The following is a 72089-nucleotide window of genomic DNA, read 5'->3' as shown; positions in this document are numbered from 1 at the left end:
AAAATGTTACATTTTTGTGTGCATATTTTTGCATGCATATTTCGGTATATACTGTATATCTTATGACTAGACACATTTCTGTGCATGTTTTCCCATTTCTGGTGAGCGGTGACAGATTACCAGAGAAGATCAGCTCACTCTCAACTCTGTAAACAAGTGCCGGGGCGATCAATGGCCCTGCTAGCAGGTCATACTTAAGGGGTCAGTCCGGGACACCAAATCCTACTAAGGTTATTCAACGTCAGTAATCGCAGAGCGCAACGGGATCAAAAGTTTAACCACTTGTGCTTTAATCATACGATCTGAGGATACGGACCCCCTCATTCAACCATATGATGCCCGAACATAGTGCCAGTGTGGGGTGGGCTTAAATCCACACTGGGGTCAGACCAAGGGACTTCACCCAGAGAGAGCCCCAGAGAGGACAGCAAGGGGGGTAGCCATTTGAGTCCATGGGGACCCTATGACATAATTTTGTTTTAAGGGGACCCTTGAGCTAGCTTAGTCCCAGATCTGTTTGTGTTGCCTTGCCAACTCCTATGGTCCTATTGTTACACCAAACATATCTGGTACCATGGTAATCTTGGACCCTTTTGCTCACTGTATAATCCTACTGAGGAATTATAGGGCCAGTGCTAGACACTTGACCACAACTTTCTCTCCCTGCGAGCCATTTTACACCCCTGGGATTGGTCTATGGGGAATTAACTCAGCTACTTAGCACAAGGGTAATTTAGCATTACTGGTATAAACCCGCTCCAGAAGTAGGGGTGGGTCGCCTGTTTAATATCCCCAGGGAGGAAGCCCACTGTTCAGGTAGGGAGAGCTGAGGAGATCCTTACCTCCAGAGCTCATCCTATGGATGGAAGGTACAGTATATGATAGGGCTGCACAATTTTGACAAAATATCTAATTGCGATTTTTGTGGGCAGATATTGCAATTGCGATTATGAATTGTGATTTTCAAACACTTAGGTGAAAACTTAATTCCATCAGACATGGTTGTTCAAGAGTCAGGGTTGAAAGCATCACTTCTAAAATGAGTTCATATAAATGAATACATACTGTGCTAACTGAATACAAAACCAAATTAAACAAATATTTTCCAACACAATTATGCATATGATAATAGATAAGCTTATTGCACCTACATAAACAAACACACATTTGTAACGGGATCATTAAAATATAGTGTGCAATAAGAGCATCCCTTGTTCATTAACTAACAAACATTGAGTTCATATTTCCTATTTTACCATTATGAGTTCTTAAATATCCCAAGTTATTTATTCAGGCAGCCATAGGCTGCAGATGGAATAGGAAACTTATGATTGTGTAATTATCCTGTATGTGTAGGTTCAATCATTATTATAATTGAAATTATGAGTCTAATTGCCTTAAAAACATGTAATACGTAGCCTACCGATTGCAAGATGCAGCCTGTGTCCAAAACATTGGTGTCTGGTCCATTCAATGCGATGGCCTTTAAAACATTTGTGCTGTTATCCTTATGCACACTTGCTGCTCCTCAATCAGGACCCAGGCATTCTCTCAACCCATGAGCGATGTTTCTCCTGTGTGATCTCTGGAGATGTAGCCTATGATGTTTGCAAGCACTGACCGTTCAGTTGAAACTCCGCATCAATGAAGTCTACTGTCAAACTAATGTACAGTAGGGCTCGGTTGTTTTACTAGACCAAAGGTCTGTTGTAGTCTCGTAGGCCGTCATTGTAAATGACGTCCTATGAATAAGAATTTGTTCTTAACTGACTTGCCTGGTTAAATAAAAATAAAATAAAAATAAAGTAGCCTAATAATCAACACGTGTGAGCTCTGTTTCAACTTCTCCCTTAATTTTGTCTTACCGTATTGGGATGGTGACTTGGGAGATGGAATCTTGTATCTGTGCTGTCCAGCTTGTTTATCATCTTCTTGAAGATGTTTTCGCTGACTGTGTAAATAGGAACCATTTCTTTGGCTATGTGACATCCACTGAGTATACCAAACATTAGAAACACCTTCCTAATATTGAGTTGCACTCCCCCTTTTGACCTCAGAACAGGCTCAATTCATGGGGGCATGGACTTTACAAGCTGTCAAAAGCATTCCACAGGGAAACTGGCCCATGTTGACACCAATGCTTCCCACAGTTGTGTCAAGTTGGCTGGATGTCCTTTGGTGGTGGACCACTGTTGAGGCTGAAAAACCCAGCAGAGTTGCAGTCCCTGACACAAACCGATGTGCCTGGCACCGACCATACCCCGTTCAAAGGCACTTAAATCCTTTGTCTTGCTCATTCACCCTCTGAATGCCACATATACAAAATCCATGGCTCAATTGTCTCAAGGCGTAAAAATCCTTCTTTAACCTGTCTCCTCCCCTTCATCCACACGAATTTAAGTGGATTTAACAAGTAACATCAATAAGGAATCATAGCTTTCACCTGGTCAGTCTATTTCATGGAAAGAGCAGATTTTCTTTGTGTTTTGTATACTCAGTGTAGGTGATAGCATCTGTGATTTCTGTGTCTGCGGGACGTTTTGAAAACGAATCGATAATCAATGCCTGTTTAATGTAGGTGGCTGGCTGTGGCTGAGGCCCTTTGCTGCTGTCAACGCTTTTTTCACCATGCAATCGTCGTAAAGTAGGGGCTTGTTCTTCTTCAAATTATTGAATACATTTGTTGTCGCCACAACTCTGAAGCACTTTTTACACAGCACTTGTTTAATATCTGTTTGCCTATAGCCAAAATACTGCCATACCACTGAAGATGCGCCTTTCTTTGGCATCAAATCGATCTCGTTTAGCAGTCACAGCACTCATGTTTCCGAGGTTTACGGAGGTAAAGCTCTCGCTCTCCTCACTAGCATCTAACAGCGCTTAGGACACTTGTGATTGGTCAGCATGTGCATGCCATGCAGAAAGTGAGGTCAGCAATCAGGGTTTCCTAAACTCGGTCCTCAGGACCCCAAGGGGTGCACATTTAGTTTTTTTGCCCTAGCACTACACAGTTGATTCAAATAATCAACTAATCATCAAGCTTTGATAATTTGAAACAGCTGTGTAGTGTAAGGGCAAAAATGAAAACGTGCAGCCCTTGGGGTCCCGAGGACCGAGTTTGGGAAACGCTAGCGCATCTCATTGGAAGAGATGCCATAGTATCGTTATTGTTGTATTAATGGAGTGTCAAAAGTGAATCTCAGCCATTTGCGATATGGATATTGCAATTTCGATCTGACTTTGATTAATCATGCAGCCCTAGTATATGGATTGGCAAACATGCATGCTTACTAGTGTAGCACAAATGTTAACATATTACATCTAGACCTATTCAGCTGCTGTGCAAATGCAAAGACAGTGAGAAGCACAAACAGAACAATTTTCCACTACATAGTGCTATACCCATTTATACAAGACAAACTTCTTTAGCATGTGTGGCTGAAGAGAAACTTATTGTAGAAAGCACACAGCCTTCATGAATACAATACATGGTAAGAAAACAGAAGTCTGGGAGTCATACAGTAGGTCAATATTTAAGTCAAGATTAACCTGCTTTACTTACAGTGGATATAAACATAGGCCCAACTGTTTTCAGTGTTGACCAAAGTCGTGACAACGTCCATGATATCACAGAGTATCTAAGTCAAAGAGCTTGACCAATGACAAGAGGATTTGCATATATATACACAGTACCAGTCAAAAGTTTGGACACCTTCTCATTCAAGGGTTTTTCTTTATTTGTACTATTTTCTGCATTGTAGAATAAAAGTGAAGACATTAAAACTATGAAACAACACATATGGAATCATGTAGTAAGCAAAACAGTGTAAAACAAATCTAAATATATTTTAGAATCTTCAAAGAAGCCACCCTTTGCCTTGACAGCTTTGCACACTCTTAGGATTCTCTCAACCATCTTCATGGAGTAGTCACCTAGAAAGCATTTCAATTAACAGGTATGCCATGTTAAAAGTGAATTTGAGGAATTTATTTCCTTCTTCATGCGTTTGAGCCAAATCAGTTGGGTTGTGACAAGGTAAGGGTGGTATACAGAAGATTGCCCTATTTGGTAAAAGACCAAGTTCATATTATGGCAAGAACAGCTCAAATAATCAAAGAGAAACGAAAGTCCATCATTACTTTAAGACATGAAGGTCAGTCAATGCGGAAAATGTCAAGAACTTTCCAAGTTTCTTCAAGTGCAGTCACAAAAACCATCAAGCACTATGATGAAACAGGCTCTCATGAGGACCGCCACAGGAAAGGAAGACCCAGAGTTACCTCTTCTGCAGAGGATAAGTGCATTAGGGTTAACTGCACCTCAGATTGCAGACCAAATAAATGCTTCAGAGTTCAAGTAACAGACACATCTCAACATCAATTGTTCAGGGGAGACTGCGTGAATCAGGAATTCATGGTCGAATTGCTGCAAAGAAACCACTACTAAAGGACACCAATAAGAAGAAGAGGCTTGCTTGGGCCAAGAAACACGCACAATGGACATTAGACCAGAGGAAATCTGTCCTTTGGTCTGATGAGTCGAAATTAGAGATTTATGGTTCAAACCACTGTCTTTGTGACCGGAGGATCTCTGCATGTGTGGTTCCCACCGTGAAACATGGAGGTGTGATGGTGCTTTGCTGGTGACACTGTTGGTGATTTATTTAGAGTTCAAGGCACACTTAACCAGCATGGCTACCACAGCATTCTGCAGCGATACGCCATCCCATCTGGTTTGCTCCTACTGGGCATATAACACATTTTTCAACAGGACAATGACCCAAAACACACCTCCAGGCTGTGTAAGGACCATTTGACCAAGAAGGAGAGTGATGGTGCTGCATCAGATGACCTGGCTTCCACAATCACCCAACCTTAACCTAATTGAGATGGTTTGTGATGAGTTAGAATGCAGTGCAGAGTGAAAGAAAGGAGGGAAACATATGCTCAGCATATGTGGGAACTCCTTCAAGACTGTTGGAAAAGCATTTCTCATGAAGCTGGGTGAGAGAATGCCAAGAGTGTGCAAAGCTGTCATGAAGTGGGTGGGTACTTTCAAGAATCTCAAATAAAATATATTTTGATTTGTTTAACTTTGTTTGATTACTACATGATTTCATATGAGTTATTTCATAGTTTTGATGTCTTCACTTTTATTCTACAAAGTAGGAAATAGTAAAAGTGATGAAAAACCCTTGTAGGTGTGTCCAAACTTTTGACTGGTACTGTGTATATATATATATATACACACACTACCGTTCAAAAGTTTGGGGTCACTTAGAAATGTCCTTGTTTTCCATGAAAACATACATGAAATGAGTTTCAAAATGAATAGGAAATATAGTCAAGACCTTGACAAGGTTATAAATAATGATTTTAATTAATTTCAGCCCATGCTTCCTGAAGCACCTCACACAAGTTGGATTGGCTTGATGGGCACTTCTTACGTACCATACGGTCAAGCTGCTCCCACAACAGCTCAATAAGGTTGCAATGCGGTGACTGTGCTGGCCACTCCATTATAGACAAAATAGCAGCTGACTGCTTCTTCCCTAAATAGTTCTTGCATAGTTTGGAGCTGTGCTTTGGGTCATTGTCCTGTTGTAGGAAGAAATTGACTCCAATTAAGCGCCGTCAACAGGGAATGGCGTGGCATTGCAAAATGGAGTGATAGCCTTCCTTCTTCAAGATCCCTTTTACCCTGTACAAATCTCCCAAATCTCACCACCAAAGCACACTCAGACCATCACACTGCCTCCCAACATGCTTGACAGATGGCGTCAAGCACTCCTCCAGCATCTTTTCTGTGTCTCACGAATGTTCTTCTTTGTGATCTGAACACCTCAAACTTAGATTCGTCTGTCCATAACACTTTTTTCCAATCTTCCTCTGTCCAGTGTCTGTGTTCTTTTTCCCATCTTAATCTTTTCTTTTTATTGGCCAGTCTGAGATATGGCTTTTTCTTTGCAACTGCCTAGAAGGCCAGCATCCCGGAGTCACCTCTTCACTGTTGAAGTGGAGACTGGTGTTTTGCGGGTACTATTTAATGAAGCTACCAGTTGAGGACTTGTGAGGCATCTGTTTCTCAAACTAGACACTCTAATGTACTTGTCCTCTTGCTCAGTTGTGCACCGGGGCCTCCCACTCCTCTTTCTATTCTGGTTAAAGCCAGTTTGCGCTGTTCTGTGAAGGGAGTAGAACACAGCTTTGTACGAGATCTTCAGTTTCTTGTCAATTTCTCACATGGAATAGCCTTAATTTCTCAGAACAAGAATAGACTGACGAGTTTCAGAAGAAAGTTATTTCTTTCTGGCCATTTAAAGCCTGTAATCGAACCCACAAATGCTGATGCTCCAGATACTCAACTAGTCTAAAGAAGGCCAGTTTTATTGCTTCTTTAATCAGAGCAACAGTTTTCAGCTGTGCTAACATAATTGCAAAAGCTTTTTCTAATGATCAATTAGCCTTTTAAAATGATAAACTTGGATTAGCTAACACAACGTGCCATTGGAACACAGGAGTGATGGTTGTTGATAATGGGCCTCTGTACGCCTATGTAGATATTCCATAAAAAAATCTGCCGTTTCCAGCAACAATAGTGATTTACAACATTAACAATGTCTACACTGTATTTCTGATCAATTTGATGTTATTTTAAATGGACAAAAAATGTGCTTTTCTTTCAAAAACAAGGACATTAGTAAGTGACTCCAAACTTTTTAACGGTTGTGTGTGTGTGTGTGTATATATATATTTCTGGTCCCAGTCCGTCAGGTAGGGAGCTTAGTTTAACCGGCTCAAGACACTGAAACAAACACCATCATATCCATGGCACAGTTCTAGACAGACACGGCCACGTAAACTTCTTACTAGAACACCTCTTACTAGAACACACTGACAGGTGAGTAAAGTGGCCCCAATAACAAGTCACTCAGCCCTAGTTGTTATTCTGAACATATCAAAATGTTTCTGTTCTAATTTCCCAGAGAATCAAAATGTTCTAAGATCATTTTTGAGTAGCGTATGTGTCAAAATGTTGTTTAAATGAAGGACAGTAGTTTGAAATCTCATCAGGGACTCGGTATCACCAGTACATCAATTCTGTTCTATTTCTAGGTCAAGGTGGCAACAGAATGTCTTGGGGGTAAAGAGGATATTTTGGTTCTTTGGCCATATTCTTAGTCCTCCAATTCAATGAAAGCTCTCTAAAAACAGTCCCTACACTACCCCCTTGTGGTAGCATTCTACACCATATGTTGAATAAACACATGACGCCTTCAAAAATTAAAAACCATGTTATTCACAGAAAGCTGAAATTCAATAACCATTATTGAGGTAGAATGGGTTTAATTTAGGCAGATTGTAAACAAAGATAAAGAAAAAAAAGTGTCTGAAAACTGCAAATGCCACAAATCAAAGGAAACTGCATTTTTCTATCTAGGTCAAACAGCTCAGACAAGTGACATGTTTGTGCAACTCAGTCCAAAAATTACCCAAGATCAGAATTGACTAAAAAACAGTAAAAAACGTGATTTCCGTTGTGTGAGACTATAAAATAAATCTAGAAATCTGAACAGCAGTGCCGGACTACCGGACTTACTTACTGAATTAGCACATTCTTCCATGGTGCAGAGAGAAACATTTGAAGTTTTCTAATGCTATTCTAAGCACTGTGTCATGAGGACAAGAGCAAATTTTGACATACACAGTTTTAAAGCCAATTTCCTACAATTCTACACTTTTTGCCATTGGGCAGATTTTTGGGGGTTGATATTTTATAGCGCATCTAATTTTGTTCACATTTTGCCATGAGGTTAAGATAACTTTGCCGTTCTAAAGCTAATTTCCTACAATTCTACACATTTTGGTATCATATGCAACAAAAATATGGGTTAGGGGCCCAAGGCGCGTGCCTACAGTGCCTGTTCAGTAATCCGGCCCTGCTGAACAGTTGAGCTCACTTGATGAGGAATCCCTCTGTATTAAAGTAGAAACTACGTGGGTGTATGTACGTGTGTCTGTGAAAACCAACCCCCAACTCCAGGGGAGATTCTCAACTGCGTACTCCTCGCATCCTCTCTCCATCTCAAAACCTATTGGAGATGGTCAGAGGGAAGGGACCTCTGGCTTTCTCATCCAATGGGTTATGAGAAGAATACTAGGCGAGAGGAGGTGAGGAGAATACAATTGAGATTCTCCCCAAGATGGCTTTCCTTGTCATCTTCAGCAGGCTCTGGGGTAAACTTTCCCCAAGGTACAGATCTAGGATCAGCTTCCCCTCCCCCAATCCTAACCTTACTCATTTGTGGGGAAAATGCAAAATAGACCCAAGATCAGCATCTTGGGGCAACTTCACTCAACTCCATTCAGCAGCAGCCCCCCTTGGTTTGCTTGCTGGACACCGGCCTCTCGTCCTCCAGGTCTATGGTGAGTGCGGCCTCGCTCTCCGACCTCATCCTCAGGATGGACGGCAGCACCATGTTGGACAGCGCCTCGAACAACGCATCCACGTTGGCACCCGTCTAGGCGCTCGTCTCAAAGCACATCCTCTCTGCAGGCGGGCTCAAACGCTCATCCAGCACGCTGGTAGAGCGCCATGGCTTCCTCCTTTCGAACCTCTCGGTTGGCCACAGGGGAGCCCGTAGTAGCGGAAGCTGGAGGGGTGAGGTGGCAGGCATAGTGCGGTATGTGGACAGGGGGTCAGTAAAGTTAGCCTTGTTGCAGTCGTGATTGGCCGTGTCGGTGAGAGACAGGAAGCGCTCCTCAAGCTCGACCAGGCTCTGCCAGTTGGTCACGTCGTAGGTGAGGATGACAGCGGACGCGCCCCGGCAGTACATGGGGCCGAGCCTGTGGAACTGCTCCAGACCTAGAAGTGAAACATTGAGCATGTTTAGATGGTTACATAGTGTAATGAAACAAGAAGGGAGAGGGAGCTTGTCCAAGGTGGTCTGCGAACCCTCAGCCTTCTGGTCAAAAGACCAGCACGCTAACAACTGCTCCAAGAAACCTCTCCGCCTTGTGGGAGTCAATATATGTGTTTATGAACGCAGGGTCGCTCTACTATACAGCAAGAACAAACATAAACCAACAGAGATATACACATGGGCAGACAGATCAACTTTTACTATATGCTTTGGGTATTCCACACACAAAAGCTACTGATTTCTGTATTGAATGGAAAAACCCAGTCACTCAAGACAAGAGGTTATCTTCAGTTGAGCTCTGTATGGAAAGTAGGCCTAACTACTGTGTCAAGCACTTCCCCCGCCCATGAATTGCCCCACTGTAAACAAATCCCCCCAAAATTAGACATGAAATACAAATTTGAAAAAGATTCTTGAAACCCTACTGTGAATTTGGAAAATACATATTGATTCTTGGTTCTGTCAACCAATTACTCTTGATGAGTATAGCCTAAATAATTTAAATTAGTCTGTCTGTGCATTTAAAAATGCAAAATAAAAGTATAAATTGACATTGCACTTTCCCCATGTGCTATACAATATATTTTATCATAAAAAATACCTACCTGCGGTGTCCCAAAGCGATATGTTGTAGGGTCCCCACTGCTTAAGTAGAACGCACCGCCGACGGTACTAATGGCATCATTTAACTTTTTATCCATGTACCTGTGTAACAGAGAGGTCTTCCCAACGTTCATGTCCCCCAATATAACCAGTTTCACGTCAGGCCTCATTTCAGGCATTGTTATTTTCATTCTCCTTCTAGACATCCGAACAGGCTACACTATCTCAAAAGTGCAATTGACTTTCAATAAAAACGTATTTGATAAAATTGTCAAAGCAATTAAGCATCACTACTGTTCCAGTCTGACAGGTGGCCTTTGACATGCATAGAACATGTGTAGGTCTAAAGCGAAGGAATGCATAGGATTACCAAACCGTGAGCAACTTCTACCCATGTAGCATCCACCGCAGAATAAAAGGCATATGACTCATTCCTACATGAACAGATATATCAATGAAGCTGTGACACAGCTTGCTCAATGATCAAAGTTCACTCAGAAAATGACGACAGGGGAAACTTGTGCGAAAGACTGCTGGACGTTTTAAAGTAGTATCTGGCCAACGAGCATGCAGGAACATCAATCAAATAACTGAGCTTTGATAGTAAAATGTTAATGTAGTCCACCAAACCAAAGAGGGGTTTCCCTTTATATTTGCATGTATGTAGCTATTGTATTTGTTCAGCTGCATGTCTTGTGACCTTTGTTTGATAACAATTCATATTCTGAGAAATTAACGTTTAATCAAAGGTTGGCATCCTTTTACTTCTATATGTCCACTCCCTCTAATGTGTGTGTGTGTTGATGAAATCAGTAGCAAATAGTATAACGTAGCAACAGAAAGACAATGAACAAAAATAGCAGGCAAAATCCATCCACTGGACAATGTTGGAGGCAGTTTATGGTAGAGAAATTTACATTAAATTCTCTGGCAACAGCTCTGGTGGACATTCCTGCAGTCAGCATGCCAATTGCACACTCCCTCAACTTGAGACATCTGTGGCATTGTGTTGTGTGACAAAACTGCACATTTTAAAGTGGTCTTTTTTCCCTAGTACTAGGTACACCTGTGTAATGACCATGCTGTTTAATCAGCTTCTTGATATGCCACAACTGTCTGGTGGATGGATTATCTTGGCAAATGTGAAATATTCATTAACAGGGATGTAAATAAATGTGTGCACAACATTTGAGAAAATAAGCTTTTTGTGCATATGGAAAATTTCTATGATTTTCTATTTCAGCTCATGAAACATGGGACCAAGACTTCGATGTTGCGTTTACATTTTGTTTTAGTGTGTAATAATTTAAACTGCATTTTGCACAGGAATAATGTGCCAATTCTGATTTCAAAAGATATACATATTTGATAGTCATTCCCCTGAAATACATTTTACTTTGACTCAAATAGCTTTGTGAAAAATATTTTAAATGAACACAATAGTTTATACACAATTCAATCAATACAATTTTGCAGACCTCAGTATTATTTTATGACGATTCCATTATTTATTTTTTTAAACGATGCAATCACATAATATGCAATGCCAGTGACGTAGTCCAACCTGCCCTATGACTAGGGTTGCAAAGGGTCGGCAACTTTCCGGAAAATTTCCTGAATTTTTCCATGGGAAGTTAAGCCCGGGAATTTGGGGAATTTTGCTTAAATTCATTAAAAAAAAGTTAGCTTATAACAGTGAACCTTTTTTTGTGGGATACACAAGGCAATTCTAGGTCTTGTGGTATATTTTGGTTAAACTATCCCCAATTCAATGGAATTGCAACCCTCTGCATGCACAGAGCATTCTTCCAGGCAGTCAATGACCTTGGACCACAGAAGGTATTTGCACTGGTGACAGACAATGCTGCGAACATGAAGGCTGCTTGGTCTAAAGTGGAGGAGTCCTACTGGCTGTGCTGCTCATGCATTGAATCTGCTCCTCAAGGACATCATGGCACTGAAAACAATGAATACACTCTACAAGAGAGCCAAGGAAACTGTTAGGTATGTGAAGGGTCATCAAGTTATAGCAGCAATCTACCTCACCAAGCAAAGTGAGAATAATAAAAGCACCACATTGAAGCTGCCCAGCAACACCCGTTGGGGTGGTGTTGTCATCATGTTTGACTCCAAGAAATGGCCATATCACTGTCTGCCGATATGGTCAGCCCCATCAAGAGAATCCTCCTGGATGATGTATTTTTGGAGTGGTAAGCAGCCCGAAACTCCTGAAAGCTATAGCAGTAGCCATTGCTTGAGGGATTGAGGGAGACAATTCCACCCTGTCTGATGTTCAGACTGCTTGCAGATGTAAGAGAAGAAGTCTGTACTGCCCTGCCCACTTCACTGTTGCTCCAAGCAGAGGAAACAGCAGTTCTGAAATACATCAAAAAGCATGAAGACTTCTACCTGAAGCCCATATACACCGCAGCATACATGTTGGACCCCAAATATGCTGGCAAGAGCATCCTGTCTGGTGCAGAGATCAACAAGGCCTAAGGTGTCATCACTACCGTGTCTCTCCACCTTGGCATGGATGAGGGCAAGGTTCTTGGCAGTCTGGCAAAGTAGAATTCCAAGTAAGGGCTTTGGGATGGAGGTGCAATATGGCAGTTGTGCCAAAATATCTCATCAGCCATCTGATGGAAGGGACTTTGTGGATCTGAGTCTCTTTCCCCTGTTGCCTCCATCATCCTCCAAATCCCACCAACATCAGCCGCCAGAGCGCAACTGGTCCTTGTTTGGGAACACACACACACCACAGCACGCAACAGGCTGACCAATACAAGGGTTGAAAAATTGGTGGCCATCCGGGCAAATTTGAAGCTTTTTGAGCCTGACAACGAGCCATCCTCAACAAGGTGGGAAAGTGACAGTGAAGATGAGGCCTCAGAGTCTGATGTTCAAGAGGTGGACGTTGAAGAGGTCCAGGGAGAAGACATGGAAGCCTGAGAGGAAGACAACCAAAGCTTTAGTTTCTAGACTATCATTTTACAGATGTATTGTTGAAAACATTTTTGGGAGATGCGATGGATCATTGGGGATCATTCAATATTCCCGTTCTTTATTTGAGTTGATTCTTCACATGGGATGATTTCACTGAACAACAAATTTCAATTTGTAACTAAATTATTTTTTTTATTTCTATTGGAAGGATTTAATCATTTGCAATTATGTATACTTATGATAAGGTAAAAGGTTTATGTTTCTGTCTCCATATGATATGGTAAATATAGCCAATGCAAAAAACATCTACATTTAAACAGTATTCATATTAATTTGCATATACTTCCATTAATTCCAATGGAAAATTTCCACCTCTGAATATTCCACAAAATGTACAACCCTACCCATGACTGAAATTCCATTATACCAATCCTTCCAAAGTTTTGAGTAAACCGCCAACAACATCATTGCAGCTCCAACCCACAATTCCATGTCTCTCAGTCTTTGTGGTAGTCCTTAATCTTCATCCAAACCAGGACATACAAAACTCAAAATCTAAGCGCATTCTGTTTGCAATTCTGTTCTACTTTTCCTTGTCCTGGCCAGCTGGCCTCTTCTGAGAAATCTCCCACGTGGACTTGGGGCCTCGGTCCTGAATTCAGAAAAAAAACAAAAAACTTGAGTCATAATGAAGGAATGTCACCCAGTTAAACCTCTTCATACTACAAACACTCAAGTCTTTCAAGCAAGGTATAACAGTATGGTTAATTTTGCAATATCAGTACATAGCTAAAGATGTTAATATAATGTTATAATAAGGCCTTATTAATGTGCATCATTGGTGCAGGATGTATTTTTAGAGACACCAGATGGCATAAAGTATCCAAGTGTTCAACTTCTTGGATTAGTTTTATCCTATGGTTTGAGGAAATGTAAAACTGAAAGAAGAAAAAAAAAAAACTTTCAAATATTACCTAAAGGAAATCTGACTATTAAATGCGAAATGAAAGAGGTAATCCAGTGCTTCATATTCCATTCACCCAGCTCAATGTAACATCGATAGGTTTAGGCTACAACATCATACTCGAATTTGCCCTATACCCATCCTGAGGTTGCTACAACCTAACCTAAATATGTAAGTTTATAACGTATTAACGTAGGTGCACAGGAGGTTTAGAGACAAAGGTGGCAGTGACACATTCAATACCGCCTTGCATACTCTTGCCTGCATCTAGCGGATCTAGGGTGTAATCATTATTCCAAACAGTTGTTCAGTTTTGCAACCAAAACAAGAGTTTCTATTGCAGGTCAGTCCATCCCGTTTACTTTCGTTTAAGAAACGTTTTGCAACATAATTGGTAGAATGAATACAGCCCTGATTACCTACACACACAGTTCACTTTCATAGCAGCCACATACATACAGCATCCTCACTGGATTAATAATTCCTTCTCGCATCTATACGCTCTCCTCCTCTCACCTTCACTTGTGAACTTGAGCACAACAGCTGTCTGTGACCCTGCGAAAAAACAGCACAGCGCACATCATTGTCACCATTTTAGCTAAAGCGGCAGGTAGCCTAGTGGTTAGTGTTGGACTAGTAACCGAAATGTCGAATCCCCAAGCTGACAAGGTAAAAATCTGTTGTTCTGCACCTGAACAAGGCAGATCACTGTTCCTAGGCCGTCATTGAAAATAAGAATGTGTTCTTAACTGACCTGCCTAGTTAAATAAAAGGTAAAAAAGTAAAAATAATAGTCAACATAGCTACTAGAAGTAACGCGGTAGTAAACCTGCTACAATCACACAGTACAGTAAAGCTTGGGCGTTATCCAGATTTTCATTTTCGTGCCATTCCGGGATTTATGGTATAACCGGCTTGCATACAAGGGGGCACTAAAAATGTAAAAAGCCCATTGGGTGTCTTACTACCAAAATGCTAACAAAATCTCGTTATTTTTAGCTTGTAAATGTCCACACTCTTTTGATTGGTAGCATAACGTGTCAGTTCATATTGCAAGAGCTCTGATATGTTGGAGGACGTCCTCTGGAAGTCGTTGTAAATATTGTGTAAGTCTATGGAAGGGGGTGAGAACCATGAGCCTCCTAGGTTTTGTATTGAAGTCAATGTACCCAGATGACGAAAAATAGCTGTCCTCCGGCTACACAATGGTGCTACCCGAGAGAATGCTGTTGAGGCTACTGTAGACCTTCATTTCAAAACAGTGTGTTTTAAATCAGTTATTTGATGTGCATATACTTAGTATAGATTTTCTAAAAAGGATAACGTAAAGTTTCACTTTCGTCTTCCCCTTCCTCCTTTGAGGAACATTCCACTGACCTACACACACTAACCCTTAAGTGCACTCCCAAAGGTGCAAGGTCTTTCCCGCAGGGTGTCACAGGCTTTGAGGGGTACCCTTTCTGAGTGTGGTCTTGGACTGGGATGGGTGGGCTCTCCAAGGGGCGTGTCTTCCACGGACAAAGCGAAGGTCCGCACATCCCTACGGAACCGAGCCAACTGCTCCACCATGTTCTCTAGGGTCCCCGAAGAATCTACAGAATGAGCCTCCTGAAGGTGAAGATAGGTGAGATATGGGAACAAGTAAACCAGTTAGGGTTATGGTACCTTATGGTCCTGTGTGGCTCAGTTGGTATTGCATGGCGCTTGCAACGCCAGGGTTGTGCGTTCGATTCCCACGGGGGACCAGTATGCTCTGGATAAAAGTGTCTGCTAAATTACTAAAATGTCAAATATAACATAAAATAGTATAATCATAAAATAGTATAATTATTATAATTAACCTGACTTTAAGCCCATAATTGGTGCCATTTTAACCACAGAAAAAAAGTGTAACGTTTATGGACATTTACCATTAAAATGGTGCAGACACACCATGTACACAATCATATGTTGCACTGGAAAAAGGCAGGGATTTAATCCATTCAATGGTACACCATACAGTACAAGCCATCCCCTTATGAAACACAGGAAAATCTACACGATAAATTGTGTCATCTTTGTAACAATTCAATGCAATGTGTGAAGGTATGACTTGTGATGTTACATCTTATTCAGGTTAGTTGTGTTGACATGCTGAGATGTTGACTTTCTTAGCCTGAACCTGTTCCTCAGAGGGGTACGCTACGTTTGTCATGCTTCTCACCTTAGTGATGGGCTGAAGATGGCGGTTCCCATGGTAAACAAGGCTCATGATGGCGTTGACGACCCTTGGCGTATCAAAGTAATCTGACGACGTTTGCTTTGGTTTCAGCTAACCTTGAAAACACAGACGCCAAGGAATTGGTCAAGGTTTATCTGCTTACCGTCTGAAGGACATGGGCTATGGTAGAAAAATTAACTGTTCAACCAGACTTATTAAACATAGACATAAGTGACCCACCTTGTGTAAAATATGCAAGCAAATATATCACCTTGACAAAGTCATCATCAGAACCGAAAATTGCTGTAATGTCTCAATCAACTGAGAATGCATGTGACTCTCCTGATGCTTCCTGATGAGATGTTCCTGAACTAGAATGAACTTCTGTGTGTATTCAACGCTGTACTACACTGCATATAAGTATAATAGCAGAAAGGAGATGTAGGCCCTACCTTTCCATAATGCCCCCTCCTGCACAGCCTGGCACTGCAGCTGGCCCCTCATGTAGGCCTGGGCATCATGGGTGAAGGCAGTAGTGGTTGCCAGGGAGCTCCAGGCTTCGTTCAAGCTGGCGTCACTGTAGTTGATTGCTGTGAACAACAAAAAACGATGAGCTCAACATCACTTGAGTAAAATGAAAGCCAGTGTACTACAATAAAAACCACCAAAAAGGGTTCACACTTGATCTGTATTTGGTCAGCAGGCAGAACATTCAGAATTCATTGGCGGAGTAAGATTCTAGGAAGTCCTACAAGTGAGAGAGATGGACACACATGAAGTAGATATTACCTCAATTAGGAAGAATGAAGACTTGTTATAAAACAAATGACCTTTTCTATAGTGCAAGTCTGAAACCATTTAATGATGTTTATTTATTTAAAAGTAGTAATGTACTGTAGATCAACACTTTACCTTTATCGTTATATAATTATTCAAGGACTGACATTTTCTCAGCACTTCCTTTAAGATGTAAATGTCATGTATAAGAAAATAAAGTAAAAGTAGGAATTCAGATATGAACCGCATCCTTTTGCCGTTCTCCATCATTACCCATGGAGGACTTAAGTCAAATCAAATGAAAGTTTATTTGTCACGTGCGCCGAATACAACAAGTGTAGACCTTACAGTGAAATGCTTACTACTTACAGGCTCTAACCAATAGTGCAAAAAAGGTATTAGGTGAACAATAGGTAAGTTAAGAAATAAAAACAGTAAAAAGACAGTGAAAAAATGTAGCAAGGCTATATACAGTAGCGAGGCTATAAAAGTAGCGAGGATACATACAGACACTGGTTAGTCAGGCTGATTGAGGTAGTATGTACATGTAGATATGGTTAAAGTGACTATTCATATATGATGAACAGAGAGTAGCAGATAGCCCGGTTAGTCAATGTGCAGGAGCACTGGTTGGTCGAGCCAATTGAGGTAGTATGTACATATGTACTTGAATCTATAGTTAAAGTGACTATGCATACATGATAAACAGAGAGTAGCAGCAGCATAAAAGAGGGGTTGGGGGGCCCACAATACAAATAGTCCGGGTAGCCATTTGATTACCTGTTCAGGAATCTTATGGCTTGGGGGTAAAAACTGCCTTTTTGTCCTAGACTTGGCACTCCGGTACCGCTTGACATGCGGTAGTAGAGAGAACAGTCTATGACTGGGGTGGCTGAGGTCTTTGACAATTTTTAGGGCCTTCCTCTGACACCGCCTGGTGTAGAGGTCCTGGATGGCAGGCAGCTTAGCCCCAGTGATGTACTGAGCCGTACGCACTATCCTCTGTAGTGCCTTGCGGTCGGAGGTTGAGCAATTGCCATACCAGGCAGTGATGCAACTAGTCAGGATGCTCTCGATGTTGCAGCTGTAGAACCTTTCGAGGATCTCAGGACCCATGCCAAATCTTTTTTGTTTCCTAATGGTGAATAGGCTTTGTTGTGCCCTCTTCACAACTGTCTTGGTGTGTTTGGACCATTCTAGTTTGTTGGTGATGTGGACACAAAGGAACTTGAAGCTCTCAACCTGCTCCACTACAGCCCCGTCAATGAGAATGGGGGCGTGCTCAGTCCTCCTTTTCCTGTAGTCCACAATCATCTCCTTAGTCTTGGTTACGTTGAGGGACAGGTTGTTATACTGGCACCACCCGGCCAGGTCTCTGACCTCCTCCCTATAGGCTGTCTCGTCGTTGTCGGTGATCAGGCCTACCATCGTTGTGTCGTCTGCAAACTTAATGATGGTGTTGGAGTCGTGCCTGGCCATGTAGTCGTGGGTGAACAGGGAGTACAGGAGGGGACTGAGCACGCACCCCTGGGGGCTCCAGTGTTGAGGATCAGCGTGGCAGATGTGCTGCTACCTACCCTCACCACCTGGGGGCGGCCCGTCAGGAAGTCCAGGATCCAGTTGCAGAGGGAGGTGTTTAGTCCCAGGATCCTTAGCTTAGTGATGAGCTTTGAGGGTACTATGGTGTTGAACGCTGATCTGTAGTCAATGAATAGCATTCTCACATAAGTGTTCCTTTTGTCCAGGTGGGAAAGGGCAGTGTGGAGTGCAATAGAGATTAGATAATCTGTGGATCTGTTGGGGCGGTATGCAAATTGGAGTGGGTCTAGGGTTTCTGGGATAATGGTGTTGATGTGAGCCATTACCAGCCTTTCAAAGCACTTCATGGCTACAGACGTGAGTGCTACGGGTCTGTAGTCATTAGGCAGGTTGCCTTTGTGTTCTTAGGCACAGGGACTATGGTGGTCTGCTTGAAACATGTTGGTATTACAGACTCAATCAGGGACATGTTGAAAATTTCAGTGAAGACACCTGACAGTTGGTCAGCACATACCCGGAGCACATGTCCTGGTAATCCGTCTGGACCCGCAGCCTTGTGTATGTTGACCTGTTTAAAGGTCTTACTCACGTCGGCTACGGAGAGCGTGATCACACAGTCATCCGGAACAGCTGATGCTCTCATGCATGCCTCAGTGTTGCTTGCCTCGAAGCGAGCACAGAAGTGATTTAGCTCGTCTGGTAGGCTTGTGTCACTGGGCAGCTCATGGCTGTGCTTCCCTTCATAGTCCTGTAGTTTAGCATCTGCTTCATCTGACCACTTTTTTATAGACCGAGTCACTGGTGCATCCTGCTTTAATTTTTGCTTGTAAGCAGGAATCAGGAGGATAGAGTTGTGGTCGGATTTACCAAATGGAGGGCGAGGGAGAGCTTTGTACGCGTCTCTGTGTGTGGAGTACAGGTGATCTAGAATTTCTTTCCCTCTGGTTGCACATTTAACATGTTGATAGAAATTTGATAGAACCGATTTAAGAGTCCCTACATTAAAGTCTCCGGCCACTAGGAGCGCCGCCTCTGGGTGAGTGGTTTCCTGTTTGCTTATACAGCTGACTGAGTGCGGTCTTAGTGCCAACATCTGTCTGTGGTGGTAAATAAACAGCCACGAAAACTATAGCTGAAAGCTCTCTCGGCAAGTAGTGAGGCCTGCAATTTATCACAATATACTCTACTTCAGGCGAGCAAAATCTAGAGACTTCCTTAGATTTCGTGCACCAGCTGTTGTTTACAAATATGCACAGACCGGCCCCCCTCGTCTTACCGGAGTGTGCTGTTCTATCTTGCCGGTGCAGCGTATATCCCGCTAGCTGAATATCCATGTCGTAAAGCATAATCCATGTAAGTGTACATCACAGTCATGTTTATTATCTTTCAAACGAAATAAAACTGACTGAAGCAGAAAGAGACTTCCTTGGACATGTACAATAAGAAACTCTCCTGTTCGTTTTGCTACGGTGTGCCCTACTGAACACAACCTACGTGTCACAGGACTGTGGAGTCTTACCTGAGTGCAGGAAGTAGTTCCCTTACTGGCCACACTGGCGGTAGGCCTCACACTGGGCGATCTCATTCTCATGGTGAGGGAAGACCAGATCAACACCCCTAGAGTGAATATCCAGCTGACTTCCAAACACAGAGCTGGAGACCAGAGAGGTGAAAGTAAACCTTCAGAAACTGAACTCCCAACATAAAATGACATGGTGATAATAAGATGCATATTGTGACAGATTAACACAAGCCATGGTAGGTAGGCAAATATTTATTACTGTGACAGAGAATGAGTTGAAAACAAAAAGCAAAGACATGATGATGACCTAAAATAGCCTGGTTCCAGATCTGTTTGTGCCATCTTGCCAACTCCTGTGGTAATTTTCATTTGCAAGACAGCACAAACAGATCTGGGACTATGCTAGTCCTAAATTATGAATATTGGGTTATTCTTCAATAACAAAGGGTTAGTAAAATGAAGTTGGCACCTGGCAATGGTGGAGCATTCGATGTGGCAGCCGGGTCTTCTCTTGCCCCAGGGAGACTTCCAGGAGGGCTCCTGCGGTTTGGAAGCCTTCCACAGGGCAAAATCCCTGCTGTTTCGTTTCTCTGTGTCCCCTAGGAAACAGCATGTTAAAGCTTAGTTCCTACCCAAAACATGTATCGGTTAGTCAATCATTGCCTTGCTTATGGTCTTGAAAAAACATACTGTAGACTGTAGTCTTCCAAACACAAAGGAAGTAAGAGTCACTATGACAAAAACATGTCACAATGAAGTGATGTAAACACGTACCAGGCTCACCAGATGCATCACCAGCCCCCATAAGCTTGCCGTAACGGTCCCCGATGGACCTGATATCGAAATACACGTCCCTTGCAGCAGAATGAACACACGGAATTCAGATTCTGCAACTATTTGCAAACTGATCTTGGCTTGAGAATGTATCGACTTTTACATATATACATACCTTGTTTTGTGACATAGGCGTGTTCATTTCTGATGATGCCCTCGATGAAAGCCACAATTTGCGGTATATTCTTAGTGACTCTCAAGTGCACAGCAGGAGGAAGAACCTTGAAAAATATAAACAAACATGCATATCAAATATATGTGCAGTAAGTAATGTATGCAGGGTAAGTACTATATAGTACACAGCTAACAAAAGCTCATTTCTCACACCCAACAAACATTACATACTCACACACCTTCACGGCTAACATGTCATTTTTAAATTCCTCCTCGTACATTCTGGCCAGGACTGTTGGAGACATGCTTTTCTGCAATGTCAAAAATATAATCAAATTATGAAAATTACACCAATATCATCAGCACAACAGCAATTATAGGTGCTGCATCAAAGGTATAATAAGCCTATCTCCAAAGCTCTTCTGATGATTTTATCATCGATGTCTGATGACCATGACATGGTTAACATTAATGCCAAAGACCCTGGATAGAGCCATCTGGATGATGTCAAATCTGACATAGGAGCTATGAGAGAAAAGCTCAGCGGTATCAGTATAGCAAAATCAACTTGACATTTCATTTTTGTATCATTGAAAAAATACTTTGAGAGTGGGTTCCCCAGGTGAGAATGGTCATAGACAGTGGGTCCACAGCTATACCGGCAATGACAGTACAAATAATTACTACCGTCAATACCAGTAAGGTCAGTAGTAGTAGCTATATGAAATCCCATGTTTTCCATACCAAGTAGCAATTCCTTCCTGAGCCAATACCAGTGGATCTTTCTGGTTGTGGGAGGCTGTTGTAGGTCTTCAACCCCGTGTAGTAAGTATTCTGTTGGTCGAGCCCATTTCCTCCCGCCCCTGTACATGATGCACTAGGTCTGAAGATCAGTTTGCTTGGTGACACTAACGTTGGCTGAGTGCCCTTGGAGAAAGCATACCCGCTTCTTAATTTCAATAGAAGCGGCCTAAATATTGTTATGCAGGGCCACATGGTAACTGAGTGCAAAATAATAGGATGTAGCTGGCGGTAGAGACACTCGTCCACAGTCCCTTGTGTCCAATGTGACAGACAAGTAACTAGCTAGCTTGACAGCTCTCAATATAGCTAATGTTGATTAGCAGGCAACTCAACTGCCACCTCCAAATGTGTCGTTCAGTCAGTCGTCCGTTGTGCCTGGACGATACCTCGACATGCTTCAATATTATGGAACGCCGATTGGGTCTTACAGCACGTGGTCAAAACGCAATCTTGTTAATGCTACGCGTGTAAAGTAAGCAGGTGCAGGCGCTAAATTAACCCCTATACGCGTCAAATAAGCGCGTGCAAATGTGCTTGCAGGCGGTCCAATATGTGCTAAATAAACGAATGCAAGCGGTCGTGCACACATCAATTATGGAAGTATGTATTTGATTGTAGCGCAAGTGTGTCAATTGTAATTTGAAAGCTGCTGTACTTAAAATTACAAAGTCGCTTTCCGTTCACAACTAGCCTCGTACAATACATCCAGATCTCGTGAGCTCTTCTTCTATGATAAAATGGTGGTCCGCAAACCAACGTTAAAGGTGCATGCCGCCACCTACTGTGTTGGGGTGTTTGGTCAATCACGGTTTATAACATTTCTAAATCCTCCTAACTCAGTACTTAGGAGAAAATAAAAAAGAGCTCTACTAACTTCTAATAGAATCTTACCCCATCCCCCAAATCCTTTCCCAACCTCGTCTAACATCAATGACCCTACACTTTCCCTCTCTTCAACATACTTACAACAGTATAACAACACGCTCCACCGTTTCACCGACCATACACTCCAGACACAAACCATTCACATGCTTGCCAACCACATGTTATCACAAGTTCAATGTACAATTTCTTAAGTGCAATGATGCAATGATTTTTTATTTATTTAATCCATTTTATAATAAGGCTGTAAGGTAAGAAAAAGTGGAAAAAAGGAAGGGGTCTGAATACTTTCCAAATGCACCGTAAATACTTGTGCTCAGAGTCCCATCTCTTCTGCTACACATCTGTCAAAATGGCTCTGATCTTACATTTGGACTCACCTCTACCCAGTGGAACATTAACATCAATTATATCTTGTTTCAAAGCTCTTTTGGCTAGCTGGTCTACAATTTCATTCCTTTCCACACCCAAATGTGCTGGGACACAGCAGAATCTCACTACTACACCCATTCTCTCAATTCATCATAATAACATTAATACCTCCAATAGTAGGTCACTCCTATTAGATTTACCAGATGATTCAATACAGACAGAGAATCTGAGCATCCTATAATTCTAACAGGTTGTACATCCTCCCCCCACTGGAAGGCAACTATTATTGTCAACAATTCAACTGAGTATACTGACAGTTCATCTGTTAGTCTTCTACATATCTGCACATCAAATTCAGGAACGTAAATGCCTGCTCCTGTGCGCCTACTATCTGGGTCCTTGGATCCAACTGTGAAACATTTCTACCAATGTAATTGTTAACCAGTTTCCTTATATCACTGACTTCTAACCATTTGTTCCTTTTCTCAACCAAGGTTTGATCAACAACAGGATCTGGGATTAACAACGGAGGAACATCCCCTATCACAAAGGGCTAACCTCCAACTCCCTCAATCCACTCTCATCAGCAAGCTTTCCAACTGTCCAACGAAAACCACTGCCTTGTCTACTAGTATATTTTAATGACAATTATTTACTCTGTCTGTCCAGCTTCTGAACCCAAGTCTTCGCCGCTGTTATCTCGTGAGCTCACAACAACACTAGTCACCACATCACTTCACTAATGTCACAAACCTGGCTGACGGGGGAGGAACTTAGCTGAGACAACCCATAAAGCAAAGATAGTCCCAGACACACAGAGTTTTACCAAACATTAGGAACACCTTCCTAATATTGAGTTGCACTCAATATTTGTCCTCAGAACAGCCCCAATTCGTTAGGGCATGCTCTACAAGGTGTCGAAAGCATTCCACATACTCCAATACGTTACGCTTCCCACAGTTGTGTCAAAAATCCTTCTTTAACCTGTCTCCTCCCCTTCATCTCCACTGATTGAAGTGGATTTAACATCTGACATCAATAAGGAATCATAGCTTTCACCTGGATTCACCTGGTCAGTCTGTCATGGAAAGAGCAGGTGTTCTTAATATTTTATATGCTCAGTGTATAATTTGTATTTGTATTTATTAGGTATCCCCATGAGCTGCTGCAAAGGCAGCAGCTACTCTTCCTGGGATCCAAACACACCAAAGCACCCAGATTACATATAAAACAAAATATATAACAGTGAACTGTTTGTACTGAATGAGCTAAAGATAAAACAGTACATAATATAACATCCCTACACCACCACATATCCACAACACAAAATGTTCAATACCACCATACAACAATATCACAATGTGTGCGTATGCATGTGTCTGTACCTTTGTGTGTATCTCTTCACAGTCCCCGTTGTTCCATAAGGTGTATTTTTACCTGCTATTTAAATCTGATTGTACTGCTTGCATCAGTTGCCTGATATGGAATAGAGTTCCATGTAGTCATGGCTCTATGTAAACTCAGCACAAAAAGAAACGTCCCTTTCTCAGGACCCTGTCTTTCAAAGATAATTTGTAAAAATCCAAATAACTCCACAGATCTTCATTGTAAAGGGTTTAAACACTGTTTCCCATGCTTGTTCAATAAACAATTAATGAACATGCACCCGTGGAACGGTTGTTAAGACACTAACAGCTTACAGACGGAAGGCAATTAAGGTCACAGTTATGAAAACTTAGGACACTAAAGAGGCCTTTCTACTGACTTTTTAAAAACACCTAAAGAAAGATACCAGGGTCCTTGCTCATCTGCGTGAACGTGCCTTAGGCATGCTGCAAGGAGGCATGAGGACTGCAGATGTGGCCAGGGCAAAACATTGCAATGTCCGTACTGTGAGACACCTAAGACAGCGCTACAGGGAGACAGGCCGGACAGCTGATTGTCCTCGCAGTGGCAGACCACGTGTAACAACACTTGCACAGGAACGGTACATCCGACCATCACACCTGCGGGACAGATACAGGATGGCAACAACAACTGCCCGAGTTACACCAGGAACGCACAATCCCTCCATCAGTGCTCAGACTGTCTGCAATAGGCTGAGAGAGGCTGGGCTGAGGGCTTTTAGGCCTGTTGTAAGGCAGGTCCTCACCAGACATCACCGGCAACAACGTCGCCTATGGGCACAAACCCACCGTCGCTGGACCAGACAGGACTGGCAAAAAGTGCTCTTCACTGACAAGTCACAGTTTTGTCTCACCAGGGGTGATGGTCGAATTCGCGTTTATCGTCGAAGGTATGAGCGTTACACCGGGGCCTGTCATCTGGAGCGGGATCGATTTGGAGGTGGAGGGTCCGTCATGGTCTGGGGCGGTGTGTCACAGCATCATCGGACTGAGCTTGTTGTCATTGCAGGCAATCTCAACGCTGTGCGTTACAGGGAAGACATCCTCCTCCCTCATGTGGTAGCCTTCCAGCAGGCTCATCCTGACATGAACCCCCAGCATGACAATGCCACCAGCCATACTGCTTGTTCTGTGCGTGATTTTCTGCGAGACAGGAATGTCAGTGTTCTGCCATGGCCAGCAAAGAGCCCGGATCTCAATCCCATTGAGTACGTCTGGGACCTGTTGTATCGGAGGGTGAGGGCTAGGGCCATTCCCCCCAGAAATGTAAGGGAACTTGCAGGTGCCTTGGTGGAAGAGTGGGATAACATCTCACAGCAAAAAAACGGGCAAATCTGGTGCAGTCCATGAGGAGGAGATGCACTGCAGTACTTAATGCAGCTGGTGGCTACACCAGATACTGACTGTTACTTTTGATTTTGACCCCCCCTTTGTTCAGAGACACATTATTCAATTTATGTTAGTCACATGTCTGTGGAACTTGTTCAGTTTATGTCTCTGTTGATGAATCTTATGTTCATACAAATATTTACACATGTTAAGTTTGCTGAAAATAAACGCAGTTGACAGTGAGAGGACTTATTTTTTGTTGTTGCTGAGTTTAGTACTGTGCGCCTCCCATAGTCTGTTCTGGACTTGGGGACTGTGAAGGGACCTCTGGTGGCATGTTTTGTGGGGTATGCATGGATGTCCGAGCTGTGTGCTAGTATTTTAAACATACAGCTCGGTACATTCAGCTTGTCAACACCTCTTATAAAAAGAAGTAATGATGAAGTCAATCTCTCTTCCACTTTGAGCCATGAGAGATTGACATGTATGTCATTAATGTTAGCTCTCCGTATTCTTTTGCTGTTCTGAGCCAACTGCAATTTTCCCAAGTCCCTCTTTGTGGCACCTGACCACACTACAGAACGGTAGTCTTGGTGTCACAAAACCGGGGCCTGTAGTACCTGCCTTGTTGATAGTGTTGAACCTCTTGAGCCTATGGGGGGTGCTATTTCGACTTTGGAAAAATGTGTTCCCAAATTAAACTGCCTCGTACTCAATTCTTGCTTGTACAATATGCATATTATTATTACTATTGGATAGAAAACACTCTCTAGTTTCTAAAAACGTTTGAATTATTTCTCTGAGTGAAACAGAACTCATTCTGCAGCACTTTTCCTGTCAGGGAGTGAGATTTCAGAAATCGAGGTCCCTGTTCTGAGATCAGTTTATAAGTCCCCATGCAAGCTATGGGGCTACATGCACTGCATACGTCTTCCTCTAGATGTCAGTAAGCGGGGAGAATTTGAATGGAGGGGATTGCGCAATCTGGGCCCTATATATAGACCCTGGAGCGGAAGGACCGTCCTTTTCAACAGTGCGCTTGACGCATGAAGACATCACAATGGCGTCCTGCAAACGCTTTCGTTTTAGTAGTTCTATATCTCCGGTCATGTTTTTATTCGTTATAGGTGTTAAAGACATCATAAGGTAGTTAATTTAAACCGACTTATAGCAGTTTATAGCAGTTTATTGCGATTTTCTGGGATTTCTTTGCCATGCGCTTTCACGAGTTGGACACCACTCCAGTTGGCGGCTAACATTAGCGGCTATTTCGACCGGACAAGAGGACATCTTTCAACCCAAAGACGATTGTTCTGGAGAAAGGACACCTTGCCCAAGATTCTGATGGAAGCTCAGCTAATAGTAAGCAGTCTTTATGCTGTTAATTCGTACTTATGTTGACAAATGTCAGATAATAATTCCGCCATGAATTATGGTGCGGTCTCGCTTTAGCGCACGCTGTATGCTTGAAGTAACGTTAATTTTAAAAATGTAATTCAGCGATTGCATTAAGAACTAATTTGTCTTTCAATTGCTGTCCAACCTGTATTTTTTAGTCAAGTTTTGGAATAGTTACTGATTAGATTAGGTGCCTCTTCAAAGATTTCTCCTGCCATTTTCTGGGCAGCTTTGCTACTTTTCTCATTGTATAACCACGATTTGTGCCGCTAAATATGCACATTTTCGAACAAACTCTATATGCATTGTGTAATATGATGTTATAGGACTGTCATCTGAAGAATTCTGAGAAGGTTAGTGAAAAAATTAATATCTTTTGGTGGTTTATACGTTATCGCTCTTTTTGCCTTGAATCAATGCTGGGGTGATGTTTGCACATGTGCTAAGCTAATATAACGCTATATTGTGTTTTCGCTGTAAAACACTTAGAAAATCTGAAATATTGTCTGGATTCACAAGATCTGTGTCTTTCAATTGCTGTACGCTGTGTATTTTTAAGAAATGTTTTATGATGAGTAATTAGGTAATACACGTTGCTCTCTGTAGTTATTCTAGTCGAGTTGTGATGGTGGCTGCAATGGTAAACTATGATTTATACCTGAAATATGCACATTTTTCGAACAAAACATATGCTATACAATAAATATGTTATCAGACTGTCATCTGATGAATTTGTTTCTTGGTTAGTGGCTATTTATATCTTTATTTGGTCGAATTTGTGATAGCTACTGATGGAGTAAAAAACTGGTGGAGTAAAAAAAAAAGGTGTCTTTTGCTAACGTGGTTAGCTAATAGATTTACATAGTGTCTTCCCTGTAAAACATTTTAAAAATCAGAAATGATGTCTGGATTCACAAGATGTGTATCTTTCATCTGGTGTCTTGGACTTGTGATTTAATGATATTTAGATGCTAGTATTTACTTGTGACGCTATGCTAGGCTATGCTAGTCAGCTTTTTTACTGGTGGGGGTGCTCCCGGATCCGGGTTTGGGAGGAACTTTTCTAATAGAGGCCGGAATATGATCAATACCCATAGCTTGTAGGGAGGCAGGGTTGCCTGCAAGGTGCAAGGTGTTCTACATTGGACGGACAAAGAGACGCCTTCAAGATCGCTTGGCGGAACACAAGTACGCCATACGGGTAGGCAATGAAGACTACCCCATGGCAAGGCACTACAAGTCCTTACACCATGGCAACCCTGCCTCCCTACAAGCTATGGGTATTGATCATATTCCGGCCTCTATTAGAAAAGGGGACCGTCTTAAACAGTTAAACCAAAGGGAAAGTTTTTGGATTTACAAACTACAGGCCACTAAATACCCTGGTTTAAATGAAGATATGGATTTCTCACCCTTCCTGTAGGGTCGTGATCGGTCCATTTGCTGTCATCTCGTGGACATTTTGCTCAATTGCCCTCAGCTATGTTTAGACTGTTGTTCCTGTTTTGCTGTGTTCTAGTGTACTATGGAATATGTTGCTTTCTTATTCTAGACACTTCTCCCAGTCATATTTAAGGTTAGAACTACCTTTTAGTGTTCTGATACTTCTAGCTTGGAGTTGTATGCTTATGATAACATAGCTACAGTGGTGGGCCGTCAGGGCCTGCAAGGCCTTCTCTGCTGGCCTAAACATCATCAGAATATAATTTTTTTTTAAATATATTTTCCCACAAATATGTATTAAATTATTCCCCAGAGTAAGAGTTATACTCTTCATTTCATAGATTTCCTCTTGGTTGCACTGCTTCCAGCCCCAGGTTGAGATTTGGAGGGCTGGTCTATATGTTAGATCTTTTATCCAATCATATTCAGCCATCATGTGTTGCCAGGGGTCTAAAATCTGCCCTCAGGCCTTCAGAATCAACAGTGCGGGCGCTTGTAGCTTATAGTGAATGGAAATGAAAATTTAGTGTCAACCAATCAGCTTTAGAGTTGGCTATTGTACGCCTGCTGGCTGGCTCCAGTGTTACACAGGAGCCAGCTAGCAGGCGTAGTGCGTGCACGTCTTTTGATTGGATTACCAATATTGAGAGGCAGGTCCTATGGAGATCTAGGAAACTGAATTTGATAAACGAATTAATTCGCGTACTACTAAGCTGTTTTTTCAACCCACAATGGCGGAAGGAGGAGAAGATATCGATTTGGTCGAGGATATAATTATAACGCCATTCTCAAGACGAACTTTTCAAGAAAAGTTAGACATTGTAAGGAGAGGTCGCCCGACGCCACAAAGCCTGTCACAGGCGGGAAAGGGCTTCGTTCGCTCGCCACTTTCAAAGTTTCAACTACGAGCGCTGTCAATGGCTCACAGGCTCCTTGGCTCCGAGAAGCACTGCAAACTGTACTGCTGGGAATGCCTATTATTTGCAAGTGATCGATTTGGTGTTTGGAGCCACACTGGCTTTGCAAACTTGAGTTGTCTAACCAAGGCAGCAACGAGACACCAAACAAGCAATGGTGCTTTTGAAAACTTTTGGGGACACCGGAGTGGATCTACAGCTCAAAGAACAAGCGCGCAGGGCAACGGAGCTGCACAATGAAAAGGTGAAGGGAAATATTGAAAAGACTCATTGATTGGGTCATGTTTTTGGGTAAACACTGTTTACCCAAAAATGTCAATTTGTCAATTTCAAGGTGACGCAACGCCTGGTTATACTGCGTTTGTCTAAATGTATAGTGTCTAGAGCCATGGCATCATAATGAGGTGGATTAATTCAGGTGGGACTGTGTAGTACCTCACTGAAGGCCCAGGCCCACGGCACACCACTGCATAGCTACAGTATTTCACCTTTTAATGTGTATATTATTGCTTACTAGGTGTGTCCAATTTGGTAACCACTCCCTCTTCTAATTAGGGCTTTTTGGAAAAGCCTTTCAAAAGAGGACATTTTATTCTCCTTTTTTTGTACTCCCTGACGAAGGCCATGCAGCCGAAACGCGTCGGTTTTTAAACAACTTTGTTTCTATTGAACATGCCATACTAATAAAGGCATTTTAATTAATTATATGAAGAGTGCCTTGGTCCTCCTTTCTTTTTGATGACCAATTTACCCCTTTTACCAAAGAGCACCATCTATCTACCAAAATATAATATAGTGTACCTTAGTAGCGCTTCCCTTCCTCCTCTTTCTACTAGGTAAGCAGCTTGGTTTGAAGAAATCAACTGTGGGAGCAATTATTAGGAAATGGAAGACATACAAGACCACTGATAATCCCCCTCGATCTGGGGCTCCACGCAAGATCTCACCCCGTGGGGTCAAAATGATCACAAGAACGGTGAGCAAAAATCCCAGAACCACACGGGGGGACCTAGTGAATGACCTGCAGAGAGCTGGGACCAAAGTAACAAAGCCTACCATCAGCAAGGGCATTGAAGATGAAACGTGGCTGGGTCTTTCAGCATGACAATGATCCCAAACACACCACCCGGGCAACGAAGGAGTGGCTTCGTAAGAAGCATTTCAAGGTCCTGGAGTGGCCTAGCCAGTCTCCAGATCTCAACCCCATAGAAAGTCTTTGGAGGGAGTTGAAAGTCCGTGTTGCCCAGCAACAGCCCCAAAACATCACTGCTCTAGAGGAGGAATGGGCCAAAATACCAGCAACAGTGTGTGAAAACCTTGTGAAGACTTACAGAAAACGTTTGACCTCTGTCATTGCCAACAAAGGGTATATAACAAAGTATTGAGAAACTTTTGTTATTGACCAAATACTTATTTTCCACCATAATTTGCAAATAAATTCATTAAAAATCCTACAATGTGATTTTCTGGATTTTATTTTCTCATTTTGTCTGTCATAGTTGAAGTGTACCTATGATGAAAATTACAGGCCTCTCTCATCTTTTTAAGTGGGAGAACTTGCACAATTGGTGGCTGACTAAATACTTTTTTGCCCCACTGTATACTGACATCAGCATACACTGGGGGATAGAGGAAACCAGGAGAACAGGATCAAAGCACAATGGTAACAAATTACATTCCAAAAAGGAAACGAAGACAAATGCCAGACTATCTGGATGAAACATCTTGGAGATGAATCTGACTGTGGGTGGTTTGTTTGGATACTCTTCCGTGAACTCAAAATCAAATCACATTTTATTGGTCACATACACATGGTTAGCAGATGTTAATGCGAGTGTAGCGAAATTCTTGTGCTTCTAGTTCCGACCGTGCAGTCATATCTAACAAGTCATCTAACAATTTCACAACTACCTTATACACACAAGTGTAAGGGAATGAATAAGAATATGTATATATAAATATATGGATGAGCGATGGCCGAACGGCATAGGCAAGATGCAGTAGATGGTATAGAGTACAGTATATACATATGAGATGAGTAATGTAGGGTATGTAAACATTATACAAAGTGGCATTGTTTAAAGTGACTAGTGATACATTTATTACATACATTTTTAATTATTAAAGTGGCTAGAGATTTGAGTCAGTATGAGAGTCATTTTTGGTGACCGCCTCTGAAGTGTGCCTCATTAGTATTAGCAATAATAGTTCAGAGCCCTCTACTGTTCTCTCTACCCATCCCTCAATCCCCATCCCATGGTGCTTTTCCCTCTTATGGCTTTTCCTACATCTTTTTACACCTTTTCTGTTTTAGTTTAAGAATGTAGGAACAGTAGTAATAACAAAACATAAAAAAATTGTTCTCTGGGCGAAAAAGAAAGTCAAAATATATAAGTCAACATGAGTGCATATCCATAATCACAGTAAACTATTATAATAGAACAAAAAAAAGTATATTATAATAAAACTATGACTGAATGTACCTCCATGAAGAATCCCCTCCCCAATAGGCCCCTTCGCCCTCAATAGGACACCCTCAGCACCTCCACCATCCCCATCAACCTCCCCCACCCCTCAACCACAAAACACAAATGATAATAATAGAAATTAAAATGTAAAAAAATATATATACCAAGATTATATAGATATATATACTTACACACACACAAACATTCACAGGACACTCAACTTATCTCTTTTCCTACATCAGATAGGCAGGTGACATTTCCACCTGGATGACAGCACCTAAATCAGCAAGACAGAGATGCTCTTCATCCGAGGGAATGCCTGCCCAGTCTCAGATGTTAGATAATCCGAGATGATCATGTCATTTACATTCCAGCCCTTGTCAACTCCATATTTGACTTAACTCACACCCTGCTGGAATCCCTGCATTCTCAGATTCCCCTCTGTTATTAATCTCTATACTGTAATCAATAAAGTGTTTCAAAATGCTGTACTTTTATGAACATATATGTTCAGATCATTCCTGAGAGAGAAAGGGTGTAATATCTCCAGATGGGCATGTGGTACCCTTCCTCACCCATGCCAATAAGATATATACTCTTATACTCTCATACTTACTTTCAAGGCAATGTAAAATCAACCTACTGAAAATATACTGACTAAAGGGCAAAACAGAACTGTCAAATTATATTATAGCTGTGTCGTTGTATACTTGCGAACTATAATCTCAAGTGTAAGATCATTTTGTTGGGGAAAACTGAAATGGCCATCAAATATTTTTCCCAGTTTGCTGAATATGTTCTGAAGGAGTCGTCGATTGTCTTTTCAAATACGGACAAAGATGTTAACATCATGAGAAGAAATAGCAGTCACTCTCCTCTAAAACACTGGTATGTTCAATTTCTAATTTAATATAATTGTAGATTAAAAAAACCAAAAACATTTATATGGATCTTTCAAGGTTATCTTTGATCCAACTTCTGACTAGATGGCCACTAAAACATTTAAATAATTATGTTACAAGAAACCTATACTATTCCCTTGTTCCCTGTTTGCTCATAAAAATACAGTTGAAGTCGGAAGTTTACATACACTTAGGTTGGAGTCATTAACTTGTTTTTCAACCTCTCCACAAATTTCTTGTGAACAAACTATAGTTTTGGCACGTCGGTTAGGACATCTACTTTGTGCATGACAAAAGTCATTTTTCCAACAATTGTTTACAGACAGATTATTTTACTTATAATTTACTGTATCACAATTCCAGTGGGTCAGAAGTTTACATACACTAAGTTGACTGTGCCTTTAAACAGCTTGGAAAATTCCAGAAAATTATGTCATGGCTTTAGAAGCTTCTGATAGGCTAATATACATCATTTGAGTCAAGGCCTACCTTCAAACTCAGTACCTCTTTGCTTGACATCATGGGAAAATCAAAAGAAATCAGCCAAGACCTGAGAAGAAAAATTGTAAACCACAAGTTTGGTTCATCCTTGGGAGAAATGTCCAAATGCCTGAAGGTACCACATTCATCTGTACAAACAAAAGTACGCAAGTATAAACACCATGGGACCATGCAGCCATCACACCACTCAGGAAGGGGACGCGTTCTGTCTCCTAGAGATGAACGTACTTTTGTGCGAAAAGTGCAACTCAATCCCAGAACAACAGCAATGGACCTTGAAGATGCTGGAGGAAACAGGTACAAAAGTGTCTATATCCACAGCAAAACGAGTCCTATATTGACATAACCTGAAAGGCCTCTCAGCAAGCAAGAAGCCACTGCTCCAAAACCACTATAATAAAGCCAGACTACCGTTTCCAACTGCACATGGGGACAAATATTGTACTTTTTGGCGAAATATCCTCTGGTCTGATGAAACAAAAATATAACTGTTTGGCCATAATGACCATGGTTATGGGTGGAGGAAAAAGGGGGAGGCATGCAAGCCAAAGAACACCCTCCCAACAGTGAAGCACGGGGGTGGCAGCATCATGTTGTGGGGGTGCTTTGATGCAGGAGGGGCTTCACAAAATAGATAGCATCATGAGGGAGGAAAATTATGTGGATATATTGAAGCAACATTTCAAGACATCAGTGAGGAAGTTAAAGCTTGGTCGCAAATGGGTCTTCCAAATGTACCCCAAGCATACTTCCAAAGTTGTGGCAAAATGGCTTAAGGCCAACGTAGTTAAGGTATTGGAGTGGCCATCACAAAGCCCTGACCTCTATCCTATAGACAATTTGTGGGCAGAACTGAAAAACTTGTGTGCGAGCAAGGAGGCCTACAAACCTGGCTCAGTTACACCAGCTCTGTCAGGAGGAATGGGTCAAAATTCACCCAACTTATTGTTGGAAGCTTGTGGAAGGCTACCCGAAACATTTGACCCAAGTTAAACAATTTAAAGGCAATGCTACAAAAATACTAATTGAGTGTGTAAACATCTGCCCAACGGGGAATGTGATGAAAGAAATAAAAGCTGAAATAAATCATTCTCTCTATTATTCTGACATTTCACATTATTAAAATAAAGTGGTGATCCTAACTGACCTAAGACAGGGAATTTTTACTAGGATTAAATGTCAGGAATTATGAAAAACTGAGTTTAAATGTATTTGGCTAAGGTATATGTAAACTTCCGACTTCAACTGTACATGTAAAGATGTATAGACTACTTGAAATTATGTTTTGCTACATGACCTGAGCCAACTGTGCCACTTCTGTGGGGAGGTGGACAGTAATGAGGAAGACACTAACTGGATATTTGCTTGTTCCCTTCTAAAGGCACATTTTTAGGAGTACAAATTTGTATAAGCAGTAATATTTCTAGAGGTAGTATCATCCGCTTTGTCTGATAATTAAATAATTGTAATTCAAGAAAATGTATTTAATGTTTTAAATATATTAACATTTTTCTTCATAGTTTTAAATATATTAACATTTTTCTTCATAAATTTCAGATTGATTGTGACCGCCAGTCCTGTATGAAAACCATCCCATCATTGGAGTATTATGTCTGCGCTGCCTGTCAGGACTAGGTTAGGCTTGAGTTCCAGGCGACGGTATCACCTGGAAAACTTTCCATAAAAAGTGGACTAAATGTTCAGTCGAGCTGTTGCAGCTTTCCAATATTTGTTTATGTTATGTCTTTTTATATTTGATTTGTCATTTTATCTTATTATGCAAAGATCAAAATGTGTATTTCTTATTTAATTTGTTTGTTAATTAACTTTGTGTTGTTTTTGTGTTATTGTGTATTATCATTATTTTCTTAAACATTTATTTTAGAAACATTTTGTAATGTTTATGTTTCTTTATACTCTAATTTTGCTTTCTGTGGCACACACTACTGGTCAACATGAGCTACCAAAATTATTCTTAACATGGAACCAAACCGGCTGCGCGCGTGCGCCATCGTGCATACATTTATTTTGCCCCCACCCCACATAAATACACACATTTGAACATGTCTCTGGCCCTGCAATATAGACATTTATTTATAGACTAACACACTTGAAACAAATAGGCAAACCGAAAACTGCAGACATTACTAGTGCCTCCCCCGCGATCAAACCGCCATAAAAAATAAAATGAAATGCAGCCTAACGTGATCATTGACAGCTGCCTTGAAGGACACATAAAACATGCTTTCTGCTTCTAAGATCAGTGAAATGTAGGCTAAACTGACAACGGAGTGAAGAGCAGAAATCTAAAGTAGCAAGCAAGTCGCAGCAATGAAGAATTGAGTGCGTGCGCGTTCACGGGAAGGGGGGCGGAGAATTCTGGCACGGGGAGCTTTTCGTCAGAACACCGGTCAATGTTGACTTTTTCCAGGTATTACCAACCAGAATTAATCCTACCTTTGAACCACCCAATCCTGCGGTGGTTGTACTTGGCTGGCAAAATTTAAAAAGCGGTCTCATGTTTTCAAGGTTTGACATGACTTATTCGTTTGTTGGTGATGATGATTCACAATGTTTTTCATAAAGCTGGCTTCACATGCGTCTTATTTGTGATTGGCCAATATTTGCATATTATCTTTTTTGACACTTAAAGACCCAAACAGGGTTCCATATATGATTTCGAGATTGATTTCAAGGTATGGCATGCACTTTTAGGACTACAATTACTATGCATGGGCAGAACAATTTAAAATAGATTTTACAAATTATATTGCCATTGAGATTGTGGTCTTTGACCTACCTTAAAATTAGTCAAGTCACACCTTGTCCATCCAGGAGCTCTACATCAGGTGGTGTCAGAGGAAGGTCTGAAAAATTGCCAAAGACTCCAGCTACCCAAGCCATATACTGTTCACTGGCCAACGGTGCCGGACCATCGGCTCTTGGACCAACAGGCTCCGAGACCACTAGTACCCCCAAGCCATAAGACTGCCAAATAGCCAGACCGTTAAATAGTCAATTAATGGTACCCAAACAATCTGCACTGACTCTACACACACCCACTACACTGTCACTCCCACACAAATTCGTCACACATTAAAAAGACTACACACACACACTTTTACACTCATTTTCTGCTGCTGCTACTGTGTTCTTTATATTACTCTTATCTATCCGGATGCCTAGTCACTTTACTCGTACATCTGCACATTGATCTGGTAGCTCCATTCTTGTGTATGTTATTTTATTTCTCATGTGTTAGTTACCATTTTCTTTTTAAAACTCTGGATCATTGGGGTAAGCAAGCATTTCACTTCACTGTAAAGTGTACACCAGTTGTATTCGACGCTTGTGATAAAATTTGATTAGATTACAGTAGTATTTCATGAAAGCACATGATTGTACATATGTATTATTAAGTCCAACACAGCCCTATAATCCCCATTTCAAATAAATGCTAACTGCACAAGCAAGATAAGAAGAAAAGATCATTCAAAATAGTCATACATTTTAGCAATGCCATAGAAGCAAAAGGGAAGACTTTGTCAGGCATGCAATTTGATCAAATTTTTATTTCAGAAGACCCCAAAAAATGAATGTAAAAAGGACTGCGATAAGTCAGTTTATAGATTGTCTTCATGAGAAATACTGTTTGTAGTGCTCCAAGTATAGACAAGGAACAACAAGGTAAAAACAAACTCAGTAAAAAAATTTTTTGGGGGTTTTGTTTGTGCCTTAATAGATTTAACATAATTGTTGGCACAGAACCTACATGCCAAACACAAGTCATTTACGCTTTCTGTCTAACACAAAAATCTGGCATCGCCATCTTATCATAACTCATAATTCTAATAACCCGCACCTTTGAGAAACAAACTAATGCATTGTATGCAATACCATCACCAGACAAACTATGATCAGCTTACCACAATCACATCTGTTGTGCTACAACACAGACAATAATAGACTAAGGATTTCAAATATCAAATACAAAAACAACAATGCTATTTGTTCCCTTTGGTAGATGGGCCAAAGTGACTCTTCTCTCCATCCCCAGTGCAACAACGATGTTATGGTAACCATTGAGTTTTAAGGCAGGCTAGCGGCTGTAGGCAAAGTTGTGCCACCGCCGGGGCAGGTAGATAGACAGACTACTTACTTGGGAAGGGCCAGCCTCCCCCTATTTAGGATCCGTGGTAGAGGTGCAAGGTACTGAGCACGGCCTGGTCGTAAAGCTGCTCGACGTGCACCAAGCTGCTGTGCTCCTCAGCCAGGTCCTCTGCCGTGTCCCCGAAGCCATGGTAGTGTCCGTAGTGCAGGGTGTCCCTCAGGTCGCTGGCCATGGCCTCCCAGGAGGGCCGGTGGGACACGCAGTTGCTGGGGCTTCCCGTCAGGTGTAGTGAACCGCACATCTAATGGGCTGAACGCCGCCGGGTCTCCTCCGCCTCCTGAAAAGCTGGCCATGATGACAGCCCGTTTTCAGTGGAGGTAGCCAAGGCCAGCAGTCCCCATGGCGAGGAGAAGCTGGTCGACAGCACGGCAGCGTTGGCCCCCTTGAGGTGTGTTGGCATGTGGCCATTGGTGGAGATGGCACCATTCTGTGGCCAACCGTTGCCATTCGTCTGACCCATGGTGGCTTTGGGTTCATCTGCCATAGAAAAAAAAGCCATGACTAGTCAGATTCAATGTTGGATGGCACATAGCACACTTGGCAGGTTCATGAACACATAAATAAGTGGTAAGCATATTGATTTTATTTTGCAAACACGTCCTTACCTCATTCTCATGATACGTTTACCATTGTGGCTCTGCTCTGCTTGCAAAAGTGCTCACACAATCACACTTTTCCCTCCAACAGCTGAATTTGTTGTATCTGAGTTTATAGAATCATTTAGGCAATATTGATTCTAGCGCAGAATAGATTAAGTTTGAAAATGTGTATAAAATACAGAGGCAGTGATCATGTCAGTCTTTCCTATGGCCACTGGAGGGGGATCACACAACAAAAGTAAACCTTTGAATTTGACCCAGACAATTACTTTACCCCAGAGGACTTCAATGTAATTAAATGCCTATGAAATTTCATAACATCAAGGTCATCAAATAGGTTAATTATAATTATTAATTAATTATAGTACTTTGAGTATACATTCTCTCTCGATGTGCCTTTCAAACACACATGACAATGTACCATAAATACATACCCGTGGCCAAACTAGATTTGTACTTACAAGGATGAATAATTTAAATGGATACACTGTAACAAAACATTAATAGAAAAAAAAATCTAGGCATACTATAAACATATGTAATTATTTATATAATGTACATTTGAAAGATACTGTGTCAAATTAATCACTACCATCCATATCACATTGAGAATGTATTATTTGCTAAGGGTTGTCAAATACAGTGATACAGGACAAATCCTTATTTAGCCTATTATACAATGCAGTCCATATTGTTGTATGTTTCATTGAACTGATTAAACTTAATTAAAATCTCATCTGGCCAACTTTATAGTACAAACAAGTTAATTTCTCATCGCTTCCCTTTGGAATTTAGAATCAGTCATGGGAGTAAGAAGTCTGCCCTTTGGCTCTTAAACACAGGATTTACAATGAGTTAAACCAAAGCCCCAGCTTGTATCTCGTTTTTTCTATAGATCAAACAGGGTATGGGACAAGGTTATTATAGTTGTGATTTTGTACTAGTTTATATTTCTATTCGTTTTTCTATTTTTATTTGAAATTCAGTTTAGTTTCAGTTAATTTTACAAATTTTTATTTAGTTTTATAAAATCACATCTATTTTTTTGTTGTTGTATTATTTAATTTTACAGACAGAAAGTAGCCCATGTGTGGGAGGCTAGGAGCCATTTATGTCTCGTAGGCCTATAGTTGTTTTTTGAGGATGACACATCTTGCCACTGGGGACAGTAACACAAGATGAAGGGTCAGGTCATAGGTTTGGCTATGTTTTAAAGGATCTTAATGTGACTTGGATTTAAAAAGGATAATCGTCGGTGTCTGACTCAGATTCAGATATTTATGCCACGCCATTTATAATCATGGCCAGCTCTGGTTGTCGTTGTTCACAGGTATTCTCTTGCCTGTTTGGAAAGCTTGATAACTATGTTTGCCCTGTTGTCAGTTACGAGTAGGCTCTTCTACTCTGGTATGTCCTATGCGTCCAATGTGTAGTCAATTAACACTCCGGTGTGTGGATCTAAAATCCAATGGAGGCAATAGACTAGACAGGGCCCTACCATCTGTTCTGGCCTTCTTGATGTGATTGGCCTTCACACTGTCCAGAAGCCTCTTTCTATTGGCCAGGCCATTGAGGAGACCCCATATTGGTCAGAAATTCCATATTTGAATATTTTATAATAGCATAATTTCTCAAAAACGCTATCTCTGGTAGCGCAAGACAGTCTTGAAGAGCAGTCCAGGATGTTTGGGTGAAGGTACAGGAGAAGATTACATGGTCCGTAGTTTTGACCAAGGTTGAAACGAAGCCTTAGAAATTATTGAGAACGTTAAAGTGCACTTTAGCTTACAAGGTAAATCGTTTTTACTCGTCTTCTGTCTTGTATTAACTGCCAGTTACAGGCCTACCTTCCCACTGCCCTCATCTCGCCAGTTTGTAGTCCTAAAACACGGAAATAAATTACCTCTGGTTTGTTTAGCCATCTATATAGGAACATTTTATGGGGAAATAATAGGGTTTTGGAATAAATGCGGAAAATAAGGTCTGAGGTTAAGACAGGTTTAGGAGATCTTATACTTTTTGTTGTATGAGATAATATTAGTCAGTTAACATGACCTTCGTGAATAAGCCTTTGTGCTTTTGTTTATTACATAAATTCTTCAAAATTCACAAAAAGTGTAGTTAGTTGATGACAATTAACGCATAGAACAAAACGTATAAGATCTAACCTGTGTTTACCACTGATCTTATTTTCGGAGTTTATTTAAAAAAAACTCTACAAAAATATGCCATTATTATTTCTCTCTGTCCCATGTAGGAGAATTATGGGGTGTACAGTTGTGCTTATAAAGAAAGCATCTAAAACGAGAGCTTGTATTTTGAAGGCTGAAACGGACGTGACGTACTTTTTGTTTACAAATGTAGCTAGCTAGCTAGCAAAGATCAACTGGCAATCGGCTATTCAACGCTAGTTCAATTACAACAAGATAACAACATGAACGGAATTCACACTGTGTTGTTGGCCGACCCATAGTCATTCACATGGCATTATCTACTGTGAAGTTAACATACATCTTTAGTTTTCGCTAGCTAGCTTCATGAAGTTGGCAAGCTAAATGGCTTGCGAGTTTTGGTACGTTATCAGTATTAGCTAGCGACGAGATTTTTGGAGACGTGGGTCGTGTGGTGATTCTGCAAGTACATTATGGAAGGAGTTCTCTATAAGTGGACAAATTATATGACAGGTAAAGTTATGCATTTAATGTGTTTGGTCCATAGTCTAGCTAGCTAAACTATCTCGTTAGCATAGCTGTCATATTGACATTCAATTTAGCTAAGCCAACGTTCGCATAGAAAACACAGCCTACATCTGATTGTCTACCCTTCACAGCCCTTTCTGTGTAATTTGATATGTCTAAGGTAGCTAACTTTTATAAGATGCTAACTACACGTATGTAAGCTAGCTAACTGCACTAACCGACTAAACTCAACGATGGAGTTGGGCTGTGACTAGTGTTGTGCTTGTGGGCGGATTGGAGCGCCACTGTCACATACAATTCCCAATGTCGTGTATAATTACGGGCTATTCTTTGGGTGCTGAAATCAGTTGTTAAAAAAATACAAATAACTTAATTTTATGTGACGGAGTTCCAGTTTGCCCACACTAGTCAATAGTGTGTGATTGGGGCCTGCAATTCGGGGCGTTCCTGCATGTGGGCATTCCTGCATCTGCAGATTTCCCCTGATTGTCAATGTGATTAAAATGTGGTCAAATGGGAAATAAAAGTTATCTGAGTTTTTCGGGGGTGAAGAACACTGTACCAGTGTCTTAGATATCTACCGGGGTCGACCCGCCTCCTGTGTATCGGAGTCTTCCTAGCTGGGTCATTCCTACATTGCGGTACATTTTGGAACTCATAACTTTAGAATTAAAAAAAATATATTATTTGTTTTGTATTCTATCAGAAAAACTCAGGCACTTAGATCTATTTTAGGTGCATAATAATAACAACCGGGTGGAACCTAGCCTGAATACATAGAAATTAGCGTTTGGATCAGGAAAGTTTCCTTTCATGACCTGTACAAGCCAGAATGCTGAATAAAATCATACTTTACCGGTTGGTTCTTTTGCAGATAGGAATGTGAGACAAAATATCCACCGAGGAGTGTTATCAACCCAAGCTTAAGTAGGCCGATGCTGATCTGTTTATCGTTTGTATTTCTGGTTTTTATTTTCAATACTGATGCAATTCGCATGTGACAAACACTTACACAATATGGCCGAGCTTAACAGAACGCAAACACTTCCAGCTGATTGCGAGGAAATGTGCTTCGGTCATGCTCGGCTATTGTTTACATATTTTAACGACCCTGGGTTTATAACCGCGGAAATCAACTCTGCCGCACGAGCATGCTTTTGTGGCACAGTCGATAGCGCGCCGGACCTCGGGCTAGAAGGTCGAGGGTTCGAGACCTGCTCCCTGCTGTTTCATTACAATATTGATCATCACGTGCAATGCGTTAACAGATTGAAAATACAAGTGACAGAACCCACCCGTGCCACAAAAAGTGGGGTAAACAATGCTTCCTTATGGATACCCTATCTTCACCCCCTACTGCCAAAAGGACCAACAGCATGTACAACCGGTAAAGTAAGTGTAAATATAATTTTATTCAACATTCTGCCATGTAGAGACTATTGCGTCTTTTTTTACAGCTACTTCTTTCAGACTGATATCCATGGAGTAACCATGGTTACAGTCTGACGTTTAGGCAAGGTGGAACCTAACAGGGTGGACATTTGTAGCCTAAAGCTCTGTGTTGAGATTAAACTAGCATAATGGTAAACATTTGAACAGGTTTTGAACCTCTATATGTAATGTATTTTAACAGTTAGAAAATGTGTTAAATTCTCTATAATTTAGCCTAATAGTGTGGAAATGTATGAGTGAGACAGACTAACGTCATGAAACATGGGAAAATAGATCAAACTGAGTGTTTATATTTATTTAGCTTTGTTTTCCAACCAAACCACAACCTGAACATATAAATATGACATTGTCATTGAAAGCAAGTCTAAAGATACTCTATGCAGAAATCACTCTGGCATTTCCTGGTTGCTAAAAATTCTAATAGTTTGGCTATTTTCAGTTCGTGACAAAATAAGCAAGGTTAGTGTGGAGAATCATTGTACCATCTAAACCGCTGTGAAATACATTTTCCATAACCAAAAATATTGTATTTTCAGCTGTTTGACGCTAGTGTACAAAACCGAGGTTGAAACTAAATTTAAGAATGGGAAGCATAGAAATAGCACACACAAAAGCAATCTACTGAAATCCAAGATGGCGTAGCAGTCAGACGTCTTTGTCTTTGTCAAGTCTCGTCCCATGTGTATATATCTTGTTCTTCGCGTTCTTTTTAATATTTTTCCTAAACCTCAACTTCAAAATACTACTGCAACCCGCCTCACCCAATGTGGTGTGGATCTGTTTTTTTTTTTTCTAAAGTATTTCTATTTACCTCCGAACTGGAATACCTCAACTGAAGCTAACTAGCTACGCTATCAGTCAGCTAACCACTGCTAGCGGTCATCAGCTAACCTCTAGCTCGGAAAGCTCTCGCCAGTTCGTACAACGCATTTCAAACCAGAGCATACCGGACCTATTTTTCTCTCCATATCCCCGAATTCCTACCACAAACTGTGAACCTTTTCATCTGGATCATCACAGCTAGCTAACCGCAACCCGGGTTGACTACTCCTGGCTAACGTTTCCGTCCCGGAGCTAGCACCAACTAGCCTGGGGCTAGCCCATGCTAGACCCATCTCCCGGCTCACTCCTGGGCTACAATATCCGGACCCCTTCTACTGCCGGTACGGCTGGAATACCGACATAATCTGCCCAAGGATTCCAACAGGTCCCTCAGGCGCGACGTCCGCTGAAGGCCCATTCTGCTAACCTGCTATTTACCTAGAGCTACTTGGAACCCTACTAGTTCCACGACTGGTCTATCGACGTCACCGCACAAAGAGGCAAAAACAGACTTACCCCCATCGCGACGTCCCCCATAAGCTAACTTGCTAGCCCCGGTCTGCTAACTGCTAGCTTGCCTGCCCCGGTCTGCTAACTGCTAGCTTGCCTGCCCCGGTCTGCTAACTGCTAGCCCCTGCTAACTGCTTGCTTGCAAACCCGGTCTGCTAACTGCTAGCTTGTTTAACCCCGGCATACTAACTGTTAGCGTGTTAGCATCGGCCTGCTAACTGTCTGAATCGCCTTGTCCCCAGTCAGCCCAACCACTCACTGGACCCATATGTTCACTTGGCTACGCATGCCTCTCTCTAATATCAATATTCCTCGTCCATTACTGTCCTGGTTAGTGATTACTGTCTTATTTCACTGTAGAGCCTCTAGCCCTGCTCAATATGCCTTAACCAACCATGTTGTTCCACCTCCTACATATGCGATGACATCACCTGGTTTAAACGTCTCTAGAGACTATATCTCTCTCATCATTACTCAATGCCTAGGTTTACCTCCAATGTACTCGCATCCTACCTTACCTTTGTCTGCATGCCTTGAATCTATGCTATCCTGCCCAGAAACCTGCTCCTCTTACTCTCTGTTCCGAACGTGCTAGACGGTCAGTTTGTATAGCATTTAGTCGTGCCCTTATCCTACTTCTCCTCTGTTCTTCTGGTGATGTAGAGGTTAATCCAGGTCCTGCAGTGTATAGCTCCACTCACACTCCCCAGGTGCTCTCATGTGTTGACTTCTGTAACCGTAAAAAGCCTTGGTTTCATGCATGTTAACATCAGAAGCCTACTCCCTAAGCACACTCTGCCAACCCGGATGTCTTAGCCGTGTCTGAATCCTGGCTTAGGAAAACCACCAAAAACCCTGAAATCTCCATTGCTAACTGTGACATTTTTTGCCAAGATAGAACTGCCAAAGGGGGCGGTGTTGCAATTCTACTGCAAAGATAGCCTGCAGAGTTCTGTATTACTATCCAAGTCTGTACCCAAACAATTCGAGCTTCTACTTCTAAAAATTCACCTTTCCAGAAACAAGTCTCTCACTGTTGCCGCTTGCTATTGTTCTCCCTCTGCCCCCAGCTGTGCCCTCGATACCATATATGAATTGATTGCCCCCCATCTATCTTCTGAGCTCGTGCTACTAGGTGACCTAAACTGGGACATGCTTAACACCCCGGCCGTCCTACAATCCAAGATTGATGCCCTCAATCTCACACAAATTATCAATGAACCTACCAGGTACAACTCCAAATCCGTAAACATGGGCACACTCATAGATATCATCCTAACTAACTCGCCCTCCAAATACACCTCTGCTGTTTTGAATCAAGATCTCAGCGATCACTGCCTCAATGCCTGCATCCGTAATGGGTCTGCGACCAAACCACCACCCCTCATCACTGTCAAACGCTCCCTAAAACAATTCTGCGAGCAGGCCTTTCTAATCGACCTGGCCGGGATATCCTGGAATGACATTGACCTCATCCCGTCAGTAGATGATGCCTGGCTATTCTTTAAAAGTGCCTTCCTCACCATCTTAAATAAGCATGCCCCATTCAAAAAATGTAGAACTAGGAATATATATAGTCCTTGGTTCACTCCAGACCTGTCTGCCCTTGACAAGCACAAAAACATCCTGTGGCGTTCTGCATTAGCATCGAATAGCCCCAGTGATATGCAACTTTTCAGGGAAGTTAGGAGCAAATATACACCTGCAGTTAGGATAGCTAAGGCTAGCTTTTTCAAACAGAAATTTGCATCCTGTAGTACTAACTCAAAAAAGTTCTGGGACACTGTAAAGTCCATGGAGAATAAGAGCACCTCCTCCCAGCTGCCCACTGCTCTAAGATTAGGAAACACTGTCACCACCGATAAACCCACTATAATTTAGAATTTCAATAAGCATTTCTCTACGGCTGGCCATGCTTTCCACTTGGCTACCCCTACCCCGGTCAACTGCACGGCACCCTCTCTTTCGTAACGTCTGAGATTCCCAAAGATTGGAAAGCTGCCGCGGTCATCCCCCTCTTCCAAGAGGGTGACACTCTAGACCCAAACTGCTACAGACCTATATCTATCCTACCCTGTCTTTCTAAGGTCTTCGAAAGCTATGTTAACAAACAGATTACCGACCATTTCGAATCCCACCGTACCTTCTCCGCTATGCAATCTGGTTTCAGAGCTGATCATGGGTGCACCTCAGCCACGCTCAAGGTTCTAAACGACATCATTACCGCCATCGATAAGAGACATTACTGTGCAGCCGTATTCATTGACCTGGCCAAGGTTTTCGACTCTGTCAATCACCACATTCTTATTGGCAGACTCGACAGCCTTGGTTTCTCAAATGATTGCATCGCTTGTTTTACCAACTACTTCTCAGACAGAGTTCAGTGTGTCAAATCGGAGGGCCTGTTGTCCAGACCTCTGGCAGTCTCTATGGGGGTGCCACAGGGTTCAATCCTCGGGCCGACTCTCTTCTCTGTATACATCAATGATGTTGCTCTTGCTGCTGGTGATTCTCTGATACACCTCTACGCAGACGATACCATTCTGTATACTTCTGGCCCCTCTTTGGACACTGTTAACTAACCTCCAGATGAGCTTCAATGCCATACAACTCTCCTTCTGTGGCCTCCAACTGCTCTTAAATGCAAGTTAAACGAAATGCATGCTATTCAACCGATCACTGCCCGCACCTGCTCGCCCGTCCAGCATCTACTCTGGACGGCTCTGACTTAGAATACGTGGACAACTACAAATACCTAGGTGTCTGGTTAGACTGTAACCTCTCCTTCCAGACTCACATTAAGCATCTCCAATCCAAAATTAAATCTAGAATCGGCTTTCTATATCGCAACAAATCATCCTTCACTCATGCTGCCAAACATACCCTTGTAAAACTGACCATCCTACCAATCCTTGACCTCGGTGATGTCATCTATAAAATAGCCTCCAACACTCTACTCAACAAACTGGATGCAGTCTATCACAGTGCCATCTGTTTTGTCACCAAAGCCCCATACACTACCCACCATTGCGACCTGTATGCTCTCGTTGGTTGGCCCTCGCTTCATACTCGTCGCCAAACCCACTGGCTACAGGTTATCTACAAGTCTCTACTAGGTAAAGCCCCGCATTATCTCAGCTCACTGATCACCATAGCAGCACCCACTCGTAGCACGCGCTCCAGCAGGTATATCTCACTGGTCACCCCAAAGCCAATTCCTCCTTTGGTCGTTTTTCCTTCCAGTTCTCTGTTGCCAATGACTGGAACGAACTGCAAAAATCTTTGAAGCTGGAGACTCATATCTCCCTCACTAGCTTTAAGCGCCACCTGTCAGAGCATCTCACAGATCACTGCACCTGTACATAGCCCATCTGTAAACAGCCCATCTATCTACCTACCTCATCCCCATACTGTATTTATTTATTTATCTTGCTCCTTTGCACCCCAGTATCTCTACTTGCACATTCATCTTCTGCACATCTACCATTCCAGTGTTTAATTGCTATATTGTAATTACTTCGCCACCATGGCCTATTTATTGCCTTACCTCCCTTACCTCATTTGCACCCACTGTATACAGTCTTTTTGTTTTCTTTTGTTCTACTGTATTATTGACTATGTTTATTCCATGTGTATCTCTGTGTTGTTGTATGTGTGGACTTGCTATGCTTTATCTTGGCCAGGTCGCAGTTGCAAATGAGAACTTGTTCTCAACTAGCCTACCTGGTTAAATAAAGGTGAAATAAATAAAATAAAATAAACGGCTTCTTAGACTTGCTTTCTATAACAATGACATCTCTATAACTCATATTTCTACGTGAATTTGGTCATGTCACCCAAAAAGTATTGCAGCTTTACTACAAATTGCTACAAACTAACAGGGTGGAAGGTGATATCAAGGACACAGAACATTTTTAAAATGCAATAATAATAAATACAATAATCATGAAAAAAAAAATGTTTTGAGAGATTTTAACTAGGACTATAAAATAATTAATTTTTTTATTTTTTATTTTTTTATGGCTTATTTCTATTAGAAGTTGATGAATAACAACTGGGTAAATGACAAAAACGTTTAAAACCACAGGAGGAAAAAGTACTTAAAATGCCCATTCAATATCCAAATGTTGGTGTTTTTAAGGTAAAGGACACCTGACCTTATATTTAAAGCTTTTTGGAATCACATTTAAACTAAATAAGAACTGATATTTCCTGCCGACAGAACAGGCACCGCAAAGTAGGAATGACCCAGTTAACTAGCTACCACACAGTGTCCTTTGCTCCCTCTTGCCAAACACCTGGCCTCGTCATCGTTAACCGAACTGCGGCAAAGCAGTGCCTGACAGTTAGGGGCGAGGGATACTGTCTACCGGTGTGCTAGCTACCGATCCCACTAGCTAGCTAGCAAATTGTTTTCTTTGCTCCCGCTTGCCGAACACCTGTCCTCACCGTCATTACCAGAACTGCGTGAAAACACTACCCGACAGGCAAGGGTGAAGGACACTGTTTACCGGTGTGCTAGCTAGCTACCTATCCCGCTTCCTGCTTGCTGTGTACCGGAGTCCTAGCTTGCTAACAAGCCAGCACCTATTGTTCTAAACGCCTGCCGAACAGCTGCCTTCATTAACAGAACTGCAGGAAAACATTACCCGACAGGCGGGGGCGAAGGACACTGTTTACCATAGCTAGCTACTGTTGTCGCCCCCACCTCTTCTTCTGTGGGGTCTATCATCAGTTGGCATCCATCGTTATGCTGCATTATCACCACCTACTGTACTGGAGCACTTCCGCCTGTATACCAGAGTCCTAACTTTAAAATGGACAAATAGAAGTATGAGGGATTCCTGCATATGCAGAAATGCACCAAATTGCAGGTCACAATTGCCCCCTTCTCAAACTAGTTGCCGCTCAACTCCATCGTAAATCGTGGAGTTGAGTTTAGGCTACCTGGAAAAGAGTGATTGACTAGGTGTTCTTGGTAATACTGGTTAGTTGTGTTGATATCTAACTGGGCTGATTCATCAGTTTTCAGCTCAAGAAGAACTAACCTAGCGTATCTGAAATGATTGCAGGGTGGCAGCCGCGCTGGTTTGTTTTAGATGATGGGATAATTTCCTACTACGATTCTCAAGATGATGTCTGCAAAGGGAGCAAAGGAAGTATTAAGATGTCCGTCTGTGAAATCAAAGGTATGATTTGTTTCTGAAAGGCCTATATTGTGCCACTCACCCTATGAATTTGGTAGTGGTTACATTTCTCAACTCCCATCCCTCAGATGTTTACCCAAACGTTGGCAGGGTTTCTGCTTTGTTGTCATTTAAATCCCATGTTGCCCTGTTAAACCCCTCTAATCTCAGTACAGGTAGTATTTGCTGTTGAATCTCGACTTATGGTTGATTCTTGTACTTCTAGTGCTGAAGGGTTGTGTTGACATCTTTTTCATTAGTTCACCCCACTGACAATACCAGACTGGAACTGATCATACCAGGAGAGCAGCATTTTTACGTCAAAGCTGTCAATGTTGCCGAACGACAGAAGTGGCTTGTGGCACTTGGAAGTTCCAAAGCCGGAAAAAGGAAAGGAAAAGGTACTGACCCAGCAATGTTTTCTTTGTTCGTCATTAATCTCCCCAGTCCTCTTTTAAAGTGAACTTTAGGGTAAAAAAAAAAGCTAAATTACTCAGTTATCTTTGTATTCACACTGCCCTTGCCTTTGTATGAGGACTCATCACTTCACCTATTTTGTGGTCCGAGTCCTCTTTGCATTCACATTCCTATGTTAAGAAAGGAACCAGGATATTTTTCAAACATTCACTCAATGCATTTTGGGTTTTTACAAAGTGCAGGACAAGCAATTCCATCAGATTGTGTTATTGGACCGCTAAATATACGTACTTACAGGTACGAGGGACGCAAAAAGACAATACCGACTCAAACATGAATTCAGCTGCTTTCGCTCGCCGAGGCTGACGTGAAGAAAACTAAAAAAATAGTGAATACTCACAAAGCCGTCGGCGCAGATGGCATCTCTGGTCCTGTCCTCTGAGTGTGTTCCGTACCTGCAGGCGGGCGTCTTGTCTGACATCTGCAACCTGTCCCAGACTGTAGTCCCCACCTGCTTTAAGGAGCCCACCATGGTCCCAGTGCCCCAAAAAAACAAGGTGACGTGCCCAAATGACTATCGCCACGCTCACCTGTCATCATGAAGTTCTTCAAGAGGCTGTTCATGGCCCACATTAAGGCCATCATGCCGGGCACACTGGACCCACTCCAATTTTCCGAACACTCCAACAGATCCACGGAAGATGCCATTTCCATCGCTATTCACACGGCTCGACAAGAGAAACCTATGTGAGAATGCTGTTCATTGACTACAGTTCAGCATTCAACAATATTGTTCCCTCCAAGCTCGACACCAAACTCAGAGCCCTGGGTCTGAACACCACCCTCCGCAACTGGATCCAGCAACAACACCACCTCTACACTGACTCTTAAAACAGGGGCCCCCAGTGGTGTGTCTTCAGTCCTCTGCTGTACTTCACATTCACCCACGACTGGGTGGCTTTGCACGACACCAACTGCATCAAGTTTGTTGACGACACCAAGGTTGTAGGCCTTTTAACCAACAACGACGAGTCAACCTATAGGAAGGAGGTAAGTGAACTGGCATTGTGGTGTCGTGACAACCTCTCTGTCTACGTCAGCAAAACAAATTAGTTGATTGTTGACTTCAGGACGCAGAGGGAGCAGGAGAGTCACAAGTTGTAAGTTCTTCGGCGTCCACAACACCGAGGACTTGTAATGGACCAACAACACCACCACTCTTGTCAAGAGGGCGGCTGAAGAAATTCGGTATGCTGTCCTGGGACCTCTCCAAATATTACCGCTGCACCTTCGAGAGGGTCCTGACCGGTTGCATCAAGGCCTGGTGCGGGAATTGCTCCGTCCACAACTGCAATGCCCTCCAGCAGGTTGTGAAGATGGCCCAGTACATCACTGGAACCGTGCTCCCACCCATCCAGGACATCTACTCTCAACAGTGCCTGGGGAAGGCATGCAGCATCATGAAGGACCCCACACACCCCAGCCACAAGCTGTTCCCTCCATTACCGTCGGCAGATGTTATCGGAGCATGAAGTCGGATGCCAACAGGCTCAGAGACGGTTTCTATCTACAAGCCATCAAACTGCTGAACACTTGAACTGGACAGACCACCTGCTCTGATTTCTCTGCACCTTTGCACACACACTCACACCACACACACACATACATTCATGCTACACACACTTCACAACTGCTGCTACCAGACTCTTATTATACTGCTCAGATTATACACTGCCCCCCCATTCCCCTTCCCCAATACATGTGTAAATATTAGACTATGAATTGTCCCTTCTTGTATTATACTTATGCTAAACTGTTTATTTGATTCTACTGAGCCATTTACTTTGTTCAGGTTTTTAGATTTTATTGTTGTTGCATTGTCGAGAAGGAACCTGCATGTAAGCATTTTGTTGGACGATGTATAACATGAGTATCCCGGAAACACAACTAATAAAACTTACATTTTGGAAGGTAATAGATTGCACTTAGTTAAAAGATGAGACGTAATTATAATCAGATCATAATATTAGCATGTAAATATTATTGGTAACAGAATAAATAGCAGAAGAGTACTGCAGATGATGAAATGCTGTAATGGCGAAGGTGCATAAAGATGGAGGAATTCAGATATGACGTCTTCGTTTGGGCACTATCCACAGACTTTTTAAACTACGGCGCGACATGGTTCATTCAGTGTGCCTATAAATCAGCACAATCTACTTTTTCATTTTTTATAATTGCCGCCGTCTTGGAACTAGACTTGGGAACATGTACAGTGCCTTCAGCAAGTTTTCACACCCCTTGACTTTTTACATGTGTTTTTGTGTTACAGCCTGAATTTGTAGTCTATAAAAGTAGAGCCGCACACTCAATCTCCCAGTAATTGGGTAAACCTCAATTTAAAATGGATTGAATTTAGATACCCCCATAATGTCAAAGTGGAATTATGTTTTTATACATTTTTACAAATGAATTAAAATGAAAAGCTGAAATGTCTTGAGTCAATAAGTATTCAACCCCTTTGGTATGGCAAGCCTAAACAAATTGAGTAAAACAATTGCTTAAATTAATTTACCTTTCAGCAGGAAAATAACATAAAACACATGGCCTAATCTACATTGGAGTATTTTACCTTTATTTAACTATGCAAGTCAGTTAAGAACAAATTCTTATTTTCAATGACGGCCTAGGAACAACAGATTTTTACCTTGTCAGCTCGGGGATTCGATCTTGCAACCTTTCGGTTACTAGTCCAACGCTTTAACCACTAGGCTACCTGCCGCCCAAGTAGATCACATATTGCAAACAAATAATCTGAATATTGTGTCAGTACAAATTTCCACACATATTTGGGAATTTCTCCCCATCCAATCAATATCCAAAAACAGCACATGTTTTTCCAACAAACCTTCACATCCTCATCTCTCTTTTGTGGCACCAATGTGAGGGGCATGGCAGGGGAAACAGTGTTACAGTAGTCTAGTGTGTGGTGCGGGAATAATGACAAGCAAACCTGGGGAGCTTTGTCTTCACATTGCCCTGAAAAAGGGAACCGGACTAAAAACACCCTTAGATAAGTGATAAGTGCCAACTCTGACACTGCTGCTGGAAAAAATCCTAGGGGAAACACTGAAGAGCACCAACAGATCTAGACCACTGACCAGGCTAGAGTTACAGTACCTTGCCTTAAAGGGTCTCTCACTAAAATAACTGTTATATTTTTTTTTTATTGGAAGAAATAACAGAGAAGACAGAATCTCTTAAAACAAAGATGTCCGAGCTGCGTCTCTACTGTGACTTGCTAATGCAGCAGGTCCACACGATACAGGAGTCTGAGGACCAGGAAGGAGACCACTCCAATTCCAGCTCGGAGGTAACTATACCTGCATGGTTTCAGCTAGGCTGTGTCCCAAATGGCACACTATTCCCTACATACTGCACTTATTTTGACCAGAAACCTATGGGCCCTGGTCAAAAGTAGTGCGCTGTATGGAATAGGGTGCCATTGGGATGCCGCCCTAGTGTTGGCTGTCAGAAATCACCAGCATGGGTGTGTTTGCTGTTTTAGTCTTCATCTACCCCAAATTAAATGGTTGTAGTGCCACTGTACACGAGATCAGAGCGACAGGCCAAGATTTGGAGTGTTGCCGGTGCAAATCCCTGGGCTGGTGAGGAAATATCTGGTGCAAGCTGGTACTGCAGTTGTGCCCTTGAGAAAGGCACTTATCATGTGTGTTTGGTGTGGTGTGTCTGGGAGCCCAGGGTTGGGAAATAAAAACAGACAACAGAAATCTATATTTGTTTTGATGGATACATAAATTAAGTTGATTATGTTAAACCAGAGCTCCAGACTAACGTTTCCCACTGGTGGCACTGGAGCCAGTAACTTTTTCAGTTGGTGGCACCAGCCCACAATTTGGTCGCACTCCCACATTTTTGCGGGGTCACGCAATAGAAAAGTAATCATCTTAGAAAGTAATTTAAATTTACAGTGATTTATTAAGAAGTGCAATAGACTGATATAGTTTTCAATAAATAAGTTGTTACATATAACATGTCTAAGCAGGAATGCATAATTCAAGATATTTTTGATATTTAATAGTGATTGTCATGAATTTTGGGTTGATAATTAGTTTATTATTTATGTTTTACTGTCAAAATAGGACTCCAGAATAAAAATGTTTTGCGTTCATGTTTATGTTCACTAATATGACATCGGCCTAATTCAATTAGTACTAATTCACCAGCTAAGGGAGTGAACTTCAAACACATTAGCTGGATTGCTGACTCAAAATATAACACCTACTGCTAGTGTTGCCATGTATTAATCTAACAGTAAATTAAATGTCCCCAATGAGGACTAGTGTACTCGTGACTGCCGATTTCGCGCACTCCGTATTTCAAAGCCATATCAGATATCTTGATTGTAGAACAGTGTGCCTTGAGCTAAATGTTGAGAAATAAAAAGTATACTTAAAGAAAGCTGAGATCCTACTCTCTTTTTCATGGACAGCAGCTTGCTTCCAAACTTGTGTTTTACCCCCGCAATTGCATTTTTAAATGTTATACAATCATAATGTATTTTTTGGGGTGCACGAGGGGGGAGAAGAGGGTGTGAGAGACCCACTCATCGCATCAGCCGGCCCTGTCGAAACGGGCTCAGTGGCACTTTACTGTTTAACAAAGCATGGTTTTATCCACGCAGAACATTTTAAGTTTTGATTGAGGTGATCATGTAAAATGTACAACTCTCACCGGTATGTCCAATTTAAAAAATGTAACCTACAAAGTCAAAGGGTCGCCAAATGTGACTAAATGGTTGCAGTTTGGAGCCCTGTAAACTCTTCAAGCACTTTTTTAGTAACACATTGTGTTGCCAATTTAAACGGAGTAGTTTCTTCACATCACCTAGGAAGGTCTGAGGCATGTCTGTGTAGGATATCAAACCAATATATTAGGCTTAATATTGTGCATGTTTAGGTCTTTATTTTTGTCTGTGCCTAATCTCCAATTGTTGTTGACTGATTCACCTCTCCTTGTCTTTTCTTTGTTGATCCAGACTCTGAATGAGGCCTCCTCTTTACTGAGTGCCACGTGTTACACCTTCATCAAAACACTGGAAGAATGTATGAAGATGGCCAACTCCAAGTTCAAGACAGTCATGGTGCTGTTGAACCCTCCAGATGACATGATGATGTCCCCTGTTTCTCCGTCCCCAATACAGATGGCCTGGGTAGGATGGTTTTCAACGTACTGTCTAGCTCCGGGGTGAAGTTTCCCCTAGGTACAGATCTAGGAGATTCCCCTCCCCAATCCTATTAGTGGGGAAAATGCTAAACTGACCAATGATTAATGTATAGGGGCAACTTCATCATATTGATAACCAGTTGTTCAGAGACACAAAGACTAATCCATGGCTATCTTTTTAAAAAATTTAGTTGTTATAGATGAGGAAAATAATGAAACACAATTCTAGCCCGGTTGTGGTTTGTAATACAACAAAAATATATAGCTTTTCTATATATCTTCAAATATAACTAATTGGAACACAAATTCAACATGGTGAAGATAAAAACTCAGTAAACAGAAGGCACAGTATGTGTGGATGGTGTGGTGTGGTGTGTTTTTCTTTCTTTTTTTATGTTTGAGAAAGTGTGACGTTGACTGAGGAAGGAAATGGTTGCATATCCCAGAACCAATGTATTGCTGTGAGCGGGTGTGAGAGAGCTTTCAATGTTGTTCAGATGATTGATATACTTTTTATAATGAACTATACAACTACACTTATTTATTGTCCTATCATGGTGGAACAGCGTTTTAAAATAAATTATACACTTAATTTATTGTCCTATCATGTGGAACTACATTTTAAAAATAAATTATACATCTAATTTTGATATTGATGGAACGGTCCACAACCCTATACCCTAGACACCCACCTGAATGGCCCAGATACTAAGGAGAAGTCCCTAACTGTTTTATGGGCCTGCTGTAAGCGGTCTGTATGCCGCCAAAATGCGGTCAGAGACCTAGAGCAGCACTGCCCCCTCAAGATTCTGAGCCTGCTTGGCAGGGTTGGTCCTGCAAAGCCAAAGCCCCCAAAAGAGAGAGCACACAAGGAATTTCTCTGCTAATGAGAACCTTGATGACCTTGTACCTAGCTGGTGGGGTGCCGCCACCCAGGCAATGGCAGTGCTTGCAACACTAGCTGCAGTAACCCTTGGGGAGGGGGTCACACTCGGACATTCAGAGAGGGGGTATATTATTGTGGCACAAAATCAAAAGTCTGACTGCATGGAGATGCTTGGGAATATGGTCAATACGGGGGACCGTGTTGTGGGTGTTTCAGGGAAAAGGGGTACATTTGACCTCCATCTAGGACGTGACAATGGTTAATAAAATCTCCCCATATCTGCCCATTTTTTTTGCACAGTCTTGCAGGCCTTCTCATAAGGCTGCAACTGTATATGCATTCGTAAATCAAGACCTTTCTTGAGTTGGGCTCTGGGATGGTACAACTGTTGAGAATTTGAGCCTATGGTTGTGTGGGGGAGAAGGGTTGAGTGTGTATGAGTGTGTGGGTGTATGTGCGTATCCCACAACTGTTGTGAAGAAGTAAAATATGTTAGGGACAATATAGGATGATTCACAATAATTGTTTTCTAATATAATACATGCTTGCAATAATGTAACTTTGGTACAGGTGAGAGGTAAAATCCTTTGCATAAATTGTCTACATTACTACAAATATTAATAGCTAATTATGGAAAATAAGAAACAGGATTTTAAAAATATATTTATGCAGTGGGGAGAACAAGTATTTGATACACTGCCGATTTTGCAGGTTTTCCTACATACAAAGCATGTAGAGGTCTGTAATTTTTATCATAGGTACACTTCAACTGTGAGAGACTGAATCTAAAACAAAAATCCAGAAAATTACATTGTATGATTTTTAAGTAATTAATTTGCATTTTATTGCATGACATAAGTATTTGATCACCTACCAACCAGTAAGAATTCCGGCTCTCACAGACCTGTTAGTTTTTCTTTAAGAAGCCCTCCTGTTTTCCACTCATTACCTGTATTAACTGCACCTGTTTGAACTCGTTACCTGTATAAAAGACACCTGTCCACACACTCAATCAAACAGACTCCAACCTCCACAATGGCCAAGACCAGAGAGCTGTGTAAGGACATCAGGGATAAAATTGTAGACCTGCACAAGGCTGGGATGGGCTACAGGACAATAGGCAAGCAGCTTGGTGGGAAGGCAACAACTGTTGGCGCAATTATTAGAAAATGGAAGAAGTTCAAGATGACGGTCAATCACCCTCGGTCTGGGGCTCCATGCAAGATCTCACCTCGTGGGGCATCAATGATCATGAGGATGGTGAGGGATCAGCCCAGAACTACACGGCAGGACCTGGTCAATGACCTGAAGAGAGCTGGGACCACAGTCTCAAAGAAAACCATTAGTAACACACTACGCCGTCATGGATTAAAATCCTGCAGCGCACGCAAGGTCCCCCTGCTCAAGCCAGCGCATGTCCAGGCCCGTCTGAAGTTTGCCAATGACCATCTGGATGATCCAGAGGAGGAATGGGAGAAGGTCATGTGGTCTGATGAGACAAAAATAGAGCTTTTTTGTCTAAAATCCACTCGCCGTGTTTGGAGGAAGAAGAAGGATGAGTACAACCCCAAGAACACCATCCCAACCGTGAAGCATGGAGGTGGAAACATCATTCTTTGGGGATGCTTTTCTGCAAAGGGGACAGGACGACTGCACCGTATTGAGGGAGGATGGATGGGGCCATGTATCGCGAGATCTTGGCCAACAACCTCCTTCCCTCAGTAAGAGCATTGAAGATGGGGCGTGGCTGGGTCTTCCAGCATGACAACGACCCGAAACACACAGCCAGGGCAACTAAGGAGTGGCTCCGTAAGAAGCATCTCAAGGTCCTGGAGTGGCCTAGCCAGTCTCCAGACCTGAACCCAATAGAAAATCTTTGGAGGGAGTTGAAAGTCCGTATTGCCCAGCGACAGCCCCGAAACCTGAAGGATCTGGAGAAGGTCTGTATGGAGGAGTGGGCCAAAATCACAGGAATCGTATGATCTCTGTAATTGCAAACAAAGGTTTCTGTACCAAATATTAAGTTCTGCTTTTCTGATGTATCAAATACTTATGTCATGCAATAAAATGCTAATTAATTACTTAAAAATCATACAATGTGATTTTCTGGATTTTTGTTTTAGATTCCGTCTCTCACAGTTGAAGTGTACCTATGATAAAAATTACAGACCTCTACATGCTTTGTAAGTAGGAAAACCTGCAAAATCGGCAGTGTATCAAATACTTGTTCTCCCTACTGTACATGGCGGAGGCTTAATCAAGCTAGTCGTCTTGATTACGTTCTTATGCCAATCTCTCTGGCACCAAACGTTTAAAAAGTGTTGATAGGGGACAGAATGCGGTCGGATCATCACATAATTGGCATATATATATTACTCTTACAGAAGTCCCACGTGGGCGAGGATATTGGAAATTTTATCAAAGCCTACTAGATGATAAATTGTTTAGAACTAGGACAGAAGAATTTATAACTGACTTTTTCAGACATAACATAGCAGATCCCCTTCTTGTATGGGACACTTTTAAATGTGCCTTTAGAGGCCATGCAATTCAGTACTCATCTCTAAAACAAAAGCAATTTAGATCAAAAGAGTCCATATTAACAAAAGAAATTGAAGGACTAACAGTACCGTTAGATAGCAATAAAAACTGGACCATAGAGGCACAGAATAAGTTAGGGGGAAAACAAAAAGAAATGGAGGAACTTATTCAAAGATACAGTGTAATATATTATAAAAATAAAGCGAACTGGATGTAATATGGGGAAAAATGCACCAAATTATTTTTCAATCTTCAATATAGAAATGCTACCAATTTTTTTTTTTTATTGAAACTTGTTACAAATGATGGAGTCACGCATGATTCACCGAATTATATTTTGAAAGAGGAAGTAAAGCACTTTAAGAATATGTTTTCGTTTCAGTCTCCTCCATCTCTACTAACCGAAGCTAATTGTATGGATTTTTTTACTAATAATAATGTAAAATTAACATCTGTACAGAAAGACTCATTTGAAGGCCAAATTACAGAGGAGGAACTTCTTGATGCAATTAAAGCCTTTAAGGCTGGGAAAACTCCCGGGCTGGATGGCATACCAGTGGAAGTATACAAAACTTTTTTTGATATACTCAAAGGACCATTATTAGCATGTTTTAACCACTCCTATATAAATGGTAGATTATCGGACACGCAACAAGAAGGTCTGATATCACCCAAGTGGTGTGTATATATAAAGATCCAGTCCATTTAAAAAATTGGAGGCCTCTTACACTTCAGTATTGTGATGCAAAAATCCTAGCAAAATGCTTGGCGCATAGATTTTAAAAAGTGTGTCAGATATTATTCATCCTACTCAGACAGGCTGTTTACATGGACGATACATTGGAGATAATATAAGACAAGTCCTGGAAATAATAGAATACTATGAAATATCGGGGACACCAGGCCTGGTTTTCATAGCTGATTTTGAAAAGGCTTTTGATCAAGTACGACTGGAGTTTATATGTAAATGACTAGAATATTTCAATTTTGGTGAATCTCTTATTATATGGGTTAAAGTTATGTATAGTAACCCTAGGTGTAAAATGGTAAATAATGGCTACATCTCAAAAAGTTTTAAACTATCTAGAGGAGTAAAACAAGGTTGTCCACTATCGGCATATCTATTTATTATTGCCATCGAAATGTTAGCTTTTAAAATTAGATCCAATTAATATTAAGGGATTAGAAATCCGTGGCTTAAAAACTAAGGTGTTATTGTACGCTGATGATTCATGTTTTTTTTTTAAACCACAATTAGAATCTCTCCACAATTAGAATCTCATAGAGGATCTATATACTTTTGCTATCCTTTCTGGATTAAAACCAAATTATGATATGATACTATACTACGTATTGGATCACTAAAAAAATGCAAATTTTACATTACCGTGTAGTTGAGTAATTAAATGGTCTGACGGAGATGTGGACATACTCGGTATACAAATCCCAAAAGAAAGAAATTATCTCACTCCAATACAATTTTATAGAAAGTTAGCAAAAATAGTTAAGATCTTGTTACCATGGAAAGGAAAATACCTGTATTTGTGGAAAAATCACCCTGATTTAACTCTTTAGTCATATCACAGTTTACCTATTTGCTTATGGTTTTGCCTACACCTAGTGACCTGCTTTTTAAATTATATGAACAAAAAATATTCAATTTGATTTGGAATGGCAAGCCAGACAAAATTTAAAAGGGCCTATTTATATAACGAATATGATTTCGGAGGGCAGAAATGATTACATATTAAAGCATTAGACCTCTCACTAAAGGCATCAGTCATACAAAAGTTATACTTAAATCCAAACTGGTTCTCTAGTAAATTGGTAGGAATGTGTCATCCTATGTTCAAGAATGGCCCTTTTCCCTTTATTCAGATTACAACTGCTCACTTTCGGTTATTTGAAAATGAAAGCATCTCCAAAATATCATAATTTTTTAAAACAAGCCTTAGAAAGTTGGTTGCAATTTCAGTTTAATCCACCTGAAAAGACAGAACAAATAATACAACAAAAATTGTGGTTAAACTCAAATATACTAATGATAGATTTTTTTTTTTTAACTGATTTTTCTAAGAAATGTTTAAAAAAGGTATAATTTTAGTGAATGATATCATAAATAGGACTGGTGGAGTTATGTCACACATGCAGCTAACGCAGACATATGAAATGTCTGCTCTACCCAAAATTATAACCAACTAATTGCAGCATTACCACAAAAGTAAGGAACTTGTATGTCGGCCCTGTATTAAAGAACATAAATGGTTAAAGAAAAGTGTGATGAATAAAAACATATACCATTTTCATTTAAGAACCAAAAAACTGACAGCTGTGCCATATAAATTATAAAATAGTGCCATTCCATGGCACATGGTTTATTAATTGATATGCAAGACAATGCCGTATTCAAAACTTCACATTTTTCCATTTAAATTAGTATACAAAATTCTTGAAACCAATAGAGTGTTATATATATGGGGGATACAATCTTCCCAGCTCTGCATATTTTGCTGTGAGGAGGCAGAGGCATTAGATCAATTATTTTGGTATTGTCCATATTTAGCTCGTTTTTGGTCACAGGTCCAGGAATGACTGAAGAATTGCAGCATTTGCCTAGAACTAACACTGCAGATAGCAGTACTGAGTGATTTGAAAAGCCATAGTCAATCAATATAATAATTATTTTACCGCAAATGTTTATTTTTAATTTACAATCTGTAGAAGCTATGAGAATAGAAAGGTTCAGTACTTTTGTGATGCATCACAGCACAGTTGAAAAATATGGCAAATAGAAATCCAAAATGGATGGTGTTAAGGGATAGATGGGAGGGGTTGAATGGAGCTGACGGGTGGGACTAATAACAAGATAACCAATATAAAACATACGGGGTCTGTAAAATGTGTATATAGGTTCAGAAATTTTGTGAAATAGCACAGTCACAAATATAATCAAATTGGACGGACATCAGAAATAGAGGAAGGACCAAAAACAAACAAAATATAACTATTGTAAAATAGATTGTGTCTGTAAAATGTGTGTAAGATGTAGAAGCCTAACAGGCTGACTACACCGCTCGCGTCGCTTGCGCGAGCGTTGCAAAATAAATTTTGAAATCTATGTTATTCAATTATTGCACCCACACTGCTCGCGCGCGCCAACAAGAGTCTGCGTTGCCAAGGGCTAAAATAGAAATCAGTTATATTTCTGACGCTGATCGCGCTGCAAGTCCTGCCTCTCCCATCTCCTCATTGGTTTATAGAAGCAGGTACCCACGTGCCATCTCCTCATTGGTTATACCCACGTGGGTGACTGAAAGACGAACGAGGTCAGTGGCGGTAATGCACCTAATTTATGAAAGTTGCCAATCGCAATATAAAGTCAAGAGAAGAAAAAGCCTGGAAGGAAGAGTGATGACTAGAAACGATCCGGTTGACTGTTTTATGTGTGGATTAATTGACGGAGTAGAGGACCTTGTGCATTTCAGGTAAAATAACAACTCAATGTTTATATCCCAGGACAAATTAGCTCCCAACAGTAAGCTAGCTAAATAGGACAAATTAGCTAGCAACAGTAAGCTAACTAGCTGAATTGCCATAAACGTTTAATGCTTTTCGAACTGTCCCCAAATTAATATAATTGGTTCAGAGTTTTTGATATTTTAACCTGCGTGTCGTGATCGCGTTTGGTGTGGGGGGACAAAATAAATTTATGCACGATGGCGCACACACGCAGCCGGTTTGGGTTCCATGTAAGTGTTATTGTTTATTAGTTTGCTCCAATTGGGGGAAGGGTGGTAGGGTTTGCAGGGAATAATAAAGTTATATTCTAAAAAAAGGTATGTATATCTATATAGGTATGTACGTGTATGTATAATGGATATATATATTTACCAAAAACAGATATGGGGGATTGGAAATTATGCAGACAATTACATTGATGGAAGCAACAATCTTTCCGCAATATTAAGCTGATCTACCCCTACATTAAAATAATCACCGTACAGCTTCATTACAGGGGTGTGTTCATTAGGGCATGCAAAAGACAACGTTTTGCAAAATGAGCATTTCGTATTGGAAAATTCCAGGTTGTCACTCCGTTTCAATCTGTTTTCTCCCATTTGGTGCCTAATGAACACTACCCAGATGTCTCCTCTCTTTTTCAATGTGCTGCATCCTTGCTTTACTTGATCCAAAGCATTCCCCTATGTATGCTAAACAAGAATATAAACGCAACATGAAACAGTTTAAATGATTTGACTGAGTTACAGTTTATATCCCCTATGTTAGGAATAACTTTACCCGCTCTGAGAAACAAGCCCTTAAGTCTCCAGAATGACACCTCTATAGTCATCCACCCAGTGGACAATGGAGGTGCTTTTACTGTACAAGAATATGCTGTCTATAAAACTGAAGTACTTAGGCAACTGAATTATCAGATGGTCTATGAGAGACACACTAGAAAACCCGACAAAACAACTTTTGTCTGTAATCGAACACACTGTCACATTTACATTACATTTAAGTCATTTAGCAGACGCTCTTATCCAGAGCGACTTACAAGTTGGTGCATTCACCTTATGATATCCAGTGGAACAACCACTTTACAATAGTGCATCTAACTCTTTTAAGGGGGGGGGGGGGGGGGGTTAGAAGGATTACTTTATCCTATCCTAGGTATTCCTTAAAGAGGTGGTGTTTCAGGTGTTTCCGGAAGGTGGTGATTGACTCCGCTGACCTGGCGTCGTGGGGGAGTTTGTTCCACCATTGGGGTGCCAGAGCAGCGAACAGTTTTGACTGGGCTGAGCGGGAGCTGTACTTCCTCAGAGGTAGGGAGGCGAGCAGGCCAGAGGTGGATGAACGCAGTGCCCTTGTTTGGGTGTAGGGCCTGATCAGAGCCTGAAGGTACGGAGGTGCCGTTCCCCTCACAGCTCCGTAGGCAAGCACCATGGTCTTGTAGCGGATGCGAGCTTCAACTGGAAGCCAGTGGAGAGAGCGGAGGAGCGGGGTGACGTGAGAGAACTTGGGAAGGTTGAACACCAGACGGGCTGCGGCGTTCTGGATGAGTTGTAGGGGTTTAATGGCACAGGCAGGGAGCCCAGCCAACAGCGAGTTGCAGTAGTCCAGACGGGAGATGACAAGTGCCTGGATTAGGACCTGCGCCGCTTCCTGTGTGAGGCAGGGTCGTACTCTGCGAATGTTGTAGAGCATGAACCTACAGGAACGGGTCACCGCCTTGATGTTAGTTGAGAACGACAGCGTGTTGTCCAGGATCACGCCAAGGTTCTTAGCACTCTGGGAGGAGGACACAATGGAATTGTCAACCGTGATGGCGAGATCATGGAACGGGCAGTCCTTCCCCGGGAGGAAGAGCAGCTCCGTCTTGCCGAGGTTCAGCTTGAGGTGGTGATCCGTCATCCACACTGATATGTCTGCCAGACATGCAGAGATGCGATTCGCCACCTGGTTATCAGAAGGGGGAAAGGAGAAGATTAATTGTGTGTCGTCTGCATAGCAATGATAGCTGCGGCAACCATTACACGGTCTGTCACCAAGGGCATGCGCAACTGTGATATCACCAAAAGAGAACATAGATTATTGTGTAAAAACAGCTCTACGCTGGTAATCTGCACTCCCTAAAATATTGTTTAATTACAGTGCCTTCAGAAAGTATTTACACCCCTTGACTTTTTCCACAAAGTGGGATTAAAATGGAAACGATCTACACAAAATACTAATATATCTTGATTAGATAAGTATTCAACCCGCTGAGTCAATACATGTTAGAATCCCCTTTGGGAGCAATTACAGATGTGAGGTTTTCTGGGTAAGTCTCTAAGAGCTTTTGACACATGGATTGTGCAATATTTGCTCATTATTCTTTTCAAAATTCTTCAAACGCCGTCAAATTTGTTGTTGATCATTGCTAGACAACCATTTTGAGGTCTTGCCATAGATTTTCAAGCAGATTTAAGTCAAAACTGTAACTCGACCACTCATGAACATAAACTGTCTTCTTGATAAACAACTCCAGTGTAGATTTGGCCTTGTTTTAGGTTATTGTCCTGCTGAAATTTGAATTAATCTCCCAGTGTCTGGTGGAAAGCAGACGAAACCAGGTTTTACTCTAGGATTTTGCCTGTGCTTAGCTCCATTCTGTCCTTAATGATTACAAGCATACCCATAACATGATGTAGCCACCACTATGCTTGCAAATATGGAGAGTGGTACTCAGTAATGTATTGGATTGGATTTTCTGTCAATTAATAATCTTATCAATGGATGGAATTGCTGCGGCAACCATTACACGGTCTGACAAGCTGCATAACAAATGAGGTCTAATTAGACAAAATAACAATTGTCTTTCAAACGAGATAAGTGGTTGAAACTACTTGGTATCTATTTTAAACAAATTATTATATAGTTTGAACGACAAACGAGATACAAATTGTTCGAACAAGATACTAAGTTGTTTAAGGCGAGAGACTAAGTCATTCAAACGATAGAATCCCAATTTTTGCCTCGGGCTTCAGGGGATCTGTAGACTTGAACAGAGACGGTGTTTTAGTTTCCTATGTTACTTACTTTTTAGACGTATGTTTTGTAATATACCACAATTGCAGATGTTAGCTTTTATGCTGCTGTGAATAGGCTCAATGTAGGAATCATATTTTGTCATTTTTAAAGTCCTTGATATTCAGTGATGGGCACAGGTACTAACGGTGTCCATTTCCTTTTTTTCATTTGCAGACGAAGCGGTCCATAAGTTACCCGGGCACGTACAATTTTGACAGGTATTCCTGCGTACAGAAAACATTCCACTCTTTCTACTACAAACAAAGGTCCTTGTCATTACCAGTGTGCTTCTAGGTGTAGGGTGATTTTGCCCTTATACAACTGTCCCTGTTTCTAAGTGAAACCTTTGTCATTTCCAGGTCTGGCCTCCCGCCAAAGGAGGGTGTGTTATCAGGTCAAAGGTCAACCCAGAGGAGGACACGGACTTGTTCGGACACAGAGGCTCACAGTGACAGCTGTGTTTATGAGATGGATCGTAAGAGATGTGAACGAACACATACACACACACTGCTCCCCTCAACCATTACAGTAATTACCAAATTATGTCACTTCTCAGACTCGTAAGTTTGTGAATTCAAATACCAGACACCTTCCATGTGTTTTCATTTATTTAATCATAAACCGGAGTTTTTTTTTTTTTGCATTTTGTTATTTATGTTCAGTATTTTTCTTGCACACACAAATTCCCTTTTTTATAAGTTGTTAGTCGTGGCTGGTGCCTAGTAGGGCAGGGCACAACGTACCAAAACACTTTGGGTTCTAATTGGAAAAGTTCATGTATGATGAGGCACCTCCGTTTCAAAATGTTTTGTCCTGCTGAAAATGAGCCTGGTCTCCATTTTGTGTCATCTATACAGGCGCTGCTGTGCTGTGTCTCAATGCCAGTGTGAACAGGGAGTCCTGCAGTGTCCCTGAGGAGTGTGGTGCCATCAGTCCTACCAGTCCCAGAGCCATGTCAGACACTCCAGAGACTGACCTGTCCATCTGACCTGTCCTGTCACTCACCAAATACATTGCAGTGGCTTCAGATAGAGACTGGGCTTCATAAAAATATATTTTACGAGGTTCATAAGAAAATCATGAATTCCTAAGAATATTTTTGAGGAATTGCACTTACAAACAATCTTCTGGACTTTTCTTAAGAAGCTTATGTTTTTTCTTTAGAAGTTTTTTGTAAATCCAGGTCCTGGAGTTGAGATTGGTAGTCCACTGTCAAGTAACTGGTCTGTCTGTTCAGTAGGCCTGTGCAAACTTGTAGGCATAGTACTGTCTATATTTTATGAAGGGTGAATAATGACTTGGCTAAAGTGTGAATAGTTGTGAATTCTGCAGAGCTGAATGTAATCAGATACTTCAGTTACTCCACAAGTTAGACTGATATGAGGCTACTGTAATGTGAGGTGTTACCATGGTCGAGTTCATTAGGGCACGCAATGGAAAAAAGTTTTAAAACTGAAAAAGAAAATGAGTGTTTCTTATTGAATGACTGTAGTTGTCCTTCCCTGTTGTTTTCTTCCCTTCAGTGCCTAATGAACACACTCCAGCTTTTATTGCTCACATAATGCAATGCAGTCACTGCTTGGTATTGCGTTAATGGTATTTTCAAAAAGTATTGTATTATTTCCTGTGGAAGCATTGCTTTGCACTTTAAGAATGATGGATCGTTTTTGAATGTTTGTACTATTCCAGGAGGTTGTATGTTATTATTGCAGAATAAAATGTTTGATATGCAACATTGCTGTTTATTCACTATGGAGTGAACAATTGCACTTGAAACACAGAGGTGGAATAACCAAAACCCTTAAATGTCAGGGTTGCTAACTGTGCCAAGGACCAATTTAGAATGTTTGTATGTGGTGACATTTTCATCAATGGGCTGAGTTCGCTTGCATCTCCTGGTTCCCCGGGTGGGCAGAGTTTGTCTATTTTAGACCATTCCATTGGTCCTAGAGTGAAATCTCCACCCACCCAAGTCACCGGGAGATGCAAAACAAACTCGCCCAATGTTTTAAACTTGGCATGCCCACAGTGTTCACTATATTGCTATGTGAAAGACACTTTGTATTGTTTAAAAAAAAAGTTATTATGTTTGCCACCAAAAAAGAGTAATGCCTTAAAAAAAGATTTTGGGCATGGAAGGAGTTCTGTGACGGTATGATATGATGTTGATGTTCGAAATGTAAAGATGCATCTTAAAAATGAAGTGAAATCACTTGTTTGTATATGATTTCCACAAATTGATTATCATAATACTGTTTAATCTGACAGAAGACAATGGGGGATGTTTTTTGTTTTGTGCAAAATAATTGTGCAAAGTGCTAAAATACTGTAAACCTCATCTTGCAGGTGATTACATTTTTTTAATGGAACAATAGTCACCTCTATAACACACATTGTTGAAGAAAAGTTCCTAATTGAACTATGCTGCCAGATTATATAATGAGGGTTATGGCAATTTTTGCACTTTCCACAATTCTTTAGCACTACGGAAATATGCTGCAATGAGAAGCAGGGCTTATCTTCATAGAGTCAGTGTAGAAGTGCTGATCTAGGATCAGTTTGCCTTTTAGATCTAATGAATACAGTTATATGGGAACGAGGTTGCTGATTCTAGATCAGTACTACTAGTCTAAAATGTTTTATGAATATCTGATAAACCTGTCATGTTGGACAGTTGTCCCTCTATTCTGAAAGGCTATCACAAATAGCCTAACCCCTTTTCATCTTAAGAAATACGATGAATTATACAATGCATTCATTATCTGTGAAAGAATTTCAGATGCCAGCAGTTTCAGACTGAAAGGTTCTCAGAATGAACTGACAATGAAGTGACACAGCCACATATCTATGCCAGCAGGGGGTACTGCTGACATATTGATGACCCATTTCAAGCACCTGACTCCTAGGGTTGCAAGCACTGGCCACCGTGAAGGATACCAATTTACTAAATGTCACTATATGAGAATCTCAATTTAATTTCCTTGATTCCTTGTGTCCTTTTGCCTCGTGTCCTTTTGCCTCCCATTGGGGGGGGGTTGAAAGATCAGAAGGGAGGTCCCTCCATTCTGATCTTCTCATCCAATGCGTTTTGAGACGGAGGCAAGGAGAGAGGATGCAAGGAATCAAGGAAATGCAATTGAGATTCTCCCTATGTCAGTGTAGCGTCTGTGAGGGTCCCATACGGAGGATGACCTCTGTGGCCCATTTTTCCATGGACAATAATATGGTGCATGTTGCATCATCATACATTTTAGCTTTTTTCCACAAAATGCTCTCATAACTTTCCTGCTTGACATGCTCAACCTTTGGGACCATATCAACAGCGGACTTATACCCAAACATATATTTTTTTGTAAAGTGATCCTTTTAAGAGTCAAAGCAATCAGGTCAAAGCATCACTGACATGGAACTAGGCCTACTTTTAATGTAATGAATGATAGCTTAGGAATTGTACAGTAGGTTGTTCAAACTACAACAAAATGTGGTGTGAATACTTTCTGGCACTGTTGAGTGACTGTCAGTGACTGACAAAACAAGAGAAAAACTGCTGATGCACAACCACATTTCTAACTTACTGCTTAGGTATCCCCCTTTCTCCTTTTCCTTACCCCTTTCTGTCACTTATGCCTGGAGCCGGCTCTGAAAGCCGTAAAAAAATTGTTCACAGCCTTTCAAGTCAAAATGTCAGTTTATTTAGAAGTAGTGTAAATTCAACTAGGCCTAGTTTGTATTCTCCAAATACTCTGCCCATTCATCAGGAATCCATAGGAATAGTCTCTTGTGACAGAAAATACATGTTGTTGGATCTGGGTTCTGAGGTTACCACAGGATGCAACTCAGATGAGAACGCCCATCTCTAGTAACAGTAGACTACTGCTCAAGTCTCCAATGGTAACAACACAGCTAGAGCTCCATCTCTTGGTTACAAAGTCAGTCACTCACCGTGCTGGAACTACTGACCGGTGCAAGGCTAAATTCCTCTGGGAGTCCATCCTGTGTGTTGACCCCAGAAACCCCTCTGATGATCGTGAGGGAGGTTAATCATCCAGGCTCATCTCAGAAGGTTGTGTCGGATACTGAGCTGAACCGTAGGCCTTGCAGTGTCCCGGCCTGGCCCAGAGTGCTGTGCATCATATGCAGGCCAGAGCCAATGCCAGTAAGGTTTCTGGGTTCCTGACAGGGGAGTGGTTGAAGGATAGTCCTCCTGTCAATCAGGATGTGAGCCAGCTCAAGAGGCCTGAAATGTAGGATTGCAGCATCATAGCAAGCAGTCAGTCAGCCATGTGTTTTTATTCACCTTTATATTTGAGTTACACCTATGTTAACATCTTTCATGAGAGACTTGTCTTTATCAAATCAAATCCAATTTTATTTGTCACATACACATGGTTAGCAGATGTTAATGCGAGTGTAGCGAAATGCTTGTGCTTCTAGTTCCGACCATGCAGTAATATCTAACAAGTAATCTAACCTAACAATTTCACAACAACTACCTTATACACACGGAATGAATGAATAAGAATATGTACATAAAAATATATGAATGAGTGATGGACGAACGGCATAGGCAAGATACAGTAGATGGTATAGAGTACAGTATATACATATGAGATGAGTAATGTAGGGAATGTAAACATTATATAAAGTGGCATTGTTTAAAGTGGCTAGTGATTCATTTATTACATCAATTTTTCCATTATTAAAGTGGCTAGAGTTGAGTTAGTATGTTGGCAGCAGCCACTCAATGTTAGTGATGGCTGTTTAACAGTCTGATGGCCAGTAGCTGTTTTTCAGTCTCTCGGTCCCCTCTTTGATGCACCTGTACTGACCTCGCCTTCTGGTTGATAGCGGGGTGAACAGGCAGCGGCTCGGGTGGTTGTTGTCCTTGATGATCTTTTTGGCCTTCCTGTGACATCGGGTGGTGTAGGTGTCTTGGAGGGCAGGTAGTTTGCCCCCTGTGATGCGTTGTGCAGACCTCACTACCCTCTGGAGAGCCTTACGGTTGTGGGCGGAGCAGTTGCCATACCAGGCAGTGATACAGCCCGACAGGATGCTCTCGATTGTGCATCTGTAAAAGTTTGTGAGTGTTTTTGGTGACAAGCTGAATTTCTTCTGCGCCTTCTTCACCACGCTGTCTGTGTGGGTGGACCATTTCAGTTTGTCCGTGATGTGTATGCCGAGGAACTTAAAACTTTCCACCCTCTCCACTACTGTCCCATAGATGTGGATAGGGAGCTGCTCCCTCTGCTGTTTCCTGAAGTCCACGATCATCTCCTTTGTTTTGTTGACATTGAGTGTGAGGTTATTTTCCTGACACCACAGTCCGAGGGCCCTCACCTCCTTCCTGTAGGCCGTCTCGTTGTTGTTGGTAATCAGTGAGTTGGAGGTGTGCATGGCCACGCAGTCATGGGTGAACAGGGAGTACAGGAGAGGGCTGAGAACGCACCCTTGTGGGGCCCCAGTGTTGAGGATCAGCGGGGTGGCGATGTTGTTACCTACCTGGGGGCGGCCCGTCAGGAAGACCAGGACCCAGTTGCACAGGGCGGGGTCGAGACCCAGGGTCTTGAGCTTAATGACAAGTTTGGAGGGTACTATGGTGTTAAATGCTGAGCTGTAGTTGATGAACAGTATTCTTGTCCAGATGGGTTAGAGCAGTGTGCAGTGTGATTGCGTCGTCAGTGGACCTATTGGGGCGGTAAGCAAATTGGAGTGGGTCTAGTGTGTCAGGTAAGGTGGAGGTGATATGGTCCTTGACTAGTCTCTTAAAGCACTTCATGATGACGGGGGTGAGTGCTATGGGGCGGTAGTCATTTTGCTCAGTTACCTTAGCTTTCTTGGGAACAGGAACAATGGTGGCCCTCTTGAAGCATGTGGGAACAGCAGACTGGGATTAGGATTGATTGAATATGTCCGTAAACACACCAGCCAACTGGTCTATGCATGGGGATGCCGTCTGGGCTTGCAGCCTTGCGAGGGTTAACACGTTTAAATGTTTTACTTAAGTTGGCTGCAGTGAAGGAGAGCCCGCAGGTTTTGGTAGCGGGCCGTGTCAGTGGCACTGTATTGTCCTCAAAGCGAGCAAAGAAGTTGTTTAGTTTGTCTGGGAGCAAGACATCGTGGTCCGGGACGGGGCTGGTTTTTCTTTTGTAGTCCGTGATTAACTGTAGACCCTGCCACATACCTCTCGTGTCTGAGCCATTGAATTGCGACTCTACTTTGTCTCTATACTGACGCTTAGCTTGTTTGATTGCCTTGCGGAGGGAATAGCTACACTGTTTGTATTCGGTCATGTTTCTGGTCACCTTGCCCTGATTAAAAGCAGTGGTTCGCGCTTTCAGTTTTGCGCGAATGCTGCCATCAATCCACGGTTTCTGGTTGGGGAATGTTTTAATAGACGCTGTGGGTACAACATCACTGATGCACTTGCTAATAAACTCGCTCGACGAATCAGCGTATTCATCAATGTTGTTGTTCGCCGCTATGCGGAACATATCCCAGTCCACGTGATCGAAGCAATCTTGAAGCGTGGAATCCGATTGGTCGGACCAGCGTTGAACAGACCTGAGGACGGGTGCTTCCTGTTTTAGTTTAGATAGATGACAACTGTTGATTTTAATTCCAAGAAATCTGAGTCAAACACCCACAAAGGCCAATTAAGTGAACTGAACATTCTGTTACTCTCAAGATGTAGTGCAGAGGGGGAAAAAAGTTATTGCTGTCTATTCGATTAATTTCCTTATTGATTTTCCATTTTCTTTTATTACCAACAGATCAACAGTCACTTACTGGAACATCTTTTCTTCAAAGAAAGGCTGGTCATTTTTTGTGGTGATAAATGCTCTACTTGCATTCTAAATCAGATCTTCCTCCTGTAGTTTGTACAGAAATATGGTCAAATTAAAAGTCTAATCAAACTTTAAAGTGCATTTAAAATAAAAAATTGCAGCACACTTTACAGTAAAACAGTCAAATGAAAATATTAAAAGCAAAGAAGAAGCATTAAATGGGAATAATAAAAGAACGTAAAACACAAAGGGATGTCCAAAACAATCACATTTTTGTCCAAAGCGCTTTTGTTGTCACATATAATAGTAGAGGACGCCATACTATCATGAAAACAAGTACAAGGCTCAGTTACAAAATCATTCTCGTTCGCAGTTGAGATGTGCTGTAATTCTGGTGTGACAAGATCATTTGAACTGTAGAAAGACTTGTCATTATGCTATCATACACCTCACCTCACTGCATACTGTCACTGTGGAGCAATTGAGTGTAGAGAATGTGAAATGGAAATGGTTTGACTGGAGTATGTTCATGAGAAATTAACCTGCAAAGCTTTTTTAATAAAATAAAAATGTAACTAGGCAAGTCAGTTAAGAACAAATTCTTATTTACAATGACGGCCTACACCAGCCAAACCCAGGCGAAGCTAGGCCAATTGTGCGCCGCCCTATGGGACTCCCAATCACGGCCGGTTGTGATACAGCTTGGATTCGAACCAAGGTGTCTGTAGCGACGCCTCTAGCACTGAGACGCAGTGCCTTAGACCGCTGCACCACTCGGGAGCTGATTGGCTGTATTTGCTCTAAATCAGGAGCCATCATTGAACAAATGTGGAACACAGAGTAATGTCATTAAATGCATGAGTTACACCAGAAAATGATCATCCACACATTCATCTGAGAGCTGTAATAAACTGTCATAGATCTTTCAACTTGAAGTGATTTACCAGCTAGTTTACACTAGCAACAAGTCATATGCCTCTCTTTAGGCTTTTAGAATAAACAACTCCTTGCCCGCCACACCAGTGTGAAGCTAGCCACAATAAGGATTAGCCACAATGGTGTAATTTGAGGTTCGCCTTCAAAATAAAGGTCCCCCATTGAAAATGATTAAAACTAATTGAAATAGTGGAATCATATTTGGACTAGATCATGCTAAACAAGGTCGGAATGTTGTTATATAAATTCAACAAAAGACAATAGTTAATAAAAAATAAAAAATAAATAAAAATCACACTGATTTAGAATTACATTGGGGGCATACTCATATGCACGGTACAACCTAAGCTATGGATTGTGCACCCATGAAGTGGGTATCAGCCTACTCAGTGACACTCACAGCACCATTGTACAGCAATT

General features: G+C 41.6%; 1 protein-coding gene, 1 long non-coding RNA gene and 2 pseudogenes across 3 annotated transcripts; 1 reads left to right on the top strand and 3 right to left on the bottom strand.

Moving 5' to 3' along the window:
- Positions 1-8131: 8131 nt before the first annotated feature.
- On the bottom strand, positions 8132-9921 carry LOC120050442 (annotated as a pseudogene).
- Positions 9922-12736: 2815 nt separating this feature from the next.
- LOC120050441 lies at positions 12737-21916 on the bottom strand (annotated as a pseudogene).
- A 14481-nt stretch (positions 21917-36397) lies between these two features.
- LOC120051208 lies at positions 36398-41350 on the bottom strand. The gene is made up of 2 exons (XR_005477236.1): positions 41171-41350; positions 36398-37493 (listed from the first exon to the last, which is right to left on the bottom strand). It is a non-coding gene; the product is annotated as an uncharacterized LOC120051208 (long non-coding RNA).
- LOC120051207 (pleckstrin homology domain-containing family A member 3-like) lies at positions 39981-65683 on the top strand. 2 transcript variants are annotated; one of them, XM_038997945.1, is made up of 8 exons: positions 39981-40299; positions 48171-48287; positions 48545-48685; positions 51938-52074; positions 53761-53934; positions 64123-64166; positions 64308-64423; positions 64806-65683. In XM_038997945.1, the coding sequence occupies exons 1-8, from the start codon at positions 40260-40262 to the stop codon at positions 64934-64936; spliced, it is 900 nt and encodes a 299-aa protein (XP_038853873.1). In that variant the 5' UTR covers positions 39981-40259; the 3' UTR covers positions 64937-65683. The 2 variants fall into 2 exon arrangements, with proteins under 2 accessions (XP_038853873.1, XP_038853874.1); XM_038997946.1 differs by lacking the exon at positions 48545-48685.
- The last annotated feature ends 6406 nt before the right edge of the window (positions 65684-72089 follow it).

Source organism: Salvelinus namaycush, chromosome 7, assembly GCF_016432855.1.
Source record: "Salvelinus namaycush isolate Seneca chromosome 7, SaNama_1.0, whole genome shotgun sequence".
NCBI classification, from domain to species: Eukaryota; Metazoa; Chordata; class Actinopteri; order Salmoniformes; family Salmonidae; genus Salvelinus; species Salvelinus namaycush.
This window is presented reverse-complemented; position numbering and strand designations above follow the sequence as displayed.

Excerpts from the sequence above, each read along its gene's own strand:
- LOC120051207 (XM_038997945.1), top strand. The coding sequence starts at position 40,260 with ATGGAAGGAGTTCTCTATAAGTGGACAAATTATATGACAG. Across the intron at positions 64,167-64,307 it reads GGCACGTACAATTTTGACAG|GTCTGGCCTCCCGCCAAAGG; the intron begins GTATTCCTGCGT and ends TGTCATTTCCAG. Across the intron at positions 64,424-64,805 it reads CTGTGTTTATGAGATGGATC|GCGCTGCTGTGCTGTGTCTC; the intron begins GTAAGAGATGTG and ends TCATCTATACAG.